Genomic DNA, 64,992 nt, shown 5'->3' on the forward strand with positions numbered 1-64,992 from the left:
GGGTGTACAACACAATGATTTACAATTTCAAAGTTTATACTTCATTTACAGTTATTTTAAAATAGTGGCTATATTCCCTGTGTTGTACAATATATCTTTTCTGCTTATTTATTTTATACATAATTGCTTGTATCTCTTAATCCTCTACCCCTATCGTGACCCTCCCCCACTCCCCATTGGTAACCACTACTTTGTTCTCCATATCTGTGAGTCTGTTTCTTTTTTGTTATATTCACCAGTTTGTTTTATTTTTTTAGATTTCATATACAAGTGATACCACACAGTATTTATCTTCTTCTGTCTGACTTATTTCACTTAGCATAATACCCTCCAAGTCCATCCATGTTTTTGCAACGGCAAAGTTTCGTTCTTTTAAATGGCTGAGTAGTATTCCATTGTATGTATGTATGTATGTATATATACACAAAAAGGAACATATATAGAATATATACAGATATATATACACACACAGAGACACATATGCATTGGGGATGCATGCATCTTTTCAAATTAGTGTTTTTGGTTTTTCTGGATATATACCCAGAAGTGAAATTGCTGGGTCATATGTTCTATTTTTGGTTTTCTGAGAAACCTCCATACTGTTTTCCACAGTGGCTGCATCAATTTACATTTCCACCAACAGTATACAAGGGCTCCCTTTTCTCCACATCCTCACCAACATGTTTTTTATATTCTTTTTGATGATAGCCATTCTGACAAGTGTGAAGTGATATCTCATTGTGGTTTTAATTTTCATTTCTCTGCTGATTAACTATGTTGAGCATCTTTTCATATGCCTGTTGGCCATCTGTATGCCTTCTTTGGAAAAATATCTATTCAGATCGTCTGCCCATTTTTAATTGGGTTGTTTTTTGACGTTGAGTTATATGATCAAACAGATATTCTGTCATTATTTTTTCCAAGTCTGTCATTTACCTATTCATATTATTACTACTGTCTTTTAACGGGTAGAACCTTTTGATTTTGATGAAGTTCAATTTATTGATATTTCTTTTATGACTGTTTTCTGTGTGAATGAATAAGACTCTACCTATGCCTAAATTATTAAGATATTCTTCTACTTTTTTCCCCTAATATCTTTATGGTTTTAGCTTTTACATTTAGGGCTATTTCTAGTTTATTTTTTATATATGATGTTCAGCAAGGAGTATATTTCATTTTCTTCCCATATAGCTTTTATTCTAGCACCATTTGTTGAAATGACTTTTCTTTCTCCACTGGATAGTACTGGCAACTTTCTCAAAATTCATATAACATTGTGTATATAGATAACAATACTGTACTGAACACTTTAAATTTGTTAAGACGATAATCTCATGTTAAGTGTTATTGTCACAATAAAGAAAAAACACATAAAAATCATATAACCATATAAGTAGGGGTCCATTCCTAAGCTGTCTATTCTGTTCTACTGATTATTTGTAGATCTTAATGCCTGTACTACATATCTGATTACTGTAGCTTTATGGTTACTCTGCCCTCAAATTCTTACTTTGGTTAACTCAGCTCTTTTTTTAATCTAGCTTTTTACTGTGGAAATTTTGATAACTAATTTTAGATACAAATATTAAAAACTATAAATTCGATGTCTATCATCAAGAAGTCTGCAAATAATAAATACTGGAAAGAATGTGGAGAAAAGAAAACCCTTGTACACGATTGGTGGGAATATAAATTGCTGCAGCCACTATGGAAAACAGTAGGGAGGTTCTTTAAAAAACTAAAAAGAGAGCTACCATATGATCTAGCAATTCCACTCCTCGGTATATATCAGGAAAAAATGAAAACACTAATTTGAAAAGATACATACATCCCAACATTGATAGCAGCACTGTTTACAATAGCCAAGTCATGGATACAACCCAAGTGTCCATCAACAGATGACTGGTTTAAGAGGATGTGGTGTGTCTGCGTGTGTGTGTGTGTGTGTGTGTATGTGTGTGTGTATATATATACATATATATGTATATATATAAAATATAATATTACTCAGCCATAAAAAAATAAAATATTATCATTTGCAGCAATATGGATGGACCTAGAGAATGTCACACTAAGTGAAAAAAGTCAGACAGAGAAAGACAAATATCATATGATATCACTTACATGTGGAATATAAAAAATAATACAAATGAACTACATACAAAACAGAAACAGACTCACAGATGAAGAAAAAAAAAAATGTATGGTTACCAAAGGGGAAAGGAAGTCAAGGAGAGGAATAAATTAGGGGTATGGGATTAACAGGAACAAATTACTATTCATAAAATAGATAAGCAACAAAGAGTTACTCTATGGCACAGGGAAGTATATTCCGTATCTTGCAATTACCTATAATGGAAAATAATCTGAAAAGAAATTATATATATATATATATATATATATATATATATATATGTATATATATATATATATATATATATATAACTAAAAATCTATAAATTCTACTTTAATTTAGCTACATCCTATAAATTTTCATATGTGATATTTTCATTATCAGTTTAAAACATTTTTCATAAATTGCTTAAGAGCATGTTGTTTAATTCCCAGATATGTGTGATTTTCATATATATCTTATTGGTGTTAATTTCTGGCTTAATTCCATTATGTTCAGAGAGCATACTGTATATGATTTCAATATTTTAAAAATTTTGAAATATATTTTATGACTCCCAAATAGATATCTTTAAACGTAGCATGCACACTTGAAAAGAATGCATATTCTTCAATTCTGAGGTGGTATTCTATAAACATCAATTAGGTCAATGTGCGTAATAGTGTTATTCAGGTCACCTATAACTTTACTTTGTTGTTTACTTCTACCAATTGTTCAGAGAAGAGTGATATAATCTCCTAGTCTGATTTGGGGAACTTTATATTTCCCCCTCTAATTCTGATAATTTTGCTTAATGTATTTTGAAGTTCTGTTTACAATTTTTATGTCTTCCTAATGAACTGACTCATAATTAGATGTCTTTTTTTATCTCTGGTAAATTTCTATCTCTGGTCTTAAAGTATAATTTATATAGTATTAGTAAAGTACTCTGATCTCCTTCTACTTAAAATTATTTGTGTCTTTGTTTAATTAAAGTGTCTCTTTTAGAAAGCATATCATTGGGTCTTGCTTTTTTAATCTATTCTAATTATCTCTGTCTTTTTACATGGAGTGTTAGTTTATTAATAGTTAATGTAATTATTGATGCTATTGTACTTTTTGTCTACCATTTTATTACTTGTTTTTTCTTCGTCCCCCCACTTTTTTTCTTCATTTTTCTTTACCTGCCCATTTTGGCTTATTTGAATATTTTTCAGAATTTCATTTTAATTTACTTACTGGCCTTCTAGCTATACCTCTTTGTTTACTGACTATTTTCTGTGTCATCTTAATTCTGTAGTTATGTCATCCAGTGATTTTTTTATGTGAGATAATGTATTTTTCATTTTTGTCATTTGAATTTGGTTTGTTTTATAGTTTTAATTTTTCTCCTGAGAGTTGTAATCTTTCCATTCAGTATAAGCATAGTTACAATAGATGCTTTAGAGTATTTGTCTGCTAACTTCAATATCTTGGTCATCCACTGATTGTTTTTCTTAAGAGAAAAAACACTCTTAAGAAAAACAATCACACCACAGAATGTTTAGTTGTATCCTGGACATTATGAGTATTATGTTGAGAAGTCTCTGGAGTCCATCACTCTCCTCCAAATAGTGTTGATATTTTTATTTTAGCAGGCAACTAACTTGATTAGACTCAGACTGCCAAATCTGCCTTTTGAGCAACAATTCAAATCTCAGTTTTGTTCTTTTATTCTTAGCTGGCTGACTGTGGTCTTCTCCTCCATACACATGGTTCACAGGTAGCCAGAGATTTTTAAATAGTTTATATAGAGAATTTGAGCTGCCCCTCCCATAGCCCACTGCCCTAGTTTTCTCTTTTTGAGATTTTTGTCTTTCTTTCTAATAGTCATGATTGCCTTAAACTCTGTCCTCTGGTTCTTCAAAACAGGGAAACTGTAAATTTTCTATTAGAGTTTTACCACTCTATTCAGGCTTCCCACAGGCTTAAAACAGAAAAAACACATTCGAATAGAAAAATGCATCATACTGATCCCTTCTTGCAAGCAAGCATCGACTTCCCTTCAGAATCAGTCTGCATCCATTCATTCTTTAGAGTTTTCAGGTTGGGGTTTTTTTTTTTTTTTTTTTTTTTTTTTTTGGTATTTTATCCAGAGGTTATAATTATCTGCAGAAGGATCATTTTAATAGAAGCTTGTTCAGCCACATCAAATGAGGAACTTCAAATATATTAATTTGGAAGTCTCAATTTAGCACTATCAGCATTTCGGGCACACAACTGTGAACTGACTTCTACTTCTGATTTTTGCCAAAGACATCTGACACTAGGGAGAAAGAGATTTAGGGACATTTCTATTGGACCTTCAAGTTCTACATCTGTATTAAATCCAATCACAAAGAACTCATCTGAAAGGTATAAGTTCCATGAACAAAGTCTTTGCTGATCTAAGATTTAATTCTGGAAGATCTCAACCTTTGATTTGCATGAAAATCATCCCCATAGCTTTCTATAAATGAACATGCCTGGACCTCAATGGCAGAAATCTGTATCAGGAAGTCTAGGGTAGGTCCTATCATGCTGTACTTTTCAAAAATTTCACAGTTAATTCTGAGGCAATCCAACAAGCAGAATCACTGATACAATGGTTTACCTTCAAACCAAAGCTCTTTCAAAGAAGCAGACAGAATTGAATTGAGTCAGAAGACCTGAGTTTTAGTATACTGCCCATCAATTTTACCAAGACTGCTCTATTTATGTTTTATATTTATCTATAAAATGATCATTGTACATGCTTTATACAAGTCACAGGGTTATTTATGAAGATCAAGTGAAATAACTAAAGCATGTGATAAGTTATAAGCCACTGTATAAATATAAAATATTTTTATAAGGTTTCTTTTCTTTTCTTTTTTTTTTTTTTAAATCATAATGAAAACACTGCCCTTTATTTTACCTGGTAAATAATTATTTTTCAGTACTAGAAAAAAAGCATTAAAGTTCTGCTAAAATTTTAGGTTGTTTATTTTAGTTGTTGTGGTTGCTCTTGCTGCTTTCATTCAAAAGTACTAAATCACTTCTTCCTTTGCCTTGTGATACAGGAATCCAAAGCTAAATATGTAGGTATGTAACAGAAGTTCACCCAAGCCTCTACTCACTTCTTTACTTCCTGAATCTGTTTTACTTGCCCTATTTTTTGGTATAGTTTTCCATTATGTCATTTTTGATCTGTTTTTAATTATTTTCTTTAACTGTATCTCATTCTAGTTCATATTTAGAAACAGATTACAAACAATACACCATAAGTACAAATAGCATAATCAGACTAGTAAACACTTTGGGTTGGTCCCAACCAAAATTATTCTGGAGTCTCCCATGGTCTCAGTCTCTCACACTCTTACTGGGTTTAAGAAGCATCCTTTTGATATGTTTCCTTTCTCTCATCATTTCTCACTTTTTGAACTTTCTCTTCCCATTCTCCCGTCATTCAATTTCTTTTCCTCTATTCTATCGTTCTTCTTTTTGTCTCTGTGCCTATTTCCAAGTCAGTGATTGCCTTAGTGGGGGAGGAATAACTTTTCAAAATTGTAAAATGTTCTCCAACCGGCTCACTCCCTACCCAGGTCAGTTCATTACTTGCTGCCTAGTGAACATTTCTATGCCTGGAGTTTGTTCCCAGGAATGCGAGATAGCATACAGTGTAGAACTCTCTGAGCCCTGACCTGATAAACTGTGTTTTTGTGTGTTTGTTTTTAAATCATCAGACTATCTATGATCATGCTTCAGATTCAAAGTGACTGGAACCCTAGGAAAGTTTACATGATGCCCACTTGATATGTGGGAGTTTTGAAGATTTGATCACGACAAAAGACTAAGGAGAACTCTTCCTTCAAACACTTTTGTAAAAATGCAATCTGTCTTCACTAGCTACTCTGCTTCTTGACCCTAAAAACACAGTCTGTTAGACAAGTGAAAATTTTACAGCTAGCGCCCTCTCCTTCAGTTTCTTGCTTCTGGCCCAGGAACCACCTCTCATAATTTTCAACTCAAGTAGTTTTGCTGTTGGCCGGAACTTGCCAAGTGGACTGTTATCATTGTTTGTTCAGAAACCATTAGCTGTTAAGATGGTGCCCTCTTAGAGCAACTCTGTTTTCTAAGAGAAAGAATGTGTCATACAGGAGGTTCGAGAGCAGAAGCTTAGGTGGCAGATTGGATGTAACATTTACTGGGAAGTACCTAGTGCTTCCTTTAGATTCTGTACAACACCTAGCACACTGCCGGGGCTCTTAATACTTTGCCTTAATGGTTTGTGTGAAGGTGGAGGGGCGGGAGGGTGACTTGCTCGACTAGAAACCTCTCAATAAAGGAGCACACTGTGTTGTTGTCTCCTAAGAGTGATTATGGAGAGCATAAATGGGAGGCTTGAATTATTTATGAAAACTGTTAATAGTAAGTGTGGTTGCCAAGGGAATGAGGCAATGTGGCCTCAGGTAGATAACTTACTGCCAAAACTCCAATTTCTTTTTCCTTTATTCTTTGGCTAATCCTACTTATCTTTTCAAACTTCCTTTTTTGGTGATAGATCCCTGAAGATGTGTATGTTTAATGTGGCAGGAAAACCTACGAACACCCCCAATTGAACTGAAATCGAAGTAGCTTATACAGGAGATCTCAGGCAGGAGTAGAAGTTGTTTTCTGGATTGAAAGTAGGAAAAATGAGAGACTCAGTGATCTCTGTTCAAAGAAATTTCAGATGATTATATCTATATGCTTTGTTTCACACCGTATCTGATACTGACATCCCTTAGAAGAAATGTAAGGAACAAAAGAGGCCTAATTAAACAGAGTATGGTTCCTTCTTTGTACCTCAGTCTATCTGCAAAATGGAATTAAGGATGCACAAACATCAGGGTAGCTCTTTCCTCACAGGAATATTTTGAAGATGCAAAATTGCAGCAAGCACGAAAATTATATATTGGTCTTATTATATTGTAACCAGAGACACATTTTCGAAATGCAATCTGATCATATCATCCATTTCATGGTTTGAAACATTTCAATGTTTCTGAAACATTTCAGTGAAACATTTCCTGTTTTCTGGTGTTAAAGATGAAGATCTTTATCCCAATCCAGGCCAGCCAGGCTCTGCATGATCTGGCTCTACCCCAAGTCCCCTCCCAGCTCTCTGTCATTCAACCACACTGGCCCCCTCCTTCATTTTCTCATAAGCACTGTCTTCACTAGGCTGCAAGGTCACTGCACAAGCAGTTCCTTTTGGCAGGAATGTTCTTCTCCTCCGTTTTAGCCTTGTTAATCTCATTCATTCTTCTGAGTTCATTTCCTCAGGGAAGCCGAGGTGACGTATCTGACTATGGTATATTCCCCCTCTGACACCTATTTATAGCATCTCTTCTTGGTAATACTGATCACCTGTTAGTTTACATTTATTTGTATGATTATGTGTTTAATCTTCCCACAATACTCTAAACTCTGTTTTCATCACCATTTCATCTCCAGAATGCAGCAATGTTCCTGCTACATGGTAGAAATTTAATGTGTAGTACGTAACGGAAAAAAAGACACAGATGAAAGAAAACATTAGTGAAAGGAAAAAAAAAAACCAAGGAGAGAAAGCAAGGAAAGAAAAAGTTTTGAAAAGAGGAAAAGAAAAGAAAGAAACATCTAACTGGAGAAGAAACACTGAGGTCAATGATCACTGATGTCAAACAAATCTACCATCACAGCTGAAACTATATAGTTAAAACTACTTGTTAGGCTTGTTGGGGTGGTTTTTGTTTCCTTTTTTCTTTCCCAAGGTATCACCTCGCCCTTCATTAAAGCCCACCTCCTCCATGCATGGCAACTCTACACTGTCAGTTGACAAGCACAGTCTTGTTTACAGTATGATTATTCTAAAACTCCAGCATGGACTATGATGAAACGGGTTCTGAATATAGTCAAAGAGACAGAACTTTATAGAGTCTAATCCAGCAGTCATGAGATGATGTTGGAACCTTACACATCACATGAATTAGGAAAATCTGTTTCTGTAAAACAGCCAATTCCTTGATGTAAATTACCTCATGTACAACTGGTAAATAGGGAAAGATGTTCTTAAAACACAGAAGTAATGTTGGTTCTTACATACTTTCCCAGCAGCTTAATGTTTTAGTTATTCATAGCAAGCTTTGTCACAATTAAAGAAAAAATCTAAATCATGTATGATGTGATTTAGAAAAAATGTTTCAAGGACATCTCTACATGTGCAACCGTGTTAAGCTCACTGGTGAAGCTACCAACACAGATTAAGATGCTGTAAAGAAATTAATCCCTGTATTAAAACAATGGATTGATGAAAAGAGTACACATTAGATCAGATTTTTAGTTTTGAGAAAAATTGTTCATTTTGGAAAATCTACATCTCAAAGGAACAAATATGAGCTCCAGGACTTGGGGCTGATAATAGCCAACCTACTCTGAAGCCAGGTGCAAATGCCATTAGTGAGTTAATGATGCCAGTATATATGGATATATTTTTTCATAGTAACTGGGTTTTTTTTCTTAGTGTTCTGCTCTTCAAATTCTGGAGTTTTGAGTGGTCTCCCCTTGTTTTATTTTCCCCATAGGCCCTGTTATGTTTAGTGTTCAATTTTGCAGAATGGAAGGTTTTCCAATAGCACAAACATTGGCATTAAAACAAAAACACCCATATCTCTTTTTTATGCTACTGTCTCTGGCTAAAAAAGAACTAATATTTTCTCTGGCTACCGATTATGCAGGGAAAATTCGAAAGCAAGGAAAATATGTGTTGTTTCAATGTTTGAACTGACCTCTCTAGGGTCTAGTCAGGTGGGAACTTAGGACGTCTTCTAGCTGTAAATGAAGATACAGTTTTCTGTGGTAGGCAAAAACCACTCTCCAACTATCTCCATACGTTTCATAGGATCAGCATTGCCCATCTCCCAAATTTTATGTTTGAATCTACATAATTACTATCTTTTCCTAAAAACTGTATAATCCACCCTCTGCTTTAGAAGTCTAACTCTAATAATTACCCAAGGCCCTGGACATCAGATTTCCTGGTCCCTTTCTGTTTCTTCCTAGTGTCCTATGTCCTAGGGGATTTCATATGATGCCAATTTTTCCTGATGAAATAGATATATCTCCTATAGAAGTATGCATAGCATGCCCTACCATGACCTTGCCTCAAAAAGAAATCTATGTATAGACATCTGTTCACTTGAAGAAATGTGTTGTTTTTTTCTCTCATGAGCCAAATTATCCAAGGGTAGATTTACAACAGCTTATGTAAATACATCATAAAAGCCAATAGCCTTGGGTTTCCTCATAGAGAAGATGATCTATTTCACAATCCACACACACACACAGACACAGAGCCACTGGATTATATATCAGAAACTAGTGAGAAGAAGCCATACTAGAGAATTTAATACAGCTCTAGGTGTTAGAGCAGGCAGATAGCTAGATATGAGCAGAGAAAGGGGGATGCAGGCCAAATGGCAGGAATTGGGCAAAAAGGGAGAAGGGCACGGGGCCAAACACAGGTAACCATACATGTAAACAACAGGGGTCCCTAGGCAGACCAGGTAAGGCAGGAACCTCTGAGCTGATAAGTGATCACACATTTGGGGGTGACAAGTGCCCTGGAAGCCAATAAAGAAAGGTGGGAAAAGGCAGGAATCTCTAGCGTCCAAATGTAGCCTTTTGCTCATTATTGCAGATTAGAAGTACCCATCATGTATCAATGCCATGACACTTCCGATCCAGACTAAATAAGGACAAAAGTCCCTCCGCACCTCAGGAACGTGGAGTTGGGATGGAAATCAGGGAATACGACCCCAAACTCTACCCTCCCCAATGAATATTCCACCCATTCATTTTTACACCCTATGTAACCAATTTGCCAAAGAAACTCAGCACAGCTGCTCCCGAGCCTACCCGCCCTTCCCTTGAGAGTGTACTCTCCATCCCTTAACAAACCCCCACTTCGCTTTCTTAAAATTCTTTCTGTAACGAGACAAGAACCTCATCACCAGTCACACAGGCATTTAACCATTTTGAAATATCTGAATTAGAAATGCAATTTAATCTTCTCTCAGATAATTCAGTGATCAAAGATTGAAACACTGGAGCATAAAACTGTAAAATTTATAAATTCTAGTCTGGCAACTATGAAGAATTAAAGCACCTTTTAAAAGAAAGCATTTTTTTTTTTTTTTTTGGTCAAAGGGTACAAACTTACAGTTATAAGCTGAATAATTTCTGAGGATCTAATGTATAGCATGGTGATTGTAATTAAGAATATTGTATTATATACTTAAATTTTATGCTAAAACTTTAGGTATATAATGCAGTATTATGCTAAAATACTAAAAGAGTAGCATTCAGTGCTTAAATGTCCTCACCACTGGGGAGAAAAAAGAAACCATGTGAGGTGATGGATGTGTTAATGAACTTGATTGTGGTAATTACTTCACGTGTATGTATATCAAATCTCACCTTAAACGCACAATTTTTATTTGTCAATTATATTTCAATAAATCTAGGGTGGGAGGAAGTAAGCAGTTTTTTCTCCTCTCCAGAAGATCTGAGGCCTTTCACGTAAAACTTTATTAGGTGAGCATGCCAATAGCAATATCCAGGAGTGGGAGGCACGGCCGTTACAGTAAGAGGTTCTAAAAACACAGAGCTAAGCCAACAGGGAGAAATAAACAGAGACCATATTCACGACCTCAGAGATAGAGGATTAAGAAAGTCTAAAGAGGCCCATTGTACATCCAGGTAGAAATAAGACTTTGTCACGCAGAACTTTTCTAAGAGCGCTATTTACATGGTTCACTGGACTAGTCATAAGCGTCCTGACTCGAGGAGTCAGTTGTAGAGAAATCTGTTAAAGATCTCTGTACAATAGGTGAGTCAATCTCTAACGCACCTTTATCACCATGAAAAAGGGCTGTTTGAGAATTAAACTCACATTTTGAGAATGAGAACTAATATAGTTTACTATAGAATTAATCTCAACATAATCATATACGCTACAAATAATATTCAGAATTCTAAATCTTCCTCACTGGAAAGAAGCCCAGCATGTCTAAAGGAAATATTTTTCTTCTTCTTTTATCAGGATGTCTCACTTTTCATTGAACTTGCTCTTTGCCTTTTGAGCTGCTTTCCTCTCATTTTGTCCTCTGCTGAAATGACTACTAGCATTTGTCAAGAACTGCTTCAGCTCTGCCTCTCAAATCTCCTACTGTAAATGCACAATGATCATCAAGTCCACTGCCCAACGTGACAGAAGCTCTAGTTCTCTGCAGCTCCCAGGGACTTAATCCAGCTCTGGGATTTCATAGTTGGGGCAGAGGCAGAAAGAGAGAAGAGAAAAAAGAAAGACAATGATTATTACAGGCACAAGTTAACAGAGGTAGGCAAAGGTACCGTGAAGGCCTGGACTGAGAGAAGAGAAAGAAGAATGTACACCCACAGCTGAGCACCAGAGAGAAGGCGGCAGTCAAAGGGATATGTGAACTTAGCACGGTGCGCGGCTTGAAGGGGAGAGAGGCAGGGCTTATGCTTGCTGACTGCTTTTGAAATAAGAGCCTGGATCGCTTGGTAATGCCTTCTCTTCACAGGTAATCAAACTGATGGTTGACAGACATTAATGTCAGTAATTTTTTAAAACTCCCATAAGCTTGATTCTAGTATCTGAAAATCTCTTGGCGTGATAGAGGTAGCATGTGAGAGCACAAGAATTCTAAAAAAAAAAAAAAATTTGCTTCATCTAATATGACCTAAAAGGGGAGGCAACCTAGCATGACAATCAAGACCCCTGATGGGGTACAAGTCCAGATGTCCTTACTTGCTGCCTCTTGATCGGGCAAGTTAGTTAATCTACTTCTCAGTCTCCTCACCTACAAAGACCTACAAAGCTGCAACAGCCACACCTATCTAACCCATTCCACAAATATTCATGCAGGGCCTACTGCATGTCAAGCACAGATCCAGGCACTAGGAAACATAGCAAAGAGCAAAATATAGAAAAATCTTGGCCCTCCAAGAGCTGCCAGTGTGCTGTGGGACTGGGCTGATGAAATAAATAAATTATCCCGGTCCTGGGCACATTCAGTATCTATTACCATGAACAATGTGTCCTACAGAATGCCTCTTACCAGATACTTATTTCTTAGAAACTGTGTGTGTGTGAGTGTGTGTGTGGTGTGTAGTTTGCCTTGGAGCTTTTTGTTCTGCCTCTGGCATCTATGTCCCTGCTCAGGTGCCTCTGTGCTGTCTCTGCACTTCAGTGATATCCTCAAATTCTTGCTACCTCCTGGACACTTGTCATATGCACTCAGATGTGTTACAGCCTCTCCCATTAAAATAACAAACAACAAACAGCATAGCAACAGTAAAAACGTCCTTGTATCACACATTCCTCTCAAGCTACCGAACCCTCTCTTTCCCGCTAATAATAACTTTTATCCAAAGAATGTCTCTGCAAGCAGCCTTCATGTCCACACGTTGTATTTCCTGTCAGGTGATTCCACTCTGGCATCTGTTCCCACCACTCAACTATGCCTGCTCTTGCTTAAGTCACAAATGACCTCCCTCCATGTTTCTAAACCCAAAGGACTTTTCTTTTCCAGTCCTTATCTCAGCAGTTTCTGTCTGCTAGAAATAGTTTCCTCTGGATTCTACAGTTACAAGCACTCTTGATTTTCTTCCTACCTTTCCAGCCACTCCATTCAGTCTCCTTTGGAAACTTATCTCACTCAATCTACCTTTTAAATGTTGACATTCATTAAGGCTTGGTCTTAGCCCTCTTTGTGTCTTCACTCTCACTCATGATCACTGACTTGTAACTTACTTCACTTTTATTTATCATCTCATCCATTCTTAGAACTTCAAATACCATTTAATTTACTTTGTATTTCTTCTAAGACCTTCTCGACAAATACAACCAACTTCTCATTCTAAATCTCCACTTGACTGTCTACTTGACTGTCTCACCAGTATCACAAACTGAACGTGCCCCAGCTGGAAGTTTTCTTCCTAAACACCCACACGCTTTTCAAATATGCTCTTCTTCCATTACCCAACACCATTCATCCAGTTGCTTATACCAGAAATGTGCCTGGCACCTTCCTGTCCCATAGCCCATATCCAACCCATCACTAAGTCCTGTCCATTCTACTTCTTAACTACATCTCACAACTGTTCACTTCTCAAAATTTCCAATCCGATCACCCAAGATCAAGCCAACCACCATCTCCAAAGAACTTCCCAACACTTCTGTTTCGTTTACTTCTGTCCTTTGCCAATCTATTTTCTACTCAGCAGCCAGAGTTTAGTATTCAAATTAATATCTGACTATTTCAATCCCTACTTAACACTTTAAAGATACTAAGTCCCTTATGAAGATCAAAATTCTTAATACGATTCTTAAAGCCCTAAAAAAAATCTAACTTAACTAAATTTACTAAACCTACAAAGTATATTTGTCTTTGTATATGAAATAGGTAAATCAAAATTATTTCCCTTTAATCTTAAGAACTTTAAATTCCATAGGGCAGTAACTATATGCACACACATTGTCATTCTTACACACACATGTGTGCCCACACATCACATCTTGGATGCAGACCTCTTAGAATTCATATTTGTTATATGTTGAGTGTCTGTCCTTGGCTTTTAACATGTATTTCACTAAGAGCTTAAAAGTCTTCACAAAAAGAAAGTCCTAAGCACCTTGAGATGCCATGATGCTAGAGAATATCACAGGATTTCTTCTCCTCCCTTCTGCTCTCCTCTCCTCTATTTCTCTCACAGAAACTGCACTCTGTGACATGAGACAAATGAGCCTCTCCAGAAGTTATTACAGAGATTGTCTTGGCTCTACTTTTCTTGATATACAGATCAATCTAGGAGGAAAAAATGTCCTTTGCATCTTCACCCACAGAATCTTGATAGAAGCAGGGACATCTGCTAAAACAAGTCTGTGTAAAAAGTTGCCCTGTATTTATGTGGGTTTTATTGGTGTTTGTCTATTTGCCTGATGAGACACCCATAGATTCTCCCTTTTGCCCCTTTCCACACCATTATTTTGTTTGTCTCAAAATATTGTGATAGCTGGATCATTCACTGGACGCCAATCTCCATCTTTTGAAGCTGGCTGTTGAACAGAAGAATCACCCTATTGCTTACATTTTAGTGCCTCTCACCAATCTACACATTTGCCCAGGCTTAGCATGGCAGAATACTTATCTACTTATTCATGTATTTAGGGACAAAAAAGGATCCAGTTTACAAACAAGTCTTTACAGCAGGATACTTACTTGAGGGTGTTTCCATTGTATAAAATGCGTTTAAATAAATCAGTTTCCAAAGAGTGGTACGCCACTGACACCATTTATACTACATGACGGTTCTTCCCAATGGTCCAGAGAGGTTTCAGTTACCTTGGGTAGGGACCACTTCAGAAGTGACATGACCTATATTCAGTTAACCTTCATTGTCTTTATAGCCATCGCAATAGGGCTATGTCATGGTGTAACAGAAAGGGAAAGTAGCTGGCATTATATAATGACTTGTTTGTGCAAATTCCATCCCAAACAACTCCTGAGACAGGCACAGAGTCTGCTCTAGAACATCAGTAATTAAACCAACAGAGGCACACTACAGCCTACTGTGCCCTCACACCACACGCACACACATACTCGGAAACATTCCAACATTCACCTGGTACAGCACAAATTCACGGGCACTCTCACTGTATCAGATAATGGTGATGTGACTAATAACAAGAAGCTATTCTATTTCATAGCCGATGTCACCATGTCTAGTTAGAGATTATGGCGGAAAGAGCAGGTGACTCTAGTGATGGACAAGAGTAAGTTAAAAAAAAGTGCCATGTGAAATAGTGGATGGAATCATAGGAGAAAGGTGAGGTGGATAAAGTCCAAAGTTAAAGGCAGACTAATGAATAAGGGGGAATCAGAATGTAGAAATAACCACAGGAAACATATTTACTTCATAAGATATCTGGATGAAGTGGTTAAAAATTAAGAATGAAAGCCCCACAGTCTATTCAGTTTGCTATTATGTAATGGTGGAGAGTCTTAATTGTAAGTATTTATAATCTAACAGGTGTGCTTTGTAGAGTAAGTATAATTAACATTTCTGTAACCTAATTATATGGAATATGACATGTGTGGTGATATTGTTGTTTTTAGGCTTAGGAACAGAGTGCCCACTGTATTCTGGGCTTTCTGCTGAGCTTTGCAGAAACTATTTGTCACGCACATACAGTAAGTAAAGGAGAGTGGACTGGAAGGTTACACAGGAACATGGTCTCACGTGGAACAGCAGCCACAAACTCCCTCCTGAAGGCCGACACTGAGCAGGTATCCTGTTAAACTGCCCCTAGGATATAGAGACCTGGGAAAGCGTCACATGGGGAGTCACGGTGTAAGCAGAAGTCGGAGTCTTAAGTCAACAAGTAAAAAGCACGTGTAGACAAGCTGCCATTGAAAAGCCTCCTTCTTATTGATATCAAAGTTTGAAAATGACTGATCTACACTAAAGAAAGAAAAGTGAACTCCAAATTCAGATGTCAAGGCAAGAAAGCCATTCTGTTTTCATGATAATTGTGAAATCCCTAAAATAAATGAGGGAGCAGTAGAGAATTTTTAAATATTCTGCTTTGCTAATGGTTTATTCCATTTTGTTTTAAAATTAATTCTAAAACCTTACTATATGACAATAGACCTGTGAATTTGTTGTTGCTACGAGACTTGAGTGGAGAAGGGTTGGACAGTAAACGTAAGCATGAGGGGACTCCGCTGGAAAGAAGACGCTGAGGTTGATTTAATATCGTCCCCTTATATGTCCAATGGACACAACAGTCCTCAAAGGTCTACAAGGGGAGAAGTTTCAACTCCCTTTATTCCTTCCAGAATTTCTTACTCTGTATTGCTTGAGTCAAAAAGAATAACCCCCTCAAAATGACCAGCTTGATGTCAAAAGCCTCATCTTTATTCTCAAAGAGAAAGTTCCTGGCTCCAGTAGCTTTGTTTAGCTACTTCCTCAAGGGAAAGGATATTCAGGGTCATACAGAGCTTCTTCCTTGTTTTCTTGACTTCCCATCTGCATCTAGGATGCCCTGCCACACCCACAACTTCATACTTCTAAGGAGTAAAACCATGTCTCTTCCCTTGAATAAATCCAAGATGGGTTGCTGCATAAAGATTAACCATCAATCTGCAACTGGAGACTGGAGTTGAACAAATGTTATGTGAGGACGATGGTGATTTTGCTCTCACTTGGAAGAGTCCATTCACAAAGCCAGTCCTTCATAAAACTCAAGGAGGGATATCGATTCCAGATGTTAAATTATAATCTTGGGCTTTTTAAAATCATGATACATCTCAGATTGATTTGTTTTTGTCATCATTGAATTCGTCTTTTAAGAAGTAGTAAACATTCCCAAATTAACTAACTTTCAATAAGGATAGAAACTTTTATATAAACAATTGTTCTTCTCCATCATTAATTTAATGGAAATAGTGCAATTATGCTAAGAGAGGAAATTGCAATCACCAACTCTTCTCTGCTGTTCGTACTTCCTGTGTTTAGAAATAAAAATTATCCTTCCAGCAAATGTTCTTCACAAAGATATAAGTTGCAGGGTAGGATTATTTCATGACTTCAAGTGAGTTTTTTTATTCTAAGAAAACACATCCCAAAGTTTCTAAAAGTTAAGCCAAACTATAAAATATATAAGCAGTTTAGATACAACCAAGACAGTATCTTCCCCTCCCAGCTAACCTTTTATTAAAAACCACGTACTTTATTTCAACATTCTGAGCAGATCCTAGACAACTCTGTGCATACAAGTCCCAGAGCAGACATAAAAACCAGATGGGAAAGAGATTTACAAGAACCAATCTCAAAAGAATATTTGCAAGCAGAATGTCAACTCAACATTGATTTCAGCAATGTATTTTGATTTACAATACAGATGTCTTTTCAGAATTTTCATTTTTCCTTATGTATGAACAAAGTGCAAGGAGGAGATTGCCCCAGCTGCTCATTTGAAATGTTCCAGCCCTGAACAACAACAATAAAAAAATTATCATTTGCTTTTATCCCCTGGGAAGTTCAGATTTTTTTAGTAGACTTTATAAGCAAATTGTTAAATCAAGCAAGCAGTTGCCCCTATGTTTAAGAACATTTTCTCAAGGATACTTACTACCTTGTCACGTCTCAAGGACCTTAACAAGACAGCAAGAGAATCAAAGTATTTTCTTTCGTTACTCTTTCATTATACACAACAGTATATTGAGAATCTTTACGGTGGTGACACCAGCACTGTGCTAGGTACTAAAAATATTTTAAAAATACCTTCAAGGAGTTCAGAGACTCCTTGAAAAAGAAGTTAAAGAAAGATTCAATGCGTTGTGGAATATACAAAGAATTATTTGAACTCTGAGAAGGAAGCCCATAACTCTACCAGGAAAGACAAGGTAAGAAGGTAAAGATGGGAGTAATGAGATACAGCTGTCAAAAAGATATAAATATAATGAAATCTGAACCTCTAAGGACAGATTGTTTGGTTCTCATCTTCTTTGATCATAGGAAATGAAATAAATTCTGAAATAACTCAGTATTGGACTCATCAGCAAACATTTATTGAGCAAATTATATAATGCTTTCCAGTGGATAAGAAGTATTCGCTTTATATATATATACACACACACACACATACACACACACACACACACACACACACACACACACTCTGGTAGCCCCCATGCTAGGTGCCTCTGATTTTTCTCAATGTTTGAAAAATTCTAATATTTAATTTCAACGTTCTTCCAGAGAGCTTGATATTTCTATCATATGTAAGAATAATGACCACCTTCAAATCAAGATTCATGGAGCTCCTACTGATGTGTTGGATTTGTGACATGGGGAAAGGAGAAACTTGGTGGGGAGTAGATAATTTAAATGACTACGTACACACATTCATGCAGTACTGTGATCCCACAATCTAATTTCTTTTTGGAGGACTGTATGCGTCAATTGGTGTGTGTTGACTTCGGCAGTGTAATTAATGCAAAAATAGTCAAATTTCACTGACCCTATCAAACTATGTAGGTTAGAAACATTTGCTCACTCAAAAATATAATCCACAATAATCCTTCCAAGATGAAATTTCACTTTTTCTCTTTCTTTCCAAATGGAAAAGAACTGAGTTTAGAAAAATAAGATCAGTTTAAAAAATCATTAGTGTGTTCTATTGTTTGAAAAGATCATTAATGTGTTTCTATTGTTTAAAAGAGCTAAATGTTATATGGTTAGCCAGCTCTCTCTGTTAGCAATTATATGGCATGCAGTGTGTGTCTATAGAAGGGATATTAATTCCACATATGACACTCATTCACAAATTCTATTACAGTGTTCTGCCAGTCACTCTGAACTCCTTGATCTCAAAGCCACATCTCCTATAATAGGTTTCATGGTTCATAAAGCGCTTTCACATTCATTATTTCATTTATTGTTTGTTACAAAACTTTGAGGTAGGTAAAGTGTTAACAGTCCCGTTTTTAGAAGAAATATTTTCAAAATGCTTATGTAACTCAATAAAGGTTACATAGCTAGTAATGAATATTCATAATGGTGAACCCTAGACCTCACAAGAATGGTTGAATATGGCCTATATAGTCTGTGTTAATTACCTGGTCTTATTTTATTCCAATCCATTAAAAATATGCAACCCAAGTAGAACAAAAGGGGTGCACTCAGAATTCACTAGAATATTTGATTAACCCAAATGTCTTAAAATAATATTAAATAGACCAAGTTTTCATTTTTTAGAAATGAAATTTCTAAATTTGTCAACTTTCTTAAAGAAAGCAGAGTGACCCTGGGGTAGAACTTTCGGAATGTAAATCTCTAACTTTTTCTTGAAAGCAATAATTCATGAAAAGGTGCATTTGATGAAAAACTGGGCTGGGACCTTGAAGGCATGTGATTACAGTCAGTTTATGCTCTAGGCTTCCAAGAACATATTCTGTGCAGCCGACGCAACCTGAGAATGACAGGAAGAGCTGTACTGAGTTTTTCTTTTTCTCTGCAGGTAAGCCTCTTTGGATTGATAAATAGGTTTATGCACAGCTTTCCTCAGCGACATTATTCAATGCTGTGTTGGTTTAAGCTGCCAGTACCAGGTGGGGTGCAGGAAGGGGAGCTTCTTGAAGGAAGGTAAATAAAAGGCAAAAAAGCTTTACAGCTCATACTCCAGTGGAGGGAGCTCTTATGCAAGTACTAACTTGGCCCAACTCTCAGGAGAAACGTTGAAACCTACAAGGCAATTCCTGACTGTCTACCTACCCTTAAGAAAAATTCAAGAAGCACCTACCCATGAGGTTACCTCCAGGCCAATCTTTATATATAGTTCAGAACCATACAAGGTTTCACTAACAAAGGAGAGTTTGTAGAGCAAATTGTAATCTTCCTCTCTCTCTTTGCAGCCTCAATTAAGACACATTTGGCAAACTGTTACTGTTTTCGAAGATGAATTACATGATTAATGTGTTAATTCCACAAATATTTAAAATTGCAAGTGAACTAAAGGATTAATACCATTATCCTGATCATGGAAGCAAAATTTTATGTTAAAAGACCTCATTTGCTTTGATTATCTTGATTATTACAAGTGTTTCACTGTTCTGTGTCTAGAAACAGTTTCACTGCTCTTCCTGTTAGAAAATATTTCCAGTCAGTTGGAAGTCAGTTTTAAGAGGTTCTAAAAGAGCTGCAAAAAATAAATACTAACATCATTCTCCAAAGAATTCAAGAGTCCTTTACAGGCAATGTAGCACTTACAAAATACAGGTAAAAGCTCATTGAAATGAAATACCCAAGACATGCAATTTGGTCGTAGTGGATATGTGTAGTAACGAAGGCATGCATAGAAATGACTTCCCCAGAGTTTCAGAGCAGGGAATCAAACAGTTACTTGGTGGCAAACTAACCAGTGAGGGAAAAAAAAAGAGCTCTGAATCAAAGCAGGGACAAAGTGGAATGGGTCGTGCATACAGTCCCATTGTCACCCTCTTGTCCCAAGCCCTAGATTTGACAAATGTTCTGGATGAATATGGTTAGGTGAGATGGGGGAAGTACAAGAAAATGTGAAAAGCTAGATTATCTTCTTGAGAGCACCCAACATCCTTTAGTCTATTGTGTATGTGGGACCTTATCAAATTTTCCATAGAAACTTCTATTGCTAAGCTATTATTTTATAAAAAAAAACTAAAAATTAATGGTTCCATATTGCCTATAAGAGGCTGAACATATTCCTTAGAAGAGCACTGAGGGCCCTCAGCCCTGACTTTGGCCCACCCACTCGCCTCTCCTGCCTTGTCTGCCTTCCTCACCCCGTGTGTTCTCTGCCCCGACTAAAGTGGCTGCAGCCTGGACCTGCCACACATCCTCTCTTGCTCTGGGCCTCGCTCAGCATGGGCAGCGTTTCCCATCACTCAGTGGAAGGGTCAGAGCAGTATTCCTATATGCAGGCTGTGCTGCCTCCAGATCCTGCGGTGGCCGACTAGGCTCTATGCTTCTTTTGTGGCACGAGACAGATGCAAGCTGCGGGAATGTACTCAGAAGGAGATAGCCCAGGACACCCTTGGCCCCTGGGCCCCCAAAACCTTCAGTGAATGGCCAGTCCCACAGTGTCCAAACTATTTACCTCCCACTCTCTGGAGTGCATGTACCCTTCCAAGCCTCCAGCATACTGGCCCCCTTGCTCTCTCTGATCAACATGATGCCATCCATGGAAGGATAAATGTGACGTTCTGCAGGATGTCCACAGGGTCCAGAGCTCATTTGATTATCACATTCCAAGAGAGTGAGAGTTCCATCTTGGGGAAAAATAGTTTATGAAGTAACGCTTTTTGTTCTATGTGACGGGGGTCTGTTACTGATCCTCCTTCCTGATTTAAAGAGAAGAGAAAATACATTTGCCAAATCAACAGCTCTGTATTCTGTATCTGAGTCCTTATTAATTTGCTGTAGCAATAAAACCCCATAATGTATAGCAGCAATGATCAAAGCCAATTTCAGTGACAGTCTCTTCTACCTTCGGCTCCGGTCCACAGGGTAGAGCCAGCTGAACTCCCTGCTGATGCCGATGTCCCTCTCACCAGCGAATTCCTGCTGGCCTAGATGAACGTTTGCTCTAGGGACCCTCCTATGGAACAAAATCCTCTGGAGATTCTTCTTGCCTCACATAATGTACCCATTCCAGAGTGCCCACCTCACTCAGACCTTCAATTCCTTTCTCTGGTGTATTTTACTAGGCAATGTTAAGTATTTCAACCTCACTCAGTATGGGCCATTGCCCTACTCAGGCCATAGGGGCCATCCTAGCCACAAGTTTACACCATCCCCTGGGGCCTGTGTCAAGTTGCTAAATCCTGTACCCCAAACAAGTGCCCCCAAGTCAATAAACTCCCAATAACCAATCTTGTGTTTGGACTTGTTCAAGCACTCTCAGCCACCAGCACACACTCAGGGCTGTTACTGAGTTGGGGCACTGGGGAAAAAAAATTCTTTACAAGAAGGATGAACAACTATATTTATAGTTCAGGTTACAGTAGTTTTCTAAGTGGGAGTAGGTAGATTTGTTGCCATGCACACCTTGGGGGTTTGTGATGCAAAATTTTTTTTAAGTATTTCTTTTTCTGTTTATCATTTTGTCTCTCTACTCCTACCTTTTGTCCTTCAGTGTTCTTGTTATTAATATTATTTGTAATTTAGTTTGCAATTCATTAAAAAATGTTCCTAGTTTTATTTTTTTTAAAAAAACTAAAAATAACAAGAAAAAACCGAGAGGGTCCACCCAGCCCCTGCTGGTCCATGACGGCTGGTCTTATAGCTCCAATGGAGTGTAACTCTGTTGTCCCTTATCAGATGCAATTCATCCCTCCCTGGGTTATGCTGCTACTTAACCCTGGTTATGGGTCTGGAAAGCAGTGGGAGCAGCTTCTGAGCTGGAAAACCTGTTATCTAGTCTTCCAGTTTGGTGGGAGTTGGGGGAGGCAGGTGCTAGCTCTTATGAGGGGGAGGGGGCAACTTCTTCAAGGCCAGCATACCAGATAAGTCTGGGAAATCAAATCTTCAGGCCAAAAGTCCCCATCCCATGCATCAGAGTTCCAGGTTTTCCCAAATTGTCTTGACTTGGACATGGTAGGTCTGCCTCATTTGAATATTCACTCATCTTTGGAGTCAGCCACTGTGTCAAATCTTGAGCTTAATCTTCAGCTTTTTCTGTGTAACATGAAGTCTTCTTTATCAAAGATATTCAATGCAACTTAGTAATAACCATCCAATTCCATTGTCTTGATCTTCGTTATTTCTTGGTACACTTCCAGTCCTGATCTATTGCCCTGGCCAGTACATGTCCCGATCCAGCTCAACATCCTAGCTCATCATGTTAACAGTTGGGGCACTACTTTGGGTTGGGGGCTATCTGTGAGGGATAGGATCCTCATTACCAGTCAGTCAGTCAGTTACCCATTTCCAAAGTGTCATTTTACACTTATAAACAAGTTCAATACATCTGCTGATGAAGATTTAAAATTTTCAGAGTCATTTCACTGCACTAGTGAAACACATACACATACACACACACACACACACACACACAGAGTTTGGCACTACAATGAAATGCCAATGCTTTTGTTATAGGTACATAGATATACATACATACATATATCTATATATCAATTTATACAGATAATTTTTTTCCAGTGAAAAGGAAGCCAAGTTATTTAGTAATAGTACATCCTGCTCAGAAAAGTACAAGTAATACAATTGTTAAGAACCTAATAATGCCAGCATGTAATATTCAAGTGAGTAAAATGCTAGGACATACACAATTATCAGAAGTTGAAAAGGCTTCACTATCAGTATAATAAACCAATGTATTAATAATATCTGTCAATACTTTTCATATATAAATAACATGCTTTAAAATCTACTTAGATTTTTTATTTAAATTACATCTACCAAGTCTATCTTTAGACAAATTAAACTCTTCTTCTGGCTTAAGTCAGTTATTTAATTGAAATTTATTATCTCTGCCTTATGTGTTTTCTAAAAAAATCATTAAAACGAAAGAAAAAAATAATTTCAAAAAGGTAAAACTATATACAATAGCTAAGACATAGAAACAACCTAAATGTCAACTGAAAGATGACTGGATAAAGAAGCTGTGGTATATTTATACAATGGAATACTACTCAGTCATTAAAAAGAATAAAATAATGCCATTTGCAGCAACATGGATGGAACTGGAGATTGTCATTCTAAGTGAAATAAGCCCGAAAGAGAAAGAAAAATACCATATAATATCACTCATATATGGAATCTAAAAAAAGAAAAAAGAAGATACTAATGAACTCATCTACAAAACAGAAACAGACTCTGAGACTCAGTTAACAATCTTATGGTTACAGGGGAAAGGGGGTGGGAAGGGATAAATTTGGGAGTTTGAGATTTGCAAATATGAACTACTATATATAAAAATAGATAAACAAATTTCTTCTGTATAGCACAGGGAACTATATTCAATCTCTTCTAATACTTTTAATGACAAACAGTATGAAAATGAGTATGTGTATGTATATGTATGACTGAGACATTATGCTGTATACCAGAAACTGACACACCATAACTGATTATACTTCAATTTAAAAAAAAAAAAAGTAAGCTGAGCTTAACTACCAGATTTTTTAAAGAAAGTTTGGCTACAAAGATAATTTTAGTTTTAAGTAGGGAGTAAAACTCTTAGACATGTCATCTGCCATATACAGTAGCTCCTAAGCAACTGTGTGGTAGAAAGTAGTGATGACTTTTAAGCTTACCTGGATGAGGTTTTAAAAAAATCAAGCAAGAATTTAAAAATCAAAAGAACTGATGTTTACTGCACCTTCACTACTGACTATTATTAGAGTGTGAGAAGGGAGAATCATACAAAAAGAGTATCTCAGAAGTTGACCAAATAAAGTGATCTACAGAAAGATATCTTTCTACACTCAAAAAAGCATTGAAGGTTATTACTGGATTACTATATGTACAACTTACTGATCCCACTAATGTACTGAGAGCTGTAAATATAATAATTTTATGCAGGGATTCTCTGAGACCCAAAAATTATGTAAAAGGTTCTTCTAGGGTAAAAAGACTAAGAAAGGCTGCTTTGGGTTTTATCCTCACCCTTCATCATCTTCCCTGCCATGTACAACTTCCAAATCAGGGTGAACATATGTAAAAAACAGCAACTGAAGTTATTTTTTTTAATGACTTGGGAATTATTTCCTTGATTCTTTGCTGAGCTGAAAAACATTATTCCTTCTTAACTATATTAAGGCTTAGTCATAGACACAAACTACTAACTCAAATATCGGGAAGATAGGAAATATAAATGGTTAATGGTAAAATGTACGGTTCCCTAGTGAAAGGGATCAAAATACACTCAGGAGAAGGATCTCAGAGTAAAATTAAAGTCTAAACTTAGAAAAATAAATTTGGAAGGATGCCATGGCTGATTTAGAGGCAAGAAAATTAAACTTAGTGAAATTTAAATTAATTTCACAGATGGTATCCAATTCTGGTGTGGCTGGCAGGGTTCCAGGTTATGTTGGAACATAAAGAAAAAGCAAAAATCTCACTTTAATTTTCCGTGGAGATGTGAGATGCCTGATCTTTATAATTGTGTGTTTATATGTATGTTTGTGTGTGTTTGTGCATATGAGTGTGTGTTTTTGTGTGTATCTAATCAACATGGTATAAAAATTAACAAAGGGAAAAGTAGCCGAGTCTGCTAGTCAGCTAGAAAATAAATTCTCAGACAGTTGTCAAGGAAAATATCAAGTAAATATTTGCTGGGTCTAGTTTTAGGAACTGCCAGGTACATCTTGTTATGACATTGAAAATAAAGTTGATCCTTACTCAAGGGGCAGGATTATATACTAGTGACATATATAGTAGAGCTGAAGTCTTGATTCTATACATCTTGTATAGAAATTAAAAAACAGCTGCTTGAAATATATATAATGTCTGATATTTAATATCCAATATTATATATATGCATGCATTTTTACTATCTTAGAGAACCACAGGGTATTATTTACAGATAGTAATATACATAGATATTATTCATCTTTTGATTCATTCTCGTCCCCTGAGACACTTTGCTGTTTTTAGATGTTTGCAAGCAGGTCCATGGCTATGGTGAGACCTTCTTAGTTTCTAGCGTTTAGGGCCTACCACCCCATATCATTTCAGACAAGATCGGGCACGTTCAGGGTGGTATGGCCGTAGACCCATATCATTTCAAACGTATAAAGATATACCCATGCGACATGTTAAATATAGCTTCTTTAAAAATTTTTGAAAGGCTTTTAAGTATTTTATGAATTTTTTTCCCAGATCTTAAAAAAGCTATTGACAAGCTTATATACTAGTCTAGACACTAAGGCCGTAGCGCCTAATGGATAAAACTGCTGTTTAGTTACCACTGATGACGCTGCCTTCCCATCACACTTGGTATAAAACCAAGTTTTGTTTCGTGACTTGTCATGCTCTGTATGAATTTTACTAAGTCTTCTCCTCTGGCCCCTCCTCGTGTACTATTCCCTTTATTACTGTGTCCAAGTAGTACTGGCTTTTTTTTTTGTTCTAAGAACCCATCATGCACCGAAAAGAGAGAGGATAGCAGTTTTAAAAAGTATCAGTATTGAGGACAGGGTTTTGGGGGTTTTCATTTTTATTTATATACGACAGGGGAGACCTGAGCATGCCCATAAGCAGACAGGAAGTAGCTCTGGAGAGAAAGACACGAAGAAGAAGAAAGGACTTCGATTTTTTGAATTACATCTGGCTTAGTGCCTGGTTAGCACATGATAGGAGACCTCAAAAAATCATTCTCAAAGGACAGTGTGATGCAGTGGATTCCTTGATAACAAAGAGAGTGCACTGTTTTTTTTTTACCACTGGTAAAGAATTTTCCTTCAAGCTCCCTCACATGGTTGTTGACAGGATCCAGTTCCTCACAGGCTATTGGCCTCACTGACCCACTTCCTCACTGACTGAATGCCAGGGGCCATGCTCAGTTCCACGTCACAAGGGCTTCTCCGTAGGGCAACTCACAACATGGCAGCTGGCTTTCCTCAGAGCAAGCAAGAGAGACAGCAAGACAGGCTCAGCACCTCAGACAGAAACCACAGCTCTGGATCACCAAACCTCAGAAGGGTCATCCTATTACATGTGCCGCACTTCATTCATTAGAAGTGAGGCATTAAGTTGAGGCCACCAGGGCACAAATACCTCGAAGTGGGAATTACGCAAAGCCTCTTTAGAGCCACATTTACTATCTAGTAGGTGATACAGACATCTAAACAAATAACAGTATAGGATTTCGAGTAATAATTTAAAACGCAGATAACCTAGAACATTTATCCCTATTTCGGTGGAGAAGAAAAATCTTCAGAGAAGGTAACTTTTAAACCTAGGCTTGAAAAAAAATACAGCAATTCACCAGGCAGAGAAAATATTATAAGCAAAAGAATAGATGCATAGAGTTTATAGCATGTTTCTGGGACTTCAAGAATTTCAGTGAGCTTGAAGGAAGTGTCAGAGAAAGTGGCTACATATGGGAGTGAAACAGACAGAATACTGGAGATGGTGGAGTTTCTCAACTGTTATGCTAAAGAGTTTAGGCTCCATCTGATACTTGAGAAAATTTCCAAATGGGAAGGGATGAAAATCATATTTTAGGAAAATAACTCTAGAACAAGGTACAGAATGACTGGGAATGGGCGGGGAGTGGGGGAGAAAGTCAAGGAGACCATTTAGGAGCATGCTGTGGCAGATAAAGATATGGTGCACTAAACTAAGGCAATGGCCATGAATGTGGAAAAGCAGTGCCAGATTCGACAGATACGGATGGACAGGAGTTGCTGAAAAAGAGCAAAACAGGACAACTTCACGGTTTCTGACTTGCATGATTAGACAGATGTTGATGACATGAACCACAGATGAATGGGTGAAAGAGGATGAATTTCTCTTTGGATGCACTGAGTTTTGAGTATCCTATAGGGCATCGTAGATACAATAAGGATAGGCTTCATTTCATAGATGTGCAAAGGGGGAGGAAACATAGGACAATCATCATTTGGATGGTGACAAGATCAGTTTGCATTTCACAGGTATTTATTGAATACCTACTGTATTCTTGGCACCATACTAAATGTGGCATTATAATGAGTTATGCCAAAGTATTAATACATAGATTACATTCTAAAGAAAAAAAATTTCTTAAGTATTAAGTCATTAAATTCAGATTCACCACTCTATGAATACTATCCCCAGAGTATAAATTCTGGACTTCTAAAATAAACAGAAGTCAGGGTGAACATAAAGAAGAAAATATAAGACCAAAACACACACCAAGAAACCATATTTAAATTGTGCATATTGTTTCCCAGAGTTTGTGCCTTTTGTAGATATTTTGTTTTCTCTTGATTCAATTAGAGGTATAGCCTGTAACTTTGAAGCAGTTCTACATTTTATGTGGCTGAGTTTTACACAAACCATTAATAAAATGTAGAAAAAGACAACACTCAATGAATCTCTTATGTATTAACTTTATTACTAGAATTAAGTTGGCTAGTTTCATTCTGAAGTTGTATTTAACAAATAATGCTTATGTAGGACAGTCTGCATTTTACAGCTAGTTAATTAAAGTTTGTAGTTACTTATTAAAATCGTAATTGCACAGTGCCATGACTAGGGGTCTTTTAAAAATCAAATTATTATTTACCCAAGCGGCACTAACTTTTTAGTGTGTGTGTGCACATGCATGCATGTCTGTGCATGTTTTAACAACAAAGTATTTAAGATTTTTTCCTCGTTAATATGTTCTTGAAAAAAAAAAGGTGCTACAGCTGCTTAGTTTTGGTGATGGGTTTGTGTGTTCTATCTCCAAATGGTCTCCTATTTGCTTTTTCTCACTTTTCAGAAGCACAACTACAGGGCTTTTGCTTATATTCTCTGGATCCTAAACATCACACATTTTACAAAAAAAAAAAAATCATGCATATGCTATCGATTTCCAGGTAGTCTATTTACTTCAACTTCACAGTCTGAACTAGAGATGTTTAATTCCTAAAAAAGCCCCTAACACATTAATGCTCTCTCTTGATTGCTGTGTCCAGGAAGACACTGTCATACACCTACAATGGCAGGTATTCCAACAATGACTGTGATTGAGGGAAAGGGGAACTGTGAATTTTTTAAATTATCCTCAGCATATACATAATTTATCTCCCTAGCGAATGAAAAAAGGCAGACGTGATTATGTTTTCAGCCATATGAAAAATAACCCCTCTCCAAAAATAAGAAAAAAAAAAACAAGAAAACATCTTAAATTATGTGACATGGAATAACCACTGGATGGTGGTAGAAGTTGGATTGAAACAGTTTCCTCAGTTTTGTACTCTATGCAAAGCAATTATGAAAATTTGCAACTTTCGTCATATTTAGACCTGAAAAAAATAATATAATAGACTTAAAAATGCATTTATTTAACTAGCTTTAACCTCTCCCTTTAATTCCTATTTAGTTGACTTTTCTATTTAGTTGACTTTTTATAAAAACTAGCTTGTAAGGAAATTTTGATTCCTTAAGATTCTCTATTAAAGCTTGAAATGCACCACGATATATTTTTCACTTAGATGCTACCTGATTGAAATTCTATGGAAGTCAGGGATTTTTAGGAAGAAACGCCAATAAAGGAATTCCTCAATGCTAGAAAGAATCTTACCTTTTTTATTCACTAATACATGCCTAGGAGGTAACAGAAGACCCGGCACCTTGAAAGCAGTCAACAAGCATTTGTTAATTTAAATAAGTGAAGAGGGAATGAATGAATGATCAGGCTGCAGAAACGAAACATGACCCTGTATTCAAAACAAGAGAGTAGAGGAAGAAAAAGTAGACAAATGCTGAAATCAGACCCACCCACTACGGCCCTGGACAGATGGGAAGGCAGGCCAAAGTGAAGTGATTAAGGGTTGAGATGCACCCGCATAGGCAAACCAACCAGAAAATCCTTGTAAGATAGGGATCCCTTGGAAAAAACTCGGAGATGTGGTAAGCAAATGTAAGACAGGGTTGCAGTGCCAAGAAATAAGAAAGGACAAAGGAGGCCAGAAACAGTACATCTGAATGGGAACCAAGGGCAAGGCTCAGTGGATCCCAGTCTGAGCGAGCAGGGACATGCAGAGTTAGGGAAACCAACCCAATGTTTTCAATTTGAAACAGAAAAACAGCAGGATGTTGCTGCTCACGTCCCTGCAAATTAACTGGATACTTTCAGGAGATAGGAAAGCAAACTATGTAACATGATAATGGAACCCAAATCACTTTGGCTCTTGACTTCTCTCATCTAGCCTTCATTTCCATGAAGGCACTGACTATAATACCAACACCAGATTGAAGTACCCACTCAATTACAACAGTGATTCTCAGCTTGTAAATGGGGCCATACAAGGAAAACTCAGACCAGTTGGTGGCCCCATAACAATTCTCCTTCTGAGGACTACAGAGATTTCCAGCTAGAAAGAGACGTTCATCTACTAAAAAGACTGTACTGTCGACTTGTTACCTCTCACTTTCCACCTGTCTCCCTGAGGCCTCTCTCACAAAAACAGAGACAGTTTCAAGACTTTCCCTAGGTCCTCCTACCATGAAACAGTGCCCAGTGTTACACAAAAAGGGTTTACTAGCTGTAGGGCCCTGGGCAAATTACTCTATGTCTTTAAACCTCAGATTACTCATATGTGTAATAAATGGGATGAAAATAGTACTTATAGAAGGTCATCGGCAGAGTAAAACGAGTACAAACATTTTTTAAAGTGTTTTGCACAATGACTACCATCTGGTATACACTCCATAAATTGTCATTATTGTTATTACTTCTTGAAAAAAAAATTTCACCACAGTGAAAAGTTGCTAGAAGCCCAAGACAAGAAAGCAGATAAGAGACGCATTCCTACCAATGAGATGGCAAAACCTCAGTCTCAATCAGAGAGATAACGGATTGACCCAGGAGACAACAAAAATTGTATGAAGAGATTCAGAGGAAGAGTCTAGCGCCCAGATTGAGATAAACTGACCTGAGGATAATAGCTTGTGTCCCAAGGTTAACTGAGAGGAAGCAGGCAATGTTATCCAATCAACTTTCTACTTCTGCTGTCCTGAGAAAACTAGCTTCAGTATAGCTTTTGCTCACATTAGTTGGTTCATGAGTATCAAGAACAAAACTAATGCAAAAATTTTGATTCTAAAATATTTGGATTTTTTGGCTTATTGGGTGGGTGGCAAGTTCCATGAGTCAGGATCTTCTCTTAAATCACGTCTCTCAAATTACCAGCTTTTCTTTCCACCAGTGATATCTCAAGGTCTAAGAAATATTTAAAAATGTTTCCATACCTCAGAGGATCAGTGACTCTTAAACTAGCTTGTTTGAGTTTTAAGTTGAATTCACCCCAAAAAAGTTTTATTTTCATCTGTTGCCTTCTAATCATCAGTTCTCTTTTGTGTTTGGACATCTTGTCTATCATTGGGAAAAAGGTAGTTCTGGATGAGTGATACCTTCAGACAACGGAAATTTACTCCCTAACATGTTAAAACATTCATTTTTAACTGCATTTGACTTACATGTTTTCTGACCTTAAAACAAGGTATTGAAAATAATAACTGAAGCTTTTGGATAACTCGGGAGCATGATTAGAGATTTCATTATTAGAAATAACAAAATATATTAGAGAATATATTGGATTTTAGTCAGAAAAGCTGGATTTCAGATCTGGTTCTGCCACCAATGGCTGTATAATCTTAGCCAAGTTACTTAAGTACTTTGAGATCTCAATTTTCTTAACTGCAAAATTGTTAACAATAATGCATAACTCATGGTTGTTGTGATGGTTGGATAAAATAATAATGGAAGACTGCAATTTATGATTTCCTGTTATTATATCTTACTTGGTATACGTACTGTTTATTGAAATACATTTTTTTTTCACAGACAGATACTCCATTTAAAGTATCTTTACCAATGGAGATGGTAACTTTTAAAATAACCAACTAACAGAATGTAGTGAGCTAAGAACAGGATTATGAGATGCAATAAATCTGGCAGCAACTAGCTGTTAATTTCTTGCCCATGGTTTCCTCATCTTGAAAAATGAAAGACCTGAGAAGCCAACTCCTTTCAGCTTTGATTTCTCCCAGTAAAATCAATAATATTTACTATGCCTTTATATTATGTGCCAACATGGTTTTAAATTGCTTAATCTTCCTTTTAACAACTGAAAGTGCTGGCAATTAGAAGGAAAATTCCCCATGCACCTGTATTGCTGCCAAGACACTCAGACTTCCCTCCCCTCTGTTCTGGGTGAACTGTCCATCCTCTTATCCAAGGCCAGCTCCTCCACCTGTGCACCAGACTCCATCCCTTCTTGCTCCTTTTGTCAGTAATTTTCCTCACTCACTCCTGCACCATCACTTCTCCCTCTTTGTGGGATTATTTCCAGCAGCATACAAATATGTTGTAATTTCTCCCATCTTACTACATAAATAAAAATTCTCTTGCCCCTCCAGCTGCCTCTAGCTACCTGCTATTTCTCTGCCTCTCTTTAAGAGGAAAATTCCTGGAAAGCATTTTTTATACTCACCAGCTACAGTTGCACTCTTCTAATTATCTCTAAAATATTTCACACTCGGTCTTTTGGTTCCTTCACTCTAACTGAACCGTTTTAATGTGATCATGATCTTCAGCAACCTCCATACTGTTGTTCGTCACCATATTTGACCTATTGATTGCCCACTTCTTTAATTTGGTTTTCAGGACACTCTCTTCTCCTCATCTGCCTCCTACTTCACTGGCCATACTTTCTTAGTGCCCTTCCTCACCTCCTGGATCTCTTAATTTTACAGCAGTCCAGAAATCAATGGCAATCTTAACCATACTCATGGTATTAAATATTATTTACATTCTGAAAACTCTCACAATTCCATCTCTAGCCCAACTCTGGATTCTTCTGTTCAACTGCCTACTACTTGGGTATCTGATGGACATTTTACGCTTTACATGTAAAAACTATACTCTTATTCTTTCATAATATACTCTTCTCAAGGCCTTTCCTATCTCACTTAATGACAATTATATTGTTTCTGGTGCTCAGACCACAATTTTGGATGCATCTCTGACTTCTCTTTTTCTCATTCCTCTCAGCAAAATCTTTCAGCTGTCCCTGTAAAACATATCCATAGTGTGACCACTTCTCAGCTTTTCCCCTGTCACTACCCTGGTCCAATCTTTCAGGATCCTACCTCTGAATTATTTTAATTGTCTCTAGTGTTTGTTTGTTCTCCCCTCTGATCTGGGTGTCCTACTCTGTTCAGACAAATCCTGATAAAATAAAAGTCAGATCACTTCCCTCCTCTGCTCAAACCTACCCTCCACCCCTGGGTCTTACTCAGAACAAGTGCTCTACGTGATACAGCAATCTCACTCCACCTGCCCCCACCCCCTTGCTGGCGTGTGCTGGCCCCACCAGCCTACATGCTGGGCCTTGAATGTGCCAGGCAGCTCCTTCCTCAGTGCCTCCCTGCTCAGGGCCCTCAAACCATTAGTAATGTGAGAGAGATGACAAGCTGCGGATGACTCCCAAGCCCTCTGGAGTGTTTTTATTCAGATACCCCATAGCCTGATCCCTCATCTCCTTCAGGCCTTGACTCAGAGATTATCTACCATGTGGTGCCTTCATGACCATCTTAATTAAATAGCATTGTCTATCTCCTTTCTCTGACTTATTTTTCTCCATAGGCCTTACAATCATTGACATGGTATATATTTTACTTTTTTGTTCAGTATTTTATTAATGTATTAGTTTATTGTCTGTCTCCCTGACTAGAAGGTAAGCTCATGTGGGCAATGATGTTTATTTTCTTTACTGCCTTAGCTCCAGCGCTCAGAACAGTGTCTGGAACATATAAGGTGCTCAGTAAATATTTACTAAATGAACACTGAATGAGTCATAGGGAGAAAAAACCCTAGCCTTTTCAGAAATAACCAAGTCCACAGACTCGACAGAATGATAATTTTAGTGTAACCAACCAGGACCCTATTGTCATAGGTGACCATCTGATATCTGTAATGGTGTTTGTAACCACTTAATTGTATAATGGTTTAAAGGGTTTTCCTCATGCTCTTACTGACCAGGATTGGGCTGCAGAGAAGGGAGGCTTGGGTGGTCCACCCAACCCCCTCGTGGGGCTGCATGCAGGGATCCTGCTCAGTGCCTTACCTTTGCCCCCAGTGCCCTGCTCTTGACATTGACACCTCAGAAACAGCAGTTGGGTGTTTCATGCATCTTGTTGTTTTTAACTTGTCCCAGCTGTTAATGTCTGTAGTTATTTTTGGCCCTTTGTGGTTTCTTTGTATCCTGCTGTTTAAAGTGCAGGTCTCAAACTGCAACAGGAGGTCCCAGGCCTCTGCCTGCTTAAAAGGCTAAAAAGATTTATCAGCCTGACTTTAAACTGCACAAATTCTTCTCTATAGCTCTTTTCCACAGACCCTGTTCCTATGTATCCTTTGTTCTAGGTACAAGAGTATTAAAGGAGTTCCAAAGCCGGAGGTGAACTTCATATCCAGTAGAGGGAAAGGGATTGCCGCATCTGCAAAACAACAATAGCTCTGCAACAATTTGTTACCCTGAATGCAATCTCTAAGGAAACTAGCTCTGCCCTTTGAACTCTTGAACTTTGACTATAAAATCCTCTGCCTTCTCTCCCCAGCAAGCTCACAGTTTTAGAGGCATTAGCTCCCTATGGCCTCCTTTGCCTGGCAAAGAAATAAAGCTGGCTTTTCTACTTCATCCAAAACTCTGTTCTCATGTCAGTAAGTAGGGGTACAGAGGCCATATTTCAACATCAGGGTTAGATCTTGAAAAAGAATTCATGGACATAAACCCCTATGTTTTTAACTCCAAACGATGTTAAGAAATGTTAAGAAAATTCTTTAGAATGCATAAAACTTCCCTGATTTTGGTATGTTTATCCATTAGTCCTCATCTCTTTCCTTTCGGGAAGCTGAGCAAGAAAAAAAACTTGTAAGTGAAAAGCGAACCATTGATCATACAAGAGAGAGAACAAGCTGCTAATTAGTTTCAAGTTGTTACAATGTATGTGTTAAGGTACAAGTGAACGTGCTAATAGATCTTAAGTTGTGTATGATTTTCAACTGTCATGGTTACTTCAGTGATTCACTTGATCTCCCTAAACACTTTCCCAAGGACTCAATTCATTTCAACAAGCATTTATTGAAGACTTGTGTTGATTAAAAAGGGAAATGAGACTGGCTTTCCCTTTGTAATACAAATGAAGAATTGTATTTTAGTCCCCAATTTTTGTTTAGATCTGGACATATGTTGCACAGATGGTAACCCCTTTGGGGGGATCAACAGCCCCCTAAATCAACAAAAGAAAATGACGCCATGTCAAAATGATATAGAGAGGCAAAGACACTAGAATAGATTCGAGCTTGAGAAGTAGGGTCATGGGGGGAAGGGACAGGGCTTTGGTGACAGAAAGAAAAGGATTTGTGTCCTCAGCACTACTACTTCTAAAGTATGTGACATTGAACAACGTATTTAACCTTTCTGAGACCCATTCTCTAACATAAGGAAATAGAGTTGAAAAAAATCTTCAGTTGTTGTAGACAAATGGATCAAAATAATATATGTAAAGCACCAAGCACAACACCTGACTCACAGTAGATACTCAACAACGGTAGGTATTATAAACAAACCAAGAAAAAAAAAATCGGATATAGTCCATAAATTGGCAACCCACTTAAGACCCAAAATAATTATTCTGTGATGTTTAGGAAAACTTTGATACTTCTGATCTCTCCCCCAACCACATCCCCAACCTCCCAACTTCTGTTTGTCTCCTGTATGTGTCTCATTTGTCTTAGTTATGTACATTCATGAAGAAACAGAAAGAAAAATGGTGACCTGATTGCTAACCCCCTACTCTGGCTCTAAAGAGACTGGAGCAAGAAATAAAAGAGATAATAGAAGATATGGTGGATTTCCACTTCTGGTTTGGAGGTATGGCCCTTACAGACCAATCCTCCCACTCTTAACAACTATAGTTGCTGGGGAAAAAATACAAACCTGAGGACTTTGAAGGGTGAACAAAAGCAGGCAGACTATGGAAGGAAGTAGAAATTTGGAGCAACAACAAGCATGGGGCTGTATTTTGTGTTTTCCTATGGCTTTGCCCCAAAGCTGGGCTGCAGTTAAAGAGAAGTCCCGTCATCTTTCTTGCAGGAAGAACCAAGGAGAAAGTTTGGATAGCAATATCCACCACTGGAGAGTGAGAAGAGAATCCTAGAAGGAGAAAGCTGGAGGAATAAATCCCCGAATTCTACATACGAAAACTAAAAAAAAGGTTCAGATGACACCTTAACCATGCATGTGTAGGACACAGTCAAAGCAATATAACAAAGGCTTAAATAATTTAACTAAGATTTAGATTACTACCCACAAAAAGCAATAAAAGAGTTATAGCTTCTGTCGTGCCTGATTAATTAATGGTTAAAAAGAGAAAACATCAACAAAATTTCTCAGAGGAATATAATGGAACTCAGAGTTTATACAACACAACTTTCAGAATGTTCATAATGGAATCCAAAATTACTCAACATACAAAGAACCAGAAAAATACAACACACTCTCAGTGATCTAAAATTCCCCCTGAAGAAGCTAAACGTACATATTTAAAAATTACATCAGGTAAAGGACTCAAATCTAGAATATATAAAGAACTCTAACAACTTTCCAGCTTAAGGGGAAGAGATCTAACAGAAATTTCACAAAAGAAGATACACAACTGGATAATAAGCACATAGGAAAAAATGTTCATCATCATTTAACACTAAGAGAAAAATTTAAAACAATGATATACCACTAAAAACCTTTGGAAATAGAATTAGGAAGACTGGTAATACGAAGTGTTAGCGGTGATGTGTCCCCATAAACTGCTGGTGGGAATGTAAAATGGTGCAAATGCTTTGGAAAACAGTTCAGCAGATTTTTAAAAATTTAAATATACACCATCTATAACCCAATTCCATATGAAAACATGTTTATAAATATTCATAGCAGCTTCCTTTGTAATATTCTAAAAGTGGAAATAACCCAAATGTCCATCAGCAGTGCACAAACAAAATATGGTATGACCATCTAATGGAATGATACTCAACAGCCAAAAGGTACCACCTACTAAACGCATCAATATGGAATGACTCACAGAATTATTATATTGAATGAAACAATCTAGGCAATAAAAAGAGATGTACTGTGTGTTTACATTTTATGAAAGTCTATAAAATGTAAATTTATCTATAATATGGAAATAGATCAGTGATTACATGATATAAGGAATGAAGTGAGGCATGACATACAAAGGCACATAGAAATTCTGGAGGTGTTAGAAATGTTTAGTATCTTGATTACAGTCATAGTTTTCTGCTGTAAGCGTACATCAAAACTCATCAAATTGCACACCTGAAATATATGTAGTTCTATTGACTATAAATTTTATTTTGATAAGAGTAAAATTAAAATCATAAACACTACTTGTTTGAAAAAAGAATATATGGTGCCTACTCTGAAAGATTTTTATAATGTAGATGTAGAGATAAGAGAAAGATAAAACAGTAACAATTTTTTAAATTAAGGCAGAGCACATCTAAAAAGTAGACCTAAAAGCAATACTTTTGAATTTTATGCTACTAAATGTTAAAGTCTATTTTTTGGATGAACAAGCAGGGCTTTCTCAACATACATGACTCTGTTCAAGCAAAAGTAACCAATGAACCTGATTATCAGCAATCAAAGCATAAAGCAAGTCCGAGTTGTCTGTTTACGTTTTCATTGAAAAATATATGTGAACTATGTTTGAAAATGGACTTCCGAACTCCCCAAGTGCTTACTGCCAGGCTCTGCGTCTGTGGGCCTTTAGTTCTTAATCATTAAGACAGTGATAACGGAGAGCACAGTTCCTTCTCAGGAAGAGCTTTTTTCCTAATGTGTGAGACTTAAAGGTGAGTCTCTGGAACTTCACAGCACCCCACATCTCAGTCTTTTGGGGTAGTCACTGAAAGGGACTTGTTTTAGATTGTCAAATATATACTAAACTTTCATAACATGTCTGGTACTGTGCTAGGCACTCTGGGGAAGGAGGGGCTATGCGGCATGAGTCACCAGCCCTGCTTTCATCAGTGTAGAAATTAACCAAGCATGCACACAACAATTAAGGAATAACAGATGATATAATAATAAATGTCAAGACACAGGCAAAACATTATCTGACATACATCTCAAAGATGTTCTCCTAGGGCAGTCTACCCAAGCAATAGAAACAAAAGCAAGAATAAACAAACAGGACCTAATTAAACTTACAAGCTTCTGCACATAAGTAAAACAAAACAACAACCTACGGAATGGGAGAAAATTTTTGCAAATGATGAAACAGGCAAAGGCTTGATCTCCAGAATATATAAGCAGCTCATATGACATAATAAGAAAAAAACAAACAACCCAACCCAAAAATGGGCAGAAGACCTAAACAAGCAATTCTCCATGCATTGAGATTTAAAAGTCATAATAATGCCTTTCTTTTAACCGATCAGATCAAATGTGATGATAAATAGTTACAGAAAAATCAAAAGGATGAAGGTAAAGTATCAGCCTTATCCTTGATAAAGCTAGATGACAGAATATGGTTTATCCTTGCCTTTCTTTTGAGCTGACTGCCAGTCCCAGGCAGGGTAGGGGAAGCACCTGAGGAAGAGGAGGCAAGGACCTGCTCTGTGGCAGGACGGGGCTAAGAGAGGGGCGGGAGAGAGAGAGAGGTTGACTGATCCTAGACCCAGTCTCTTCATGCAGTCAGCTCTCTGACCTTGGGAAAGAGTGAGTGAAAGTAGGAGCTGTTTGTCATAATTTGTCCTTTGTGGAAACTTGGCAAATAACAAGTAAATACTTTTTTCCAACATTATTTCTATCCTGAACATTTGTGATTCCTCACCCTTGATTTGTCTGTTTCATCCTCTGCCAATACACAAGATGCCTTCCTCTGCCTCAACATTACCTGTTACTCCTTTCTCAAAAATCTGCTCAAAATTCATTCTGTACATGATGTCCCTCTAAGAGAAATACCTTGATTCATCATACCTTTATTTTTCACCCCTCAGAATGTGTGCAAATATTTTAAAATATAGGTATTTTTCACATTACATCATCAACCCTAACTCAACAAAATTGGGTGTAAGACAATTCTCTCTAAAGTAATCAACATTATTTTTCTGACAAAGAGCTCTGTTTTTTTAGATCAGAAGTTCTTAATAGGGTAAGGTAGGAGGTGAGGGAAAGAAAATATATCAAAATACAAATGTAATTGAAAGGCTAAGGGAAGAAGGGGTGAGAGAGAAAACAAAAAGACATAATTTGAAATAGTTTTCCAGGCATTCCCATTAGATACTGAAGCAGTAGATTTTGTGCAGTTTGGGGCAGGGTGAATGTAGTCAATACCAGTATTTTAAAACAAGTATCCAATCATTCCAATGCATTGAGACACCTGAAGACTACACTTTAGACCATTAATGGTAATGCAGAAGACATTTCCATGCAGTACTCTATGAAAAAGTCTGAAAAAAAAAAACACAAAACTTCAAGAGAAGTCGTAGCACAGTAGGGTACTGGAAATTCTGGCAGGTGAATTACTCACTTTATTCTGCCTCACTTACTACTCACCTTGAAGTATCAATGATCACAAAGCTCTTACAATAATTTTTTTTAGTTCATTTGCTGACTATAAAACTTAAAAAGGAGTAGAATGTTTACTTCCAGCACAATGAAGGAACATCCATCATCAGGACATGTAGGTGTGAGACAATCAACCACAAATAATAGCAAATTCATATACAGCTTGAGTCTTTTAATCCCAAACCATGTTTGTTTAATTAAAGCCTCATTCCCTCATTAAAGGTATTTACAAATATCTCTTGATCCTGGCTAAACATGTCTGAATACTGGACTCTGGTTGGCAATAACTGTGACATTAAAGGGAAAAAAAGACATAAGTGCTGAAATAGTCCAAAACAACTGACCAGGGCATACAAATTCTCTAAACTTGGGGGAGGAACCATTCTTGAGTGTGAAGTGGTGATTTAATTCGTGCATTTTTTAAGTATGGAATTATAACTGAGCATTTGCGAAGCAAAGAAAACCTTTACTAACGAAACTTCAGGGACCAGTTAGCACAGTTTGTTAAACTGGAATACTAATTAGATGTAGGCCATAGTCTAAATCAACCTAAATGTTTGTTAGTTTGACCAATTATAGGTGCCCAGTAAGCATTTGTTTAAATTCAATAATTCTATGTCCAGAGGGAATATTTCTGACATGAGTGGCTGAATTGAAAAATATAGGCTATTAGTCATGAATAAATTGTACATAAACTGGGGCATTTTAACACCACTACTGGAAGGCCAAGGTCACAGTAGTGATGGTTTACTTTTCCTTGGCTAGGTCCCATGCAGTGATAGTTCCAAATCTGCCTAGATTATTTTGAAGCTTTTTCATGGCATGTGTAATACAATGAAAAGTACAAGAGTCTTAGAGTGAAACAGGTGGGTTATAAACCAGTCCAGGACCACCAAACTATTTGAAGACAAAGCAAGTCCTGATTTTACAGGAGTTTTCCTTCCATTACCTCCCACTGTATTTTTCTGTAATGTATATTTCTCTTTCCTACCCCAAAAGTCCACTGCTTTCCATTCAGTGTATTCTAAATACTGACTTTAAGGTTCAGACAAACAACTGTGGCCTATTGGCTTTGATTCAACCAGCACAGAGTCCTGACTTCACAAAACCATCCCAGAATCGTTCACTTGTCTCCCAGGTGCTAGGAAATGGAAAGGCCAGCACTTAGCACTTTCTGTGACAACATAAACAAAGCTAGCTCCAATCTTGCAATTGCATCAGAGCCTGGGGCACTGCAGGGGATAGTGGGCTGGGTCAAGGGGGACTCCAGTTTGCCTTGTGGGTCATTTAAAGCAGAGACGGTGAATCACTGTTAGGACAACCTACTTTGGTATCAGGAAGAACTACATGGAGCTTAGGGCAAATTCCAAAGTTGCCACTTCAACAGTTAATATTAGAGTAAGCTGCATGTGACCAAAAAATTCCTGTGGTATCTGTATCCCAGTCAGTCAGAAGGGGAAACTGTAGGCCCCCTTCTTTTCCATGACAACTGCACCACCTTACATACCTAGAAAGGGAGCTGCTGGACCCTTTGGTGGTTCTATTTTTAATTTTTGGAGGAACCTCTATACTTTTTTCCACAGTGGCTGCACCAATTCATATTCCTACTGACAGTGCGCAGGGGGTCCTTTTTCTCCACATCCTTGACAACATTTATCTTTTGTTTTCGGTAAAAGCCATTCTAACAGGTGTCAGGTGATACCTCTTTGTGGTTTTGATTTGCATTTCCCTGACGATTAGTGAGGTTGAGCATTTTTCCATGTGCCTGTTGGCCATTTTTTTGTCTTCTTTAGAGAAATACCTATTCAGATCCTTTGCCCATTTTAATGGATTATTTGTCTTTTTGCTACTGAGTTGTATGAGTTTCTTACATATTCTGAACATTAATCTTTATCTAAGTATATGGTTTGCAAAATATTTTCTCCCACTCCATAGGCTGCCTCTTTGTTTTGTTGACTGTTTACTGTGCTGTGCAGAGGGCTTTCTTCTTTTAGACAGAACTGCCAATAGTCTCATATGTCAACCATGCTTCTAGCCCATTGGCTAGAACCCAGTGAAGCGACCTTGCCAACATGCAAGGACGACTGAGACATATCTCTACCCAGGATGTCCGTTAAAACCAACGTTCTACTGCTAAGGAAGAAAGCAGCACAGGTACTGGATTGAAATCATAGTCTCTGTTTCACTTCCTCACTGGCAATGGAACTTTGAGTAAGAGTGTTCCACTGAATATTCTTATTCTTTACATCAATACCTCCTTTGTGTGGGTTATTTTGTTTAACCCTTTGGCAGTATCTGACACTGTGCACCATGAGCTCCTTCCTGAAACAGTCTATGCTTCCTGTGACTTCCTCAGCATGATACTGTCTTGATTTTCCTTTAACTTTTTTGGCTATTCTCAACTTTTGTTGTTAGTATTGCCTTCTGTTCCTCTTTCTGTCCCTTAGTGTTCCAACTGTCTCTGTTCTGGGTCAACTTCATTCCTCACTTCTCACTTTACCTATTCTTCTCACTGTTCACACATGATCACATGTACTGAATACTTACTATATGCTTTGAACTATAAGCACTTTATGTGTAGAATCTCACTTAATCCCATCAACAATCCCAAAGATAGGTACACTATTACTGCCATGCTTTACGTGGAGGTTTGATGTGATCTGTCCACAGTTGGGCAGTGCCAGCTTTGAATTTTAGTCCAGGATATCTGACTCTACATTTGTAAGCTTACCACTACATCTCCCCCTGGCCCCCCACCAATCAAAACAATATCAGTTCCCATGCATATGCTCAACTGCTTACTGCACAGCTCTACTTAGCTATCTCATAGGATTTCAAACTCAAGATACCCCAGAGTAAACACAAAGTTCTTTTAACAGTTATTTAGTGAGCACTTACTGCGGTACCAGGTGCTGTAGGTGCTGAATCTACCAAAGTAACCGAAAAGGACAATTTCTGACTTCATAAAATTCAATGTCTAGTTAGGGAGACAAACAGTAAAACGAGCAGCATTAGTTTTTGATCAGTACTATAAAGACAAATAAGCAGGGTAAGTAGACAGAGAGAGATGGAGAGCACCAAGTGGTAGGCAGAATTATGGTCCCAGAAAGACAATGACCTGGCCAACTAAACCCTGGAAACTGTGAAGATGATGCATTACATGAAAAAAGGAATTTTGCAGAATTAAGGTTAAGGATCTTGAGATGGGGAGATTATCCAGGATTATACACGCAGATCCAATAATATCACATGAGCTCTTAAAAGAGAAAGAGGAAGCAGAAGGGTGAGTCAGAGAAATATAACAGGGACAGTGGAAGAAGAGGTAGGAGAGATTCAAAGCCTGAGAGGGACTCAACCCACCACTGCTGCTTTGAGGATGGAAGAAGTGGCCACAACCAAGGACTACAGCAGCCTATAGAAGTTGGGAATGGCCCTCATTTTATAGCCTAGTAAGAAAATGGGGACGTCAGTCCTACAGGCACAAGGAACTAAATTCTGCCAACAACCTGAAAGAACAGGAAACTAATTCCTCCCTGAATCTCCAGAAAATAGCCCACCCTTGCCAATACATTGAGGCTCTCCTGGCAAGACCAGAACCAGCTTTCTGATCTACAGAACCATAAGCTAATAAATTTGTGGTAAGATGCTAAATTGTAGTATTCTGTTACAGAGGCAATAGAAAACTAATGAAGTTTATTTTAAGTAGGTGGTCTTGTATGACCACTCTAAGCAGAGACCTGGACAGCTATCTGAGGGAAGAGCTTTCCTATCACAAAAGGAACGACCCAGAAGTGAGAGGTGCTTGGAATGTAGAAGGCCAGAGAGGCCAGTGTGGCTAAAGGGAGGGGAGAGAGCAGGAGCTGAGATGGCAGGAGAGGCCAGGGGCTGGAAGCTCTGTAGGCGATGGAGCCTTGGATTTTATACTAAACATGATGAAAAGATATTCTGGCAGCAGAGGAGAGACACAAGCTGACTTATGCTTTTAAAAGACCCCCTGTGAGTACTGTAATGAGAGTGGACTGAATAGGGCAAGAGTAGAAGCAAGGAAGTCCACTTAGAAAGCATTTTTGATCATCACTTAACAATCTAAATAAGAAAAGAAGACACGTTGCACTAGGGTGGAAGAGGTGAAGTAATGAGAAGGGGTCACATACAAGATATATTTGAAAGTTAGAGTCCACTATATTTCCTGATAGCTTGGAAGTGGGGTGAGAAAGATAGAAGTCCGATGGGCAACTGGCACATAGTGGTGCCAGTTACTGAGATGGGAAACATCACAGAATAAAGTTGGGAGGATCTGCAGTTTGGTTTTGAACATGTTGAGTTTTAGATGCCAATTAGCTGTTGAAGTCAGATAAGCAATTAGGTACATGAGTCTGAAGTTCAGGGACAGCTGGACTAGAGGCATGCAGCAGACAGAATAATGCACTCCTCTCCTTCCTAAAATAGCTGATATCCTAATCCTTGAATCTGTGAGTATGTTATGTTACATGGCAAGGAGAGAAAGTAACATACCAACTGACCTTAAAGTAAAGATGTATCCTGGATTATCTGTGTGGCCCTATGTAATCAAAAGGGTTCTTAAATAGGGAAGAAGGAGGCAGAAGGCTCAGAACCTCAGAGAGCATCATGAAATAGGTTCCAGTGGCTGGTGCTGGCTGTAAAGGTGGTAGAAGGGACATATATTTACCGAGCACCTTCTGTGTTTCAGCCACTAAGCACTCACAATACAGTAAGCAAATAAAATGCATAGTCTCTGATTTTTCACAGTTTGCGTTCTAGTGTGTGTGTATAAGGCAAGGAGAGGTCAGAAAGTAAACAAACCGAAAATTATATAGAACAGTAACAAGTGCCAAAGTCAGAAAGGGGAAGAGGAGGGGGAGTGCGTGCGAGAGAGAAAGAAGTGTTAATTTTATACTTCCGGTGATCAGGATACCTTCTCGACTTTTGAGCGGGGACTAACAACAAATGGGGAGTCGTTATCAGACCACAGCGAAGCATGCAAGATCAGGGATTTCGTTTTCTAAATTCAACTCGCAGGGTATCAATTGCAAGATGTATGCGACTAAAGAAGTCAGACTAGCCCCTCTGAGCCTGCCTCCTAGTTGTAAACGGACAATACTACAAGCTTTTGTTATAAGAAAACGCTCAGCAAGGAAATTAACACAAAGTAAGCTCTACTAGGAATTCTAACCACGGGCTGAGACTGGAAAGTAAACTGTGGGAAAGCCCATCGGCCTTCTACCACGCGCACCGCCCCCCTGCCTGGAGAGCAGTCGGTGATTGGCTACTCCACCAGTCCGTCCCGCCCCCGCCCGGGCCCTCCAGCCCAGTCCCGGCCGGCCTTGCGCGGAGACAGGTTCCCAGGGGCTCGCCGAGGGGGCGGCCCCCGTGACGTTGAGGACGCGTTACGTCACGGTAGCGGAAGTCGCGGCCGCTGTTTTGAAATCAGACCGCCGGAGTCTTCCAAGCTCCTACCCTCGGCGAGGCCAGCAGCTGCCCAGGGTCAGCCGGCCACACTGACGCCTACTCTCCGGCCCTGCTGACCTGACCTCGCAGCCGGGCCATGTCCACCCCTCCGTTAGCGGCGTCGGGGATGGCGCCCGGCCCTTTCGCCGGGCCCCAGGCTCAGCAGGCCGCCCGGGAGGTCAACACGGCATCGCTCTGCCGGATCGGGCAGGAGACGGTCCAGGACATCGTGTACCGCACCATGGAGATCTTCCAGCTCCTGAGGAACATGCAGGTGGGAAGGAGGGCGTGCGTGGAGAAAGCAGGATGCTCCTGTGAGGGAAAGGGGTGCTGGCTTGGTCGCTACGTGGGTCCCCTGGGCGTCAGCGCGGCTGCCCTCTGCACACGTCAGTCATAGGGCTGCCCCATTTACATTGAGAAGTGTTCGCCAGTGACGTGTCTGTTCCCGAGAGTCTGCAGTGTAAAGATGGTGTTTTCCAGACCGGATTCCTGGAAGGTTGGAGCCATATTTTCTAGATTCGACCAGATTCTGTAGTTTCTAAGAAAACTCTTGTAAAACAGCTTTGTTTTGGTATCACTGACATATAGTAAAATGCATTTAGTTAAAATTTTGACATGTTTATACTTTTGAAACCATCATTCATCACTCCACAGCTTCCTCATGCCCCTTTGAAATGTTTACTTTTGGCCTTCTATGCACAGGCAATCTCTGGTTTGCGTTCTGGCACCATAAATTAGTTTTCATTTTCTAGAGTTTCATATAAATGGAATCATACACTATGTAATTTTTTTTTTTTTTTAAGTCTGGTCTCACTTTTAAGACTATCAATAAGCCAGTGAAATAAAATTCAAGGAGAATCCAAGAGAAGATATGAAATCTTTGGTAATTGTTTTAAAAATTAATAGATTAATATCTTAAATAATTAAGGTATGGATTAAATGATCTCTCAGAATTTAGCAAATATTTATTTTTAACCTGATGTATGCAAAGTACTGAAGTCGAATTAGTAGAGCTAATAGCTAATATTGGTCAAGTACTTTTCTTGGTCAGGTAAACTGTTAGAAGAACAGTTCTAAGAAGTATTTTTATCCCTATTTTACAGTTAAGGAAACTGAGTTTACCTTTTGCCATACATATATATTTTTTTAAGGTAGCCGAATGTATCAGTCTTTTAAGGTTCAATGTCTAAATTAGGAAGTCCTTCCCAACTCCAAAATCAGGAAAAATTCTGTTTTGTTTCAATTAAAACGTTGATCCACCTGGAATTTATCCTAGTATAAAGTGTTAGGCATGGCCCCAGCCTTACTTTTCCCAAAAGGTTGGTTGAATAATTCGTTTTCCTCCCACATTGATTTCAGATGCTACTTCATACAGATGAATCAGTTTCTGGATGCTGTGTTCCACTTGGCTGCCTTCTTTTATGTAGCAATGACAAACTTTCTTATATTTATTGAGACTCTATGAAGTGTTTACACTTATTTTTCAAAACTGCCCTGGCTATTCTTGCTTATTTTTTCACATGTACTTTAGAATAAGCTTATGAGTTCTGAGAAAAACCTGTTAGTGTTTTTATTCAGTTGACTTAACCTAGAGAGACTTTACATCCATATGATGTTCAGTCTTATTAACTAAGAACATGCAATATCCTTTTTTGTGTCCCTATGAAGTAAATTAAGTTTTCATCTTTATCTTGACATTTTTAAGTCAAATATTTTATCTGGAAATGTTATCTTTATTGTTGCTGTTGTAAATGGGGTCTTCTTCCTTCCTCATTTTCTTTTGTTTTTATATATGAAAGCAAAGCTATTGTTTTCTGTGTATTAATTGTGTATCCATCTTTCTTGACTTCCTTTATTGATAGTAGCACTTCATCATGTCATTTGTAAATAGTGATGATTATACCACATCCTTTTTAATGTTTCAGCTTTTTTTCTTCTCTAATTGCATTGGCCAGTGCCTCCATAAGTGTTCACTGATAGTATTAGTGGTCTTGGTAGACATCCTGTTCTGTTCCTGACTCTAGTGCAGATGCTTTTAACCTTCCCACATTAACCATGGTGTTAACTTTTTAACTGAGATAAATGTATTTTATCATGGTGAGGAATTTTTATTAAGAGTTTTGTATTTGTTTCAAGAATGGATGCTGAATTTAGTTGAATGCCTTTTTAGTGTCTGCAGGTATGACTATATATTTATTTATAGATATTCATCAGTATTCATGAGTGAGATGGTTATTGATGTGCTTGTTAGCTAAATATCTACATTATAATGTATACCAAGAGATCTTAGGTATTATTGTAACTCATATTCTGTGGTATAGGAAACTTGTCTCTTTTATGTTCACTGCTCCACCCCAGCTTCTAGAACAGTGCCTGACACATGAAAAGTATAAATTTTTTTAAAGTATTGTTCCCTTGAGAAGCTGGTGCTTTATATGAAAACTAATACCCAGACTTATTATACTCCTTAACATCACACAAAACAGAAAGCAGGGACCCTTTGAAACTCTTCTTTGATCTGTTAATGTTTGTGAAAGTTCATAAATCGAAAGGTCATCAGAAACCCTACATTGTATTGGGGGGAGAACTCTTTAACTTTAAACTCTTTTGATTAATTCTGTCTTTGGTATTTTACCACATTTCTTTGAGGTATCATCCTCAGAGTGTTTTAATACTTCAGAATTTCTAAAAATCCCAATAAAAATGGATTTCAAATAATTTCAGAAGATCTGTCTTCTTAACTTGTAAACCATAACATTACAGGAAATTTGGAAAAGAGAGAAAAGAAGAAAATGAATTATTAGGCCTATCTCCCTATTACATCTTTTATCAACTGTTACACCTTTAAATAACTATGTATAGGCCTTTCCAGTCTTTTTTTCTCCCATGTTTATGGTTTCACCTACATGTAACGCTAGTGTGTCTTGTTTTCTTTTTCCTCTAGACATTGTATTGAGCATTATTTTTCTTTTTGCATTCCTACCTCATCTGTTTAAAAAAGAAAAAAATGATGAACTGAGGTTTAGAAAGACTGGACTGATCTTCTAGCTGTTAGTAATTAGGGTCTTGGTTTTAAGCCACTTATAATGAAATTACCTCATTTACTATAAAACATGGTACAAATATTGTTAATTCTAATTTTAGGATGATTTCACAGGTCAAATTGTGGGAATAAAATACTGTAAAGATGTACAGAGAAAGGAAGATTTTGTTCCTGAGTTTCAGCACTGCACAAAGAGTGCATTTAGTTCTGAATAAGTAGTAGTTGATTTCATTTATCTGTGATTTTATCATTTCAGTATTATTTTTGGCTTCTTTTGATAAAAATCCCTGAATTAAAAATATATAAGCATCCAAGTCAGAGTTATGAACATAGCAGTCACTTGTAATAATTTATTCATGACTTTCAAGTACAGATTGATTTGTACCTGTATCTCCTGCTATTGATTTCTTTTTAAAGTAAAACCTTTGGTGGCAGATTTATGTTGTAATGCATGCCTTAACCATCAATTATCTTACCAGAGTTAAGGTATTTTCTTCTTTTTCTTCTGCTAAAAGTTCCTGATACTCACTTTTTTCTTCTTTTTCTTTAAATTGTATTTTGTTTTTAACCTCCTGGTTGAGTTCAGCAGCTTGCTGCCTTTATATAATAGTTTAGTATTATTAAAATTGTGCATTCTTTTTAAAGTTATAATACAAAGTTGTAATATAAATATAGTCAAAAATCAGAGGGGAAAGTATTTCAACTGGTTAGAGAGGCTTATCGCAGTCTTTTCTCGAGCTGCTTTGCAGCCCTACAACTAGCCAAGGAGCTAATTAATTAATGAGTGTGTTATTACTCTTAAATTCTTAAAACTGCACTTGATTTAACTGTGAGGAACAGTTTCTTTTATGCATTGCTTTAGAAATGCTTCTGTTTGCTAGCTTTACTTAAAAAAATCTTGATTTTCATTACTTTACATTTTCATTCTGTCTGAGAAGCTGCCAAATGGTGTCACTTATCATACTGGAACCTATCAAGACCGGTTAGCAAAGCTCCAGGATCACCTTCGCCAACTTTCCATCCTCTTCAGGAAGCTGAGATTGGTCTATGACAAATGCAATGAAAACTGCGGAGGGATGGATCCTATCCCAGTGGAGGCAAGTTCGGCGGAGGGAGGAGGAATGTGGGGTGTAAGGTTGTCTCCAGACGCCGGCAGGTTTTTCCTTTCTCTCTTTCTCCTACTTTCACAATATTTCCAGATTTTGTATTATATTGGTGTTTGACTAGAGAAGATGAAAATATTGTATGTGTATATATATATATACACACACACACATCCACACATATATACATTCACACACATATATAGAGAAGGAGAATTAGTACTATCTTTTCATGTTAATAACTTCTTGTAGACTTTAACATCCAGGATTATAGTGAGTTTTTGCTGTTGGGAGGAGAGGGTTGCCTGTGGCAATTTTTATACTTGTCAGTGTCTCCTTTTAATCAAATCAGTGCCTAATTTTTTTTATTAGGAGTTTTAATAGTACTGTAAAATACTTTAAAAATGGTTTTCATGTAAGTTCTTTACAGGTAAAAAGGTTATATTTTTATCACTATTAATTTAGATTAGCTTAGTGGAATCACTCTAGTTTTAAAATATATTTTTCAAATTTAATCTCAGGTCATAGATACATTTTAATTAATTAAGTATATGATATTTTTATAGCTGGCCCTTTCCTGTTGACAAGTTCTGTCTCTGCTGCCAGAGGTAGTTGGGGAGGTTTGGCTGTTCTCTCGTGACAAATGAAGAACAATTTCACATGATCAGTACTTTCTGTTTTGGGTGATCAGCACATAAGGAGTGAACAGAGAAAGAGTAAACTGCAATAGTGCCTGAGAATAAGTGGTCAAAGATGTGAAAGAAAGATAAGAAACATAGTTGACACTGACAGATGCTGCAGAGAAGTCAAGGAGAATAAGGAATGAGAACTGTCCAGCAGATTTTGCTAGAGGAAAATTGTTGGTATATTTGAAACAGTGAAATGGTAGCAACAAGAAGTCAGATCTCAGTGGGTTGAAGATTAAACAGGAAGCAAGGAACTGGAGGCAGCAAGTGGATATCCGTCTTATAAGAAGCTTAAATTAAAAATGAGAGAGGAGAGCAGTAGATGAAAGGAGGGATGGCACTGAGGATTTGGGGCTTTCTTCCTCCAAATGGGAAAGACCATTCGAGGTTTAGATGATAAAGGAAGGAAACAGTAGGGAGAAGTTGGATGGAATGAATAATGAAGACCAGGAGGGCAGAGGAATCTAGGCACAGCAGGAATGGAGACTAACTGTCTTCAGGAGGAAGGACCCCTCTGCTTGCATCAGGATAGGAGAGCAGAAAGGAATAAAGTAGTTGTGGATGTGGGCAAGTTTATATTTGTCCCACAAATTCAAAGTTTGATCAGACTGACTTCTGGTTGTACCAATTACTTGCCTCTAGCCTGTTCCTGCATTGGTAATGTAAGATGGTAGAGACTAGATGATTCCTGAAGTCTCTTGTCACGTCTGCAAGGGGCTGCATCAAATAAACTTCATCACAAACCATACATTTAATTATAATTCTGCTAGAAGCTTCATTTATTTGTAAATGTTTTCTCTTACAAAAAAATATTCTCCCAACTGAAAGACATAAGATACCTAGAAACCTATGTAGACATGGAGGTTCTTGATAGCAAGTAAATAACATTTGTACATTACACCTCCACGAAGTTCCTTTCTTCCTAGTATAGATGAAGGAAAACCTGTTCTCTCTCAATGGACTGTAAGTTTCCTTGGAGTAGGAGTCATAACTTATTTGTCACCATTTTTGCAGTGTCTCCTCACCTAGTATCTGGCAATTAAATATTTGCTAATTGAGTGAGTAGGATATTACTTAACTGCATGTGATGTCTCATACTATAAGGACTATTTTACAAAAGAAACCTGAAAACTATTGTAGAGAATGCACTGAAATGCCTGACTTCTAATGCTGTCATTTAGGCCATCATCTGAATTAAGATGCATTTTTATGTTCTTAAAAGAAAAGTAGAAAAATTGACCTTAATCAGATGAATTGCATTATCTATACCAGTATTACTGGAAATTGTGTGTCATATTTTTGACTTGTAACTTCTGTATGTCACTCCCAGCAACTTATTCCATATGTGGAAGAAGATGGCTCGAAGAATGACGATCGGGCTGGCCCACCTCGTTTTGCCAGTGAAGAGAGGCGAGAAATTGCTGAAGTAAATAAAGTGAGTTGTTAGTCTATGTATTTTATTGTTTCTGAATTATTGATACAAATTACAAGGAAGTCTTTGTAACTCAAAAACATAATGTGAATTACAGAACTACATGAAGTTGTGGCTGTGGCAAATTCAGCCTACATAGAATACAAGCCAGAACTCAAAGGGAGGCAGAAATTACCACCTGAACAGTCAGACGTGAGACCGCGGAATTCAGGCAACAGCACTCTTACAAAATCCTCAGAGGCGGCTCAGTCACAACCCATTTACGTTTTCCTTTTCTAGGCAGCATTGCAGCTCTCTAGCTTACAGCGTATCTGGAGCAGCAAATGATAAAAATTTACAAATAAGAAATATGAATGTCTCAACATCTGAGTAAGAAATTGACAGAGTTGTCAGAGCACCACCCTATCCCACTGTCCACTGCTCGAGTACTTAACTTGAATTTATTGCTGAATGGTTTCATAAGTCCAGAAGGTACTGTTCAGATAGTTCTCATGAAACAGAGAGAAATAAGAAGTGTTGTCAGTCCCTTCTGTGGTGGAAACGTGGCCCAGGCTTACTAGAACCTAACCAACACACTAAATATAACTACCAATTTCACTCTTTCACTTAAAAATACACACCCTGCCTCCTGCCCTCTCCTGAAATTCTTAATGCTAGTTAGTAGAATTTCATCGGGGTATTAACAATTAATCCACCACAGCCATAGAGGGTTTCTTGAGGTATGGGAGGATAATGCAGTTTACATATATAATATGTAATATCAGTAGATTAAATTGGAAAAAATGTTTTTCTCAAATCTAAAGGAGGTTTGATAGAATTCAGTTTTGTTGCTGTTTCAAAGAATGCTTAAAACTATTAAGATGTCTTTAAAAAAAAAAAAACCTTTTTATTTCAGATAAGTAACCAACATTTTTCATAGAGGTGTGAAATACAGGACTAGTCCTATTAAAAACAGGCATAAAATAAGATGCCTTACACCACTATGTTTAATATTGTTTTAGAAGTTATAGACAGTGAAACAGAAATAAACTTTAGGAAACAGGGTTTATAATGTTATGTATGGAACTGTTAAGTTTGTTAATCTTGTACATAACATCATAACTCAAGCTTCTTAACCTCAAAGAAACTCATTGATTAACAAGTAGAATTAGTAAGAGTTTGATAAAAGGACTTAATACAGGACTAATACCATTTACCTAGAATGCTATATACCAGTTAGATTAGGCTGAATACAAGACTGATGTCATTTTCTTACAATGCTATAAACCAATTAGACTATAAGATCCTGTTCACAGATGTAGAAGCAAATATTAAGTAGTTAGGAATTATCTTGATGATACATGTGGCTAAACTTACTAAGATACATAAAAGAAGTTTTGAATAATTGAAAGAACACATTAAGTTCTGTGTGGGCAATATTCTAAAAATGCCAGTCTCGATTATTTCCTAGGTTTAATGCAGTAACAATCTAAATCCAAATATGAATTCTCCTGGAAGTACACAAAAAGAGTGAGATTTCAGTGCAACACCAATCAAAAAACAAATCCAAATAAAATTCAAATTGGAATTATTTTTTCTTGAGAGCATACCAAAATATATATATTTTTAATTCTGATAAGAGTAATAAAACAGAACTCTTTGCTCCGAAAATTAAAACGTGATATGAAGCATATTACAAAAAAAAAATTAAGTGTGAAATACTGGCACAAGAATAGACAGGTTAGTAAAGTAATAGAAAAAAACCTGTCTTCCTATTGTATATGATAATTTAATATGACAGAAGAGGGATTGTGTGAAAAATTAGGCTTTAAAAATAGGAAATTTTGCAGAAAATTAAGCTAGCTTTTACATTATACCATGTGTCAAAATGAATTTCGGAGTTTACAATAAAACCTGCAAAACGAAATATTGGAAAATTAAAAGAAAAATGTATGTCAAAACTTAGGAGAAAAGAAAGAGGGATAGATTTTATAAAAGAAAATTTTTAGTTTTTTTTTTTAAGGAGAAATACAAATTAAGAAGACTGTTTCCAGCAAATTTGACAGTAGTGAGCATAAAGAATTTACAGCAGAGAATTGGTAGGGGATTAGGAACTTTAAATTTAGACCTTGAAGAATAAATGGTGTTTAGTCATCCAGAGATATGAGACATTCAGTTATTAAGAAGTGTTATATGTTTCTGTTGGTAATCTATGTATTAATTCACAATGGAGGCCTCCTATTATATTTCTCTGTAGTAAGGATATTATTTATAAAATGCAATGAAATGTATATATAAATAGACCACCACTGTAATGATAACTTTAAAAGTACCACATGTGACATAAATATAATTTGTTCTCTACTACATACGATTTTGTAATATTTTTGGGGAAAAAAAGCTTGTGTAAATTCAGAAGGTATAATTTTTTATAAATATATGTTTCATTTCACTTTTCATTTCTCTAAGTTCCCCTTTTTTCTAATACAATGGCTTAAAAAATAAACTGTTCTTCATTTTTTTGAAAGACTTTTCACATAATCAGAATATGGTGATACTCTGACAGTGTATAATCAAAAAACTTTTACTAGCTATTGACCTAGAATTTTGTGAATTTTCATGAAGGATACAATTGATACAAAGGATATGATATATAAAAGAATTTTTCTCCACATGAGGATGTAGCTCTCTTTACAGTCTCTCTCTGTCCTGGACCCACCTACATACTTCCTTTCCCCCAACCCTTCAATGCAGTTATGCCATAATTGGGATTTGATAAATATTCTGTGTTCATATTATTATAGCACATAAATACTGCTTATTGCTAAGCCACATAGTAAACTAACATTAACATTTCCTTGAACAATCTTTTTGTTTTCCTGGAGTTAATAATTAACTTCTGTATTTTAAAGAAATCTTGGTTAGTTCTTTATGCATCTGTGGCAGCACCTCAGTACTGTTTTCCATCTTCCCAGGGTCAGAATTATTAGACGACTTACAGATTCCTTTTCCCTCCCCCCAGAGTCGTCTGTTTTGCCAGGTCTGGACTGAAAGCTCTCTAGTCCTGCTGTTCAGCCACTGTCCCGAGCCTTTCCTTCACCTATTCTGTTGCTTTCACTATTTCCTCAATCTCCTGTCTTCCTCTTTCTTGCTTTATTTACTCCCTTCTTGGTAAGTTCAGTGGCTTCTTCAGAAGGAATGCAGGGAGTTAAGTTTTTAGTCTCCACTTATCTGTCCAGTTGATCATTTGGCTGGATATAAAATTCTATGTTGTAAATTCATTTCCCTCAGAAATTAGAAGGTATTCTTCCATAATCTTCTCATACAGGGTTTGGCAAACTTTAAAGGACCAGATAGTAAATATTTCAGGCTTTGTGAGATACACATGGTCCTTGCTGTGATGTAAAAACCATCCTCAACTCATGGGCCTTAACAAAGACAGGTCTTGTGCCACAGTTTGCCAACCCCTGTCTGTTCTGCTTTGTTGTCTTTGCAGATGGAGGCTCTAAAAGGTCTGGTGAGCATCTGATGCTTAAACGCATGAGCCTTTTATATTTGGGAGTGGGGCAGGAGAAAGCTAATCACAGGCTTTGTGAGTTAGCTTCATCAAAGCGAGGTTGGGAAGCAAGTTGGCCTTTGCTGAGGTTTTTTTTCTTTAGGGCTATTTAATTTTCTTCAGAAAAGAATCTTCCAGTGCCCTACATAGGGTGATATTCTCCTGTCCACTTGCCTTCTGCTGTGCTGCTGACACTGAAACCACAGCTGTTTTGGTTTAGTTTCACAGGAAACAAACCTCCTGTTCCCTGAAAGATGGGGCAGGACACAGGAGAGGGTGCTCAGTCACCTGTTGGTGAGGAGTGGGGGTGAGCACCTGGGACTCTCACTAGTCCCTGAAGCTATTTCCCTCCCATTTTCGTCCCTGGGCCTCAGATGGTGACTCTGCAATGTCACCCGTCTCCAGTTCTCCACGGAGGACTAGCTCTGTTCTCAGTGGCATCCTTCCTGCATCACTTGGGCTGTACAGTAGTTCCTCCCACATCATTTACTCCTCCCTTCTACTTTTCATCTTAAAATGCGCCACCTGGCATCTACTGTTGCCTCCATTCTGATCATTTTTCACATCACATGGATTTATAGCTTTTTCATTCCCCTCCTGCCATTTTATTAGGGTCTGAGAAAAAAGAAAAGATAAACACATGTATTCAGTCCACAGTGTTTATCTGTAACAGGTTTATTTCAGTACACAGAATAGACAGTATTTCTGAAGGTTTACCTATTTATGTAATAAAAGCCTGTATTTTAAATTCTGTGTTCCCATTTATGCTTCAGGCATTTGAGAACTCTTCAGTTTTGATCATACCATTTCAGTCTGCTGAATTTACTGTTGTATGTGCTTCTAACTTTGGGGTAAACCTTATTTTAGTTAACATAGTGTCAAACTGAAGATTACTACAAAGAGGAAATAATTCATTAAATGTTTTAAATTAAACTTTAAAGCTTAGCCCTGTATTTCTATGGGAATTAGTTTTTTAAAAGAGAATTTAGAGAGAAAGCATCCCCCCTTGAGGAGCAGGGGAAATACCTATTTGATGGGCCTCAGGGCTCTCTCTTACTTCCTGGCAATTGTTACAATAACTTGAAACAAAACTGGAGAACTAAGTGGTAAACAGAAGCAAAAAAAAAAAAAAAAAAAAAAAAAAACGAGAGAGGACTAAGATTCGGTTAACTCAAATTGAAATCCCTCTCAAAAAAAACAGAAGCAAATAAAGTTAATAGTTAAAAACTAAGCCAAATGGATTTTTGACCCAAAGAGGTTTTTAATTCATTCCTTAAATAAAACATAAATGTGAATTGAATATAATACATATTCTGACTGTTAACCAAGTTATCTTGTATAATCAGTGCTACTAATGTATTTTATTCTTTTCCCCCAACTTTTTCCAATTTTGTACCTCCCTCTAGAAAGTAAGATTAAAATATACTTGAAAAATTTTAAAACACTGAGTAAGCTCATGATCAATTAATATATTTTTCTGCCTTAATGGCACACACACCTGAGTGTTTCTGTGGGAAATGTTTAATAGCTACCTTCAGATGGTAAAATGTTGGCCTAATCTAATTTCATAATCACATAGATGCTATTAAAAATAGTCTAAATTCGTTGATTTAATTTTTTCAGCTACACTTGACCCTTGAACAACAGGTGTTCTGTGAATCCACTTAAATGCTGTTTTTTTCCAATAAAATACTACAGTACTACACAATTCACAGTTAACTCAATCTGTGGATGCAGAATGATGGAAACAGAGGGCTGACTGTGGGACTGAAGCACCCCTGGATTTTGGTACCACGGCAGGTCCTGGAGCCAGTCCCCCGCATTGTTCAAGGGTTAGCTGTATATCATTGTGTACTTGAAATTGGACAGAACAACATAATTGATGGTGTGTTTACTATTTAATCTATATGGTCTGTCTGATTTCTAACAACATCTATAACATTAATGCCTAACAAAAAGCCATGAGACTTTGGGGCATGAAATTTGTAATCAGTATGTGATGGAAATCATCAGATGACAGAACTAGATGCATAGTTTAATAGTCATATTTTTGGCTTTTTAAAATACTTTATTTTCTCTTCGTATGTCCTGGAATTCATAAGCCCTAATACTCAAGTAAAAGATGAACACTTGTTTGAGACTGTGTTTTAAGGCTGCAGAATGAGTTCTATTTTGCTTAAAACTATTCTGTTGATGGTAAAGTGAAATTCAGAGATATGTGGGTGGTTTTTACAGAGTTGATATAAAATTGAGTCCATGCATTTTGAAATTAAAGTATTTCTGACCACCTGTCACAGCCTTTGTATGAATATTAAATTACATGTATGACTTAGCATAAACATTTTTTAAGTATCTACTCTACTTACACATTCACCTGTTAACATAACAAATTAGGCACAGCTGATGGATTTTGATAATCGCGCTGTCAACCTCTGTTAAAATCAATCAGTAGCAAGACTGTATATATTAAATCCTGTATCATGCCATGAAAATTTATTTACAATTTAGCCACTAATAAGCATAACTGTCACCTTGGCTGTTGATATGTTCATGATGTGTTTTGGCTCTAGCTATTTTACTTATATGCTAATTTTTAAATTTAAAACTGTGTGGACTCTTTGAGACAAACTATCCAAATGCCTTATGTCATACTTTAGAAAATTTTTACTATTCCCTAGAGTTGAATATTATTTTGAAAATATCCCACATTTTCCAATGATGCAACCATTGTGGGAGCCTTCTATAACCTCTGTTTTGATGTTGATTTGAAAGTCTCATACTTTAACCACTCAAGAAGATAATTTTATTACTTCTAGTTGCTCCTTAATTTATACTGCAAATGTAATCCCTAAGCTTGTTTCACCAGACTTGGCCTTTCTTTTTTTGAATGGTCTTCAACTGTTTCAAAAACTGAAACCCCTCCTCTTCTTCCCCGTGGGCACAGATTCATCACCACTGAAACTGCTTAAGAGATGCCATCCCACACATTTGCCCAGTTAGTCTTTTTTGTTGTTGCAGTTTAACTCGTATTTCTCCTGTGTCAGGAATTGTTCTGGGTCCCGCTTACCCACCAACAAGCCTAAATTTATGCTCCTTCCACTCTTGGCTCACCATCTTTTCTAGACCCCAGTCAAAAGTGTTCTCCTTGTTTTCTCACTTTACCAGCTGGGGATCCACAGCATCTGATATGTTTCCTCCACCATATGCCTTAACCAGATTATAGTCTATTTTGGGGCATTATCTTCCTCCTACTTGATGCTGAATTTCTTCAAGGCAAGGACCATTTCTTACTCATTTTAATTCCCTTACAATGCCTAACCCAGAGCCAGGCACCTCACATACCCTCAGTAAATATTTATGGAACAAAATGTATTACACGCTCAGAATTCTATTCCAAAGGGAAGTTTTGAAATTTTTAAAAAGGCCATATTCAAGATACATCAGAAAGTACTAATTCAAATAAATTTTTTTTTTTAAAATCAACTTATATTCTTGCTGTTCCTTTTAGTCTTAATCAGTTGTTCTTCTCCACATCCCTCCCCAAAAAATTAGAATTGAGCAGGGAATCATGGTCACTGAAGTCTCTCATGGCTTAGGCAGGTGATGGCTCAGTAGAAGAGGGCAGCTGACTTTTGAACCATTTTGAAGCCATGAATTAGTTTCCTGAACTAAAGCTACTGGTTTTCATTACACGTGTCTGTGTAACTGATTGTGATCTTACATGCGGGTGTAGAGTTGAACTGGCAAGGGCCTAGTAGCTTATATAATCCCATTTCCTAGACAAGAAAAGTGAGGATAAGGAGCTTGTCTAAAATCACATAGCAAGTTAGAGGCAAAGTTAGACCTGAGGTTTCCAGCCTCCCAGCACAGCACATTTACTCTCATATTCCTCTTCTGCTGCTACCCTTTGTTGCTGGCAGAAGGGTCAAGTTTCCTGCTCTCTAGGATGACAAAGACTTTATGGGCTTGGTACTGGTCATTCAGTCATTCGTCACCTCACCCAGTTATCTGGGTCCATTTGGTTAGGTAATATTTACAATTGCTTAAAAAACTACCACATACTTATGACAAAAGAACTTAGAAGATGGGCCATGTGAGAACTGAACAAGGAGACCGAGTACCTAAAATGCTACCTGATAGTCTCTTTCTCCCCAGTACTATGTTAGCTTTATGGCTCTGTGTACTGAACACACACCCTGAGTACTGTCTGGTCATGTTTCATCTGACTGTGTTGTGTTAATCCTTTTTTCAAATATGAATTAAATTTAATTAATATTAAACATTAAAGTCTCTGCAAATTGCTTTCCTGTTTTCCAATAAGAATTTCTTCATTCTCCCTTTTAGTTTCTTACCTCCCGTTACCTCTCTAACTCTAGACAGAGGTAATATGAGTAACTGACTTATTTAATCTTATTTTTTATTTCATTGAAGAGCAAACTAAGATTTTTAGGTCTCTTTATAAAGAACATGTACTGCTTTATCTGGAGGTATTTTAATATAGTATCTTTAAAATTAGCTGATTCAATACATTATTTCCCAATGTAATGTTTCCAAAGGTTACTTAATAGTAATGATTATCATAATAACTAGCAAAAACACTTTGACTAGAAAGTCTCTATTTTTACCTTGTTTTACCTAAGCAGACATTGGATTTGAAGAAAGTATATTTGTAAACTGTGGTCTAGTAAAAACCCAGACCTAGAGATGCAGAGACACCAGCCATGCGCACTCAGGGCCTCCAGCAGGCCTTAGCTGTGAAGATCCTCTTGGGGCTGTGCCACCTTGTCTTCAGTTTCCAGAATCAGACACAGGTCGCACTACATGCTGTGCTCCGTGACTTCTGCCACATGTTTGAAAGACCAGTTGCATCATGCGTTGCGTTTTTATTATATTCTATATTCTGTATTGATGGTTTATGTTCTGTGCCTACTGGTAACATTGGTTGAATGCTTGCTTATATGCCACGTACAGTTCTAACACTTTACATGAATCAAATCTTTTAATCCTCATAATAACTAAACCTACCTCATAAGAGTTGTTATCCCCATATTTCTGACATGGAAACTGAGGCACAGAGAGGGTAAGTAACTTGGCCAACATCATATATTTAGTTGGTGAAGGAGCTGAGTATAAACCCAGAGAATCTGGCTCTAGGGTTTGTGCTCTTAATCATTACATTATGCGGTGTTTCGGAAAACCTATGTACTTAGGTTTTATGACAATGAAATATTTAGCTTATTTTCTTTGGTGGTAGAAGTGGAGGGGTAAGAGGGGTGGGGGCTGGAGCCACAGGCTTCCTTGGTCTGAACTGGAATTCATTAAGCCTTTTAGTGAGTATCTGTGGCCAGAAAAAGATTGAGACCTTCTGCCTTAAGGAAGTATTTGTAAAGCTTAATTTCTGTCTGGATCATTAGCATTCTAACTTATGACACTTTAATCTTCTAACTTCATGGTCTATATTTCACGAAACATTTTTGATAAATTCTTTTGTTTCTACAGAAACTCAAACAGAAGAATCAACAGCTGAAGCAAATTATGGATCAATTACGAAATCTCATCTGGGATATAAATGCCATGTTAGCAATGAGGAACTAAACTGATATTTAAATTTCCGGCTTTACACATGTTACACCATTTTTTTCCCCTCGAGTATTTTTTTTTTCCTTTGAAGGAGATTATTTATCTGCTGTTATTCTAGTCACTAGAATTAAAGTTCCTATTTTTTACATTGTGGTTTTACATTAAAGTATTCACTGGGGATTTTTTTTAAGCTATTGATTCTGTGAAAGATTATTGTAATAAACTTTGGTAGGGTTTATTTTTGGTTAATTTTCATGAATAATTCTTTTTTAAAAACAAGTTTTATAAATTTATAAATTTGATCAGTGGTTGTTCTGTTCATTTCATTACCCTTTTAGGGAAAAAGTTTTAAACATTTTTGCAGATGAAAATATCAAGTACAGTCAATCAGTGGTACAAATTAGAATTAAACATGTAAATTACCATTTCAGCTTAATTTTTTAAATTTAGTTTGAGTCTCAAACAATTTAAAATGAGAAAACAGGTACCTTGTATACTGCTTTAAGTAGATGAAAATTAAAATTACTTTTATTGTGTTTTCAATTGTTTGGTCTGAATTGGAATGATCTGCCTCTAAAAGGAGAGAAAAATAATTTGAAGATGGCACAAACTAAAATAACAGTATGTGCTTACTTGCTAACCTACTTTTGGTCAAGAAGCTATCCCCTATCTGATTTTTCAGATATATCCTAAAGTAATCTCAAGCACATTTTGGAAACAGTGAATTTTTCAGAGTTTAAATGATATGGCTCCATATGACAAGTGCTTTTGTAGACTAGCAGTCAGTCTACAGTAATAAGTCCTTTGTAGTCTGCCTACAGGAGGAGCTGGTCTCTCAGATTATAAATAATGTATCCTCAAGTAAGAGAGTCGGGTTCTTCTCAGAAAGGACTTTTTCCAGCCTGATCCAGAAGCCCCCCTGCCTTCTGGCCTGGATTTGACTCAGGCTATTTGACTTCTCTTGGATATGGATTCTCTGGAGGGTACCAGCTTCCTCTGGGGAGGGGACCTGGGTGGTTGAGGATGAGAGTAAGGAAGATGTTTACTTTTCATTGTATACCCTTTCGTACCTTTGGAATTTTATAGCATGTGCAAATATGGCCTATTCAAAAAATAGGTAAAATTTCTTTTTTAGTTACACAGATTCTCACCTATAACAAGTGGCAGAAGCATAAGAAGACAAGCCAAACCACGGGGGCAGCTTTAGACCCTCTAAGTGTACATTCATCAGAGCAAGTTCTCCTGAGCAAGCCCAGTGTTAGTTGAGTAGGGGGTTGTTTCTGCCCACAGTGGGAAGCATAGCAGTTATAAAGCAGAAGGTACAAGTTAGTGGAGCTATGACAAGAAGAATTAGGACCAATAATTCAGTCTACCCCAGTAGTCTGCAGCATCTAAGGGTATTATAGTTCACTTAGCCTATCACCTGTTGTGCATGTAGGGTTTTTAACAGGTGTTCAATGTATGAGTCTTTGCATGGTAGACTGAAGAGCCAGAAAGGCAATTCAATCATGATGTGTGATCTTGGGCAAGGACATCTCAGTATTCTTGACGGTAAAATAATATGTGGGATTAGGCGAGCTTATATTCTGTGTTAGAATTTTGGCTGCAAATGTTTGAAACCCAATTCCAAATGGCTTAAGCCAAAAAGGGAATTTATTAGTTTCTGTAGCAAGAAAGGATGCTTGAGAAGAGCTCACAGAGGCAAAGAAAAACTACAAAAACCAAGGCTTCAAGGATTAGAATCAAGATTTAACGCCCCAGGATTCTCTTTGCCCACCCCTAATTTTCACTCTATCTTTGCTCCATTCTCTCTTACTGCAGACAGGCTTTTTCCAAATGGAAGGAAAGATGGTCTTCCACTGGCTTGCTTTTTTGTCTTTTCGGTACCCTGACCACAGAAGCTTGGCCACTTCTCCTCTTGCTCTAAATGGACCCTGATTAGCTCAGCTCGGGTCATACCACCAACCTTCGGACAAACTGTTGTGTGAGTGGGTACTATGATTAGATTCATCCAGTTTATAAGCCCATCTCTGTGGCCAGGAATTGGATGTGGGAGTCATGGAAAAGTTACTGAGCAAGGAATAAATACTAGGGAAAAAAAGCACCAATCAGAAAAGTTTGTAAGAAAAACATAAAACATTGGCAACCACAGTCTACTGATGTTCTTCCTTGGTTTTAATACTATCTTAGATAATACGAGTTATTCAACTCTCAAAAACCCAAGAAAAGTTCAGAGAAAACTAAATGCATCATTGACTATCTTGAGAAAATTGTTAATTTTATTTTTTTCTGAATTTGTGGACTTCTGTGTTGACATTTTTCTTTGCAGCTGTTTTTTTGGCGGCTGTTTCAATTAACTGCAACGTGATCTTATTAGGTCTTGGTTAGTGTTGCATAGGTTAAAGCAGAGATGGGAAAGAGCGAAGAAAAAAATAAAATGAAAGCTCCAGCATCCTGCTAATGAAATTATCTTTAAAATGATTTAGAAACCTAAGGCCCTGATCATTCAGACATTAGCCCCATTGGCATCATTACAAGCCAAAATGTGTTAACTTGACATTTTGATATAGTTCCAGTTTGAGTAATTCATTTTCTTTCCGTAAATTCCCAAGGAAGCTTAAGTTAGATACAGGAATCTTTCAGCCTTAAACTAAAATGTATGCTTTGTCCTAAAGCTAAAAACCTTTGTTATCCTGAGTGTTCTTAAATTTGTCCAACTGGATGCCTTAACATTTTTTCCTATTCTTTTAAAACATTTGTGGACCAAGGACTGATTTTTTTAAGCCTAAATTGAAAGATATTCCAGATATATATATATATATACACATTTTTTAACATGGTAGCAATCTTGAATTGTCTCATATCTTTTTAACTTAAAGAAGTAGAGTTAATATATTTAAGTTTATATTTTTACATTGGGTTGAATTGTACACTAAATGTATTTACATTAATAAATGTATGAATGTACTGATGATTTATGCATTCTTCTCCCCAATTTTTACTGTTTACAATATGTAATTTGGATTCAAAAAACAGCTCAAAACTTACAAAGAAAACCTGTATTTTCTCTGTACTTTGAGGTCTTATTCTTCTATGACACAGGATCACCAGATCAAGTGGCACGCTCCTGGTTAGAACAACCTTAACCTCTTTTTGAGGCAGTACCTCTTCAAGTTTAGGGAGCACAGAAATCAACTTGAGTGCACTTTTAAAAATGCAGATTTTGGATTTAGCGCAAATTTACTGAAACAGAATCTCTTAAGGTAGGGTCTAAAAGTCTGCATATTTAATAACAAGTTTTCCAGGAGATCTGTCACTGATGCTGAAAAAATATTTTTCTATGCAGTTTAGTGATAGTCATTATGAGTATTTTAACATGAAAAACTGTTCAAAAATAGCAGTATTGATACAAAATGTTTTATGACATCTTAGAGTTCTAGCCTTTTGAGTACTGAAAAATAATACTCCATATGAGCAGTTCTCAGCCTTGGCTGAGCACTGCAGTCATCTGGGGAAACAGTAAAGTCCTCTGTGCTGCAGCCACACAACAGGCCAATGAAGTCCACATTCTGGGGTGGGATCCAGGCACCCATGTGTTTTAAAGCTTCCCAGGTGATTCCAGTCTGCAGCCAAGGTAAGAACCACTGCTGTATGTAGATTTATAGGCATGGAAAGCATCTTGAGGGACGGATTTTTCCAGTAATAGTTGAGTACTTAGAGCAAAGATCTTCAAGAGGACAAAATCCTAACTCACCTATACACAAATGTAAAGATACTTGACTAACTCTACACTCTTGGGTGGCAGGCAAAGAGCCCTCCTCTCGTCATCCACAATCAGATACCCCTTAGGGAAAATAAAAGAGAAAACACCATACAGTAAACAACTTCTAGAGGCAAAGGAAAAGGGGACTGATGCGTCACCTTCCATCCTTCTAGGTCATAATAATCCAAGACATTAAAAAAGGCTGGGTGAAGTCAAAAGGAAGATGACATTTCTACTTGTTCCCTGCTCCATGCTGAATGCAGCCAGGTCTTGTTTTACACTGGTAAGATAACTAGCCTGGATTTATAATTTACTCATCTAACACCTGTTTGTTGATCACCTACAGATTCTAGGCACCAGGTTAGGAGCTGGGTATACTAAGATGGAAAGGATCCTTTGCTCCAAGGTTACGGAACACAAGCTAGAAGACATGCCATACACACAAACTCTAGGCTTGGCAGGGGATTTCTCCACATGCACAAATTGGCTGCTCACCATCCAACCAACCCAAAGAACCAATGATCTGTTTTTATTAGCGCAGATCACAGAGCTCAAGTGAGAGGTCTCCTTCCCAGGGGAGTCCACACCTAAAGAATATCTCTGTGGTTAAGAAGTTATGGCTAGGAATGCTCAGACCTGTAACGATCTAAATATACAAGAAGGCAATGCTATAAAAATGTTCAGGTCCGGAAATGAGAATGTAGCACAGCTTTAATTGCCGTGAGGTGAGGGAAATAGCTTTCAAAACAGCTTTGGGAGGAGGAGGAAGAAATTTGTACAAGGCTCAGTACTTAAAATCTACAGATGGCATCGCTAAGAAATAAATCAATTAAAGAATGCAAAGTGTAAACAGAAACATAAATGTGAATTAAAACCATACAAACTTGAAGTTATATATGAAGTAAGTATTTTAACCACTGGTACTAAAATTTTAAATTGAATTCTGTGATGAGACAGAAAACTGGTATAATTGCCTGAGTAAAAGGGTGGTTTGAGAATTACAGCTGGTGAGGAAAAAATAAATGTGTTTCTGTTTTCGATAGACAGTAAAAAGCAAGACGGATGAACAAAAAGGGCTTGCCAAGGTACCAACAATAGTCCAGGTGAGAAATAACTAAAGCATAAAACAGAGTTGTAGCAAGTTTATTTGCTCGCCCATCGTGATGGATTCCTACACGCTGCTTGTATGCCAGGCTGTAGCAATGCAGTCTGTTGGCCGAGTGAGGTCAGAGAGTTTGGGGCAATTCCTGGAGCTGCTAGCCTCTCTGTTCTGAACTTTTTTTTTTCTCCTGAACCCTCTGAA

General features: G+C 37.4%; 1 protein-coding gene across 1 annotated transcript; it reads left to right on the plus strand.

Annotated features, from left to right (window-relative positions):
- The first annotated feature begins 44,476 nt into the window (after positions 1-44,476).
- MED30 (mediator complex subunit 30) lies at positions 44,477-60,469 on the plus strand. The gene is made up of 4 exons (XM_010972580.3): positions 44,477-44,821; positions 48,529-48,687; positions 50,710-50,814; positions 59,846-60,469. The coding sequence occupies exons 1-4, from the start codon at positions 44,645-44,647 to the stop codon at positions 59,939-59,941; spliced, it is 537 nt and encodes a 178-aa protein (XP_010970882.1). The 5' UTR covers positions 44,477-44,644; the 3' UTR covers positions 59,942-60,469.
- The last annotated feature ends 4,523 nt before the right edge of the window (positions 60,470-64,992 follow it).

The sequence above is a fragment of the Camelus bactrianus genome, chromosome 25 (genome assembly GCF_048773025.1).
Source record: "Camelus bactrianus isolate YW-2024 breed Bactrian camel chromosome 25, ASM4877302v1, whole genome shotgun sequence".
Lineage (NCBI taxonomy): Eukaryota > Metazoa > Chordata > Mammalia > Artiodactyla > Camelidae > Camelus > Camelus bactrianus.

Bases quoted from the DNA above. Each gene is read 5' to 3' on its own strand.
- MED30 (XM_010972580.3), top strand. From the start codon at position 44,645: ATGTCCACCCCTCCGTTAGCGGCGTCGGGGATGGCGCCCGGCCCTTTC. The intron at 44,822-48,528 runs GTGGGAAGGAGG...CTGTCTGAGAAG, and splicing joins AGCTCCTGAGGAACATGCAG to CTGCCAAATGGTGTCACTTA. The intron at 48,688-50,709 runs GCAAGTTCGGCG...TGTCACTCCCAG, and splicing joins TGGATCCTATCCCAGTGGAG to CAACTTATTCCATATGTGGA.